Source organism: Lactuca virosa, chromosome 8, assembly GCF_052849685.1.
Source record: "Lactuca virosa cultivar CGN04683 chromosome 8, Lactuca_virosa_CGN04683_v6, whole genome shotgun sequence".
Taxonomy (NCBI): domain Eukaryota; kingdom Viridiplantae; phylum Streptophyta; class Magnoliopsida; order Asterales; family Asteraceae; genus Lactuca; species Lactuca virosa.
This window is the reverse complement of record NC_136433.1, coordinates 64,027,831-64,099,919: the sequence shown is the minus strand read 5'-3', so window position 1 is coordinate 64,099,919 and position 72,089 is coordinate 64,027,831. Positions and strand designations below refer to the sequence as shown.

General features: G+C 40.3%; 2 protein-coding genes across 2 annotated transcripts; one reads left to right on the top strand and one right to left on the bottom strand.

Annotated features, from left to right (window-relative positions):
- Nucleotides 1-46,664: 46,664 nt before the first annotated feature.
- On the bottom strand, nucleotides 46,665-47,553 carry LOC145130424 (zinc finger BED domain-containing protein RICESLEEPER 2-like). The gene is made up of 3 exons (XM_079065231.1): nucleotides 47,313-47,553; nucleotides 46,953-47,202; nucleotides 46,665-46,719 (listed from the first exon to the last, which is right to left on the bottom strand). The coding sequence occupies exons 1-3, from the start codon at nucleotides 47,551-47,553 to the stop codon at nucleotides 46,665-46,667; spliced, it is 546 nt and encodes a 181-aa protein (XP_078921357.1).
- Nucleotides 47,554-48,132: 579 nt separating this feature from the next.
- LOC145130423 (uncharacterized) lies at nucleotides 48,133-63,781 on the top strand. Its single transcript, XM_079065230.1, has 3 exons — nucleotides 48,133-48,265; nucleotides 63,253-63,313; nucleotides 63,403-63,781. The coding sequence occupies exons 1-3, from the start codon at nucleotides 48,133-48,135 to the stop codon at nucleotides 63,779-63,781; spliced, it is 573 nt and encodes a 190-aa protein (XP_078921356.1).
- Nucleotides 63,782-72,089: the final 8,308 nt, after the last annotated feature.

Here is a 72,089-nt window from a genome sequence, read left to right as displayed (position 1 = left end):
TTCATGAAGTGTTCATTTCTCTCTAAGTTATTCCAAGTGCATTTGATGTTGTGTGAACCATTTGAGGTGTCACACTTGGGGCACTCGGCTCTTGAGCATCAAGGAATCAAGCTACATAAAAAGGTATATCTTCTAACTTGTTTTTATTACCTAAGTATCAAATATTGTATGCTAGATAGGGTAATACCTTGGAATATTCATATTTGCATGTATAATAGAGAAAACATAGATCCAAAGTATTTAGGGTTGCATGTACACTTAGGAGTGTTAGAATGCTCAAAACCCAACACCATTTTCAAGAAAGAGAAGGTTGGAGCAAGGTGGTGGTTCAAGGAGAAGCTTGTAGATCCGAATTATCTATTCCATTTCTAGCTTGTGCAAGGTATAAAGTCTTGATCTTGATCTTTAGAAGCTTAGATCTCCTTGTTTAAGCTTTTGGACCCTTTTTGGTCCCATAGACGAGATCTTGTGGTTCATATCATTTCAGAAGCTTAGAGTTGCCACTCTTAGTGTTCATTTGGTCCTAGATTGATAAAGTTGTCACCTTTGAAGCTTAGACCCATCCATGCAAGATATATGGCCATTTTTATGGAAGTTGAAGGTAATAATTCGATTTTGTGCTCATTTGGGGCATGCAAAGTCACCAAGTCAGTGACTTTATGGTTCTAAACATCCTTTGGGACTCAGATCTGTGTTTTGGACCTTTAGATATGAGCATTAAGAGCTTAATGGAATAATGGATTAATGAAGGAGTATGCTGAGTAGCCAAGCCATGCAGCGTGTACGCTCAACGTACAGCTAAGTACGCCCCGCGTACTCAGTCAGATTGGGCTTTGCATCGTTGGGCCTCGGTTGGGCCATTTCTTTGGACTTGGTTACTATGGGACTTATTGGGCCATCTAAAATCAAGCTTTTAGGCTAAGGAAAGTTATTGGGCTTTAGGGAAAGGCCCATATGAGGGGTTGGGCCCAATTTGGAAAATTAGGCCATAAGTGGGCCTTGGATGACTTTTTGGTTTTGGGCCTTTTAGATTGTGGATTTGGGCCTTAGTTTGGATCAAGCTAGGACAGGGGTAAAATGGTCATTTTACCCCAAGTATGGATTATTGGTTATATTTTGGAACCCAAGCGTTGATTGGGTGTTATTTTGTAGTGATAGCTCGGGGAGTCGTCAGGGCAGCAGCTAGGAATTTCTTTAAGTGAGATTCAACATTCGAGGTGAGTTTCCTCACTGGGTTTAGCGGGTCTAAGGCACCAATGTCGACCCTTATTGATTATGTTAGGATGCTAGAAGTCTGCGTGACCCTTGCATGTGTTATGTGCTGCTATGTATACCGGGCGGGTCTCGATGCCAGGCGAGACCTGAGGACTGGAAGATATGCTAGTGTTAGTGATCATTATATGGATTAGCATGATTATGTGATATAGATTGTATGTGTATAGCGGGCGAGGCCCAGTGACAGGGAAGGCCTGAGAATAACATATATGTATACCGAGTGGGGCCTGATGCCGAGCGGGGGGGGGGGGGCATTATATGATTTATTATGTATGGTATGGGGTAGTTTGGGGAACTCACTAAGCTTTGTGCTTACGGTTTTCGGTTTATGTTTCAGGTACTTCCAGTGGCAAGGGGAAGAGCTCGGGGTGACTGCATTGCACACACCATATGGATTTTGTTTATGGGACACACTTTGATTTTTATGATGTTTGACATACTTATTTTATATGGGTTGTATGAACAATGATTTGGAATACTGTTTCTACTTAAATGAAAAATGAAATTTTTGGGTTGTATTTTTGGGATGTTTCATGGTAAAAGGAAGAATTGAGTAGAAAATAGAAATAAATTACCAGATTTAAAGATGGAGGTGATAAAATATGCAATAACGAAGAAATCAAATCTTCCACAAAAGATTTAGTAGATATATGTCTTGAGATGGATGGAGATATTTTGTTGTTCCACATGCGAAATGACTCCATTTTTTAGTGAGTGTCGTTCGATACCTGTAGTTTTCAATAAAATGAATAAACTCAACCTTAAAAAACAAAAGTCAGTATTTATAAAAAAGTATAAATACTTAGTCTTATTGACATACCGATGAAAAGATGTTGGCAATTGAATATTAGGTTTTTAAACTTGAGATACCACACCATGTATAGAAATGGTAGGTTGATAAGCTGCAAATTATATATATACCAAGTCACACACATACAAACAAACAACCATGGTCTAACTAGTCACTATTCCTACATTAATAATTAAAGAAAATGATATTTTCAAACCACATTAGACATGCAATTATTTACTCAAAATTTAAAAACATAACTAATTAATTACCAAAACTTGTAACATCAATAAAATTCATGAAAAATTTGAACTTTTAAAACTAGCCCAAAATCATAATTCTTTACAATATAGTTTTCAAACATATTTAATATCAGAGTTTTCCCAAAATCATAAGTCCAAAACACGAGGAGGTTCATGATCACGCCTTCGCCTTCTCGCGATCATATGAGGTACCTGAAACATAACCCAAAACTGTAAGCCAACGCTTTTTGAGCTTTCCCCCAAAGTACCAACACACAATACATATAACAATAACAAACAACATGCATACAGAGCCTTCAGCATGACTGGACCGCCTTATAGGCCTTCAGCCTATCTGGACCGCTCACAAGACCTTCAACATGACTAGACCGTTGCGTCGGGCCTTCAGTCTATCTGGACCGTCCTCCGGGCCTTCGGCCTGACTGGACCGCCTCACAGGGCCTACAATCTTTCTGGTCCGCCCTGGGTGTCTTGGCCTTCAGCACAAAGAAGGACCGCCTCAACCAAACCAACCACAATATGTCGACGTACACATAACTAATAAACATATAACCAGTCATCAGACAAACATGCAAATTTACCGACCACTACCGCATGCTAACATCCTATCTACCAGGATACAGATCACTACAGCATACAACATCCTATCTACTAGGATACAGATCTAACAGATCACAATAGAATAGCGACATCCTATCTACCACGATACATATCTAACATATCACAACAGCATACAACATCCTATCTACTAGGATACAGATCTAACAGATCACAACAGCATAACAACATCCTATCAACCTGGATACAGATCTAACATATCAATATAGTACACAGTCATACGACAAACCAGATTAAAAATCCAAAGGGCCGTCCTTGGTGCCTTCGACCCATAAGTACAGTGAGGAAAACTCACCTCGCACTAGCAAATCTCACAGAAAGAATCTTTGGTCGCTGCCTCGCTAAAATCCCCGCACTACAATTCACCATAATAATCATCCATCAATAATCAGATCTGGTCCACATTAATTGCCCAAACTGGGGTAAAAGTCCTTTTTACCCTTTACTCAGCATGACCCAAACCTAGGCCCAAACCCACAATGCAAAGGTCCAAAGATCCAAATAAACACTCAAGGCCCATACATGGCCTAATTTTCTAAATTGGGCCCAAACCTTTACATGAGCCTTACCCTAAGTCCCGCTAATTTTTCTCTACTCCAAACTCTTCCATTCAGTTGGCCCAACAAGGCCCCTAGCCACTAAGCCCAACGAATAGCCCAAATCTGAGGCCCAAACAGGCAAAGTCCACCAGACTGAGTACGCAGGGCGTACTCAGCAAGTACGCGCAGCGTACTCGCTTGAGGGCTTGTACGCTAAGCATACCTGCTTTTACGCCCAACATACTCACCCATTCAACCCAAAACTTGATTTCAATACTTAATCCCTTCAGACATAGCTCCAAAACATAGATGTGACTTCCTTGAGCTGGATTATCACGTAACGTTGCTAACTTTACGTTCATGCATGGCTAAATGAAGCTCTTAAGCTTAAAGAGGACATAACAAGTGACTTAATGCATGCATGTGACCAAAAATCCCATAAATCTTGCACCTTTATGCTCAAGGAGTCAACCACAAGCTCAGATCTAAAAGAACAAGCCCTTAAAACATCTTAACTCTTCAATCAACCCAAAATGGGACCAAAAGCATAAAAAAACAAACTATGAGGAGATCTAAACATCTACAAGCCAAGGTATGAACTTGATACCTCAAAGAGATTGCAACAAGTGAGATGATTTTGGATCTATGATCTTCCTTTCAAGCAAGGCACTTTCAATATTCAAAGCTTCCTTCACAATGAGCAAAACAACCACTAAAATCCTCTCAAGGGCTCAATAACACCACCAAGAAAGCTTAAGGGACGATTTAGGGTTTTAAGAGGTTTGGGGGTTGGTAAAGAGGCCAGCCCAAGGTTCTTAAGGTGTTTATATAGGGTACAACACACTTAAATTAGGGTTTCTTGAACTCCTCGTACGCCCAGCGTACGAGGCCGAAGCTTCGCGATGAAACTGCTGACTACGCACATCGTATGCCATGGTACACCTCGCGTAAGGGTCCTCTCACGAGTACGCCCTGCGTACTCCCCATGTACGCCTCGCGTACTAGGGTTTTCCCCAAAACCCTAAATTCTTACACATGCCATAACTTCTTCATTATAAATCCGATTATGACGATCCTTATATCCATGAAAAGGTAACGAGAAGCTCTACGCTTTTATCATCTCATAATCGCCTTAAAATTTCCCGAATAAAAATCCAATTTACATGAAAGTCCGAGCTGACATTTACCAAAATACCCCTTGGCTCCAAAATACAAACCGAACCCCCGGATCATCTAGATTTACATCACCCATATCCAAATAGGTCCATATATCATTTCCTTAATGGTCTTAAGCCTGATAATTCCCGATCTTTGGTCACCACCCTGAAATAGGAAACGATTCGGAACAGGGTGTTACAAAAACTTAATCAGAATGAACTTTAAAATATATAATCCTAAAATATAGAAACAAAATAAAATAAAAATGGAATCACAAATAATAAAATTACCCAACTGCAACCCCTGATACAGATGCTTATAATAAACCCTATGTCCAAACAAATGCTAGTAAAAAAGGAGTAAAAGGTAAAGTTACCTGCTTTTGTCTTTGATTGAAGTGTCACTAAGGTAAGAATTGTTTTCCTAAAAAAACTAGAATGAACTTATCAGACCCTCCTAAATAATTGCATACATGTGGTTATTTCAAAACAAAATAATTAACCAAACTTTAATGGACGAAATGCAAAAAATAGCAATGAAATTTCATTTTTTTGACTAATATATCTATCATCTTACTTTGAAAGAGCAAGAAATAACAATGTATTTTCATTGGAAAATGAAAGTAAGTTGCTATGTTTTCTATTGAAGTAAATTAAAAAAAATTAATAAGAACAAATGAAAGTAAGTTGCTACATTGAGATTTTTTGCATTTAACCCAACAAAATACTAAATGTAAGAAGTAACAATGAGCTTCTTATTTTACAGGTTAATATAACATAACACTCTATAAGCAAATAAGTACATTAACAGCCTCATATAATAGTCCATTATCAGCCATGTCTCCTTAAATTACATCTGGAATGTGAGACAATAAAAAAATTACATTAGGTCCTTAAACATTAAAGTAAAAATGATTAAACTCCAACCAACCTCCAAGTAGAAAAATTACAAATTTGTGTATCAATGCTATAACTGAATAAAATTTCAAAGTACAATGCCTATAAGAAAAGTAAATAAACTCCTTTAAAAACGTGACTTTAACAAGAAGTACAAATAAAAACTTCACTTATTGGAGTGAAATGAGAACATAAAATATGTCAAACTTATCTTTTGTGTTACCAGATGACCATTTGTCAAAACTGTAGTCATTATGTAACGTCCATAAAATTCATGAAAATTTTGAACTTTTAAACAAGTCAAAAACCATCATTGTTTACATATTGTTTTCAAAATGAGTTCATTATCAGAGAAATCCAAAAATCATAAAAAAACATGAGGAGGTGCACGATCATGCCTTCGCCTTCCCGTGATCCTCTGAGGTACCTGAAAGATAATCCAAAACTGTAAGCCCAAAGCTTAGTGAGTTCCCCCAAAATACCAATACATAACAAATAACACAAAACAAAACAGCATACTATGGGCCTAATCAACAATCGGGTTGGAATACCCCAGGCCCCTCAACCATCAGGTTGGAATGCCAACATACTATGGGTCCAATCAACCATCGGGTTGGAATACCTCAAGCCCCTCAACCATCGGGTTGGAATGCCAATATACTATGGGTCCAATCATGCTCGGGATGGAATACCCTAGGCCCTCAAACATCGGGTTGAAATGCCCCGGCCTGTTGGATTACGTAAGAAGCAGTGAAGCCTCAACCACTAACTAATCATGTGCACATAATACAGATAAACATACTCTTAACCAGCCAGCAAACAAATAGACAGATCTTACAAATCACTAAGCATAGCATCATCCTATCAACCAGGATTCCGATCTAACAGATCACTACCATGTAACATCATGCATAACAGGATATCAATCCAAAGGGGTCGACATTGGTGCCTTCGACCCGGAAGTATAGTGAGGAAAACTCACCTCACAATGTCGAATCACACTTAAAACCTCCGGCTGCTGGCTCACGAAATATCCCGAACTATCACAACAAAACAAACATCCAAGTAACAATTGGATTACCATCCTTGACTAAGGATGCATACTTAGGGTAAATGTCCACTTTACCCTTTCCCTAATTAGGCCAAGACCTAAGTCCAAATTTTGATCCAAAAGGCCCAAATTACTTCAAGACCCATAATTGGCCCCATTTTCCAAACTGGGCCAAAACTCCTTATTGGGCCGTATCCTAAGGTCCAACTCTCTAACTAGCCCAAAAAACTCATACTTATATAGACCAATGAGGGCCCAAGCATTCAAACCCAAAAGGTGGCCCAAAACTTGAAGCCCAAACTCAAAAACCCAACAGACGACGTACGTTGGGCGTACACCGGAGGTACGCAAGGCATACACGAGCCTCGCGTTGACCACCATCGGGGTGGATGACCGAGTACTTGGGGCGTACTTATCCCTACACCCTCGCAGATCCCAAAAGTACATTAAGTGCTTAATGGCTTAAGCACTTAAGCCCATATTACAAATCCATGGTCCAAATGCACCCTAGAGTCATAAAGTCTCCAACTTTATGACTTTACATGTCCATAAGTTTTTAATACAAGGTCTTAATCCAGTAAGACCCTTTTTCCAAATGCATGAGACACTTCTGGCCATTGGACCTCATTTTTATGACTAAGGACCCTTCCTAGGGTCTAGAAGGACAGCTCAAAATGTCCAAAACCAAACATGCACAATAATGGGACTTTTAGGGACAAAAGAACATCATAAAGCTACCAATATGAGATCTAAGCAAACCAAACATAAAGGTAGCAACTTTTTACCTTCTGAAGCTTCCCAAGGAGATGATGATCCAAGATCTATAAGCTTGCTTTCCTTCCTAGACTCCTTGATGCACTTCCTTCTCCTTAAAGAACATAAATAACACACTTTAAGCTCAAAACACTCTCTTATGGGGTTATGGTTTGCTAAGAACGACTCAAGGATTTGGAGGCTGAAAGAGTGAGGCTAAAAGATCCATAAAGGTGCTTAAATACTCTTCAAACCCAAAAAATTAGGGTTTCACCCGGACATTAGTATGCCCATCGTACATATGTGTACGCCCACCATACTAGGGTGCGCCCTATTATGCTTAGCCTACTCACATGTAAGCCCAGCGTACTACTCCTGCCCCCAAAATTACCATTTTGCCACTAGGGCTACATCTTTATACTCCAAGGACCCAAAATGACATTAAAAAACCAATGGAAGGATTTGAAAATACCTGAAAGCCCGGGATATTACAACTCTCCCCCACTTGATCTAGACTTAGTCCTCAAAGTCTGCTGCATCAAACAAATCTGAGTAATGCTCTCGCATCTCTGCCTCTGGCTCCCAGGTCCACTCGGAGCCCCTCTGATGCTGCCATCGTACCTTTACCAAAGGTACTTCCTTGCTTCGCAAAACCTTTACTTTCCTCTCCAGAATAGCTATTGGTCTCTCAACATAGTTCAGACACTCATCAACCTGAATATCATCCGATGACACAACTGCGTCCTCATCCAATACGCACTTTCACAGCTGCGAAACATGGAAAGTGCTATGAATATGATTGAGCTCCTCAGGAAGGTCCAATATGTAGGCGACCTTGCCAACCCTGGAAATAACCCGGAATGGCCCAATATATCAGGGACCCAACTTCCCCATATTCCTGAAGCAAATCACACCTTTACAAGGTGAGACCTTCAGGCTTCAGCAACACCATGTCGCCGACCTGAAACTCTAACTCTGATCGGTGTCGGTCGACATAGCTCTTCTGCGGACTCTGAGCAGTCTGCAATCTCTGCCTGATCTGCTGAATCATCTCTGTAGTCTGAAGAACCACCTCGGTCCACCCCATAACCCTGTGACCAACCTTGCCCTAATAGACTGGGGTATGGCATCCCCGCTGTTGCCACATCGACCTCCGGCGAGTCTTCTGGTCTTCTGCTGCGGCAGAGATCTGGATATCACAGTGCAAAGTCGTTAGAGCCGCCCCAGGGACTGTGCCCCGGGAGCGGACTCCGACGGTCAAGTTAGATCAGCTAGAATATTTGAGATGGTCCTCCATAGCTGGAGAGAGGCATCTTGGTGCTTGTGGTGGTGTATGGTGGCTGACGGCGGCGGGTGGCGGCTGAGCCACCCTGCCGAAGTATAGTGGCGGCTGAGCCATGGGGAAGAGTCTATGGAAAAGGTCTAGGAGAGGCCCCCCTTCATGGAGGAGGCACTATTCTATTTATAGTGGACAATTAGGTCAATGGGAATTGGGATAGGCCTTGGGCCAAGGCCAATTCAGGCCCAACTAGCAAGAAGCTGGGCAAGGCCGCCCGGAAGCGCTGGGCGGGGATGGCGGGCGCGCACCAGGAAAGGATGTCAGGGGAGCTCCAGGCGAGGGAGAGCCTGGCCGGGCTGGCAAGAGAGTCCCCAGCAGGGCTGGCAAGGTGACGCCAGCAAGGCTGGCAAGGGAACTCCAGGCAGGGCTGGCAGGAGCGCGCCAGGCCAGGCTGGCGTGCTGGAGCAGTCTAGGCTATGCCAATGGACCATATATCATCAAGTCCCCCCAGTCTGGTGTTATTGGTACGTGGCCAATGACATCGGACTGGAACTAGTCATATAAACTGTGCGTCGTCAAGTCCCCCTAGTCTGATGCGATTGGGTTGCTGACAATCGGATCGGACTAGATAAAGCACCAAAGTATTTAAATAATAGAGAGAATGACCGAACCTCACCCACAAGAGTCGCGGGGTTGTGAGATGAGCCAAACATTAGATACTCCTTTCTTGAGAGGAGTGCAAGCCGATCGGTGTGATGCAACGTAACTGTTGCTGCGATCATGCAGACTGAGGCTGCTAAAGAGTGTTACATGACACTGATGTCGATAAAATGTCGGGCCGGAGTAGCTAAGAAGCGTAGCCTCGCCATACAGTCTCTCAGACCGTTGTCGAGCTCCGAAGTCTGTAAATAGATACAACACACTTGGTCCATGATTCCCGCGTTCCAGTCACAGCTGATAGTTGTTAATAGAAATTGACGCTCTGAGCATCGCATGCGCACCCCGGTGAGGGGGACGAGACCCGCAGCCAACACCGGGTGGGGAGTTATATTTTTATGCCCGCTGGATGGGAACTTTGAGTGACTGGTCAGCGGTGCACATTTCACTAGTCCCATGTAAATGCTTTACAGACCGGGCTTTGCTCCGCAAGTTTGCTGTTGGCACATTCTGAGTGTCGCGGCGCTGGAGCGACTATCTGAAAAGACAACTCGATCAAATAGTTAGTATTTTTTCTTTAAGTAATAAATCGATTCATATTGTTCGCCACGATTGTTTCTAAGCACTTCACGAGTAGCAGTAGTAGTGATGCACTACTCTTCTCCCGCCCCCATTTTTTTTTTGAGAATGTCGAGTGATCCGGGCCACAACGCGTGTTCTGAAAATGTTTTTTTAGCTAAGCATGCAACGCCCGATCGTTAAATAGGTGATCTTGTAATGTTAGCCCATATAAGGTCTTGAGGTGGCCCAATAAAATAGAAAATTGGCTTGGAAGGCGCCCAAAATAAAAATAGCCCAAGGAGGAGCCCAAGACGGATATTGCAATCCATTTCTAATTTGTCAGCCCAAGATGAATCTTTAGGAGCCCAATCTTCCAATTATGGGCCCAGGTGAATTTCTTTCTTCCTTTTGAAACGTAATGGACGCAAAACACCACAAATGGGCCATAATGCTTTATGATCAGATTTGAGGGAAGAAGAATCTCTTCCGCCGCATCTCATTCTCGTCTTTGTCACGTGTAGACGCTAGGGAAAGGAACATCGTCGACCTAATATTGAAAGCTCCTTGCTGGAGGATGTAGAGACCCATGAAAGATTAGTATGATATATGGTTGCGGTACATAGACTGCGGTACCAAAACCATCTATCATAAGTAACTTTCAGTTAGAACCGCAACGGAGACCAAGGATGGTCTGCGGTATCTATCAATTCAAAAAGAATTGCAGGTCTGGATTCATCATTCCTAACATTTGCAGGAAGGTGTTAAGTTTTGTGGAGTCGAGCGCTTTTGTGAACACATCAGCAATCTCTTCATGAGTATGGACAAAGATGAGTTCAATGTTACCTTTCAAGATGTGGTCTTTGATGAAATGATACCGTAGTTCAATATGCTTAGTCTTGGAGTGCTGAATAGGATTATGAGAAATCGCTATGGCACTTTCAGAGTCACAGTAAATTGGTATCCGCAACATTCTATACCCGTAGTCCATAAGTTGTGTCTTCATCCATAGGACTTGTGAACAACAGCTGGCTGCGGCCACATATTCAGCTTCTGCGGTAGACAAAGATACACAACTTTGTTTACTTGATGACCAGCTGACGAGTCTTCCACCCAAAAATTGACATCCCCCTGAGGTACTTTTGCGGTCTAATCTGCATCCGGCGTGATCCGCATCTGTGAAAGCTTGCAGGCTGAAGTCATTGCCTGCGGGGTACCATAGACCAAGATATTTGCTTCCTTTTAGGTATCGTAGTATTTGCTTGGTTGCGGTCATGTGAGACACTTTTGGGCCAGCTTGATACCTTGCACATACACCAGTTGCAAAGACAATGTCTGGTCGGCTTGCGGTGAGGTACATTAGAGAGCCTATGATACCTCTATAAGTCTTGTGATCCACAGGTTCTCCTGAGGGATCAGCAGAGATATTATAACCGAAGGCCATGGGGACCTTAGCCGAGGAATAATTGTCCATAGAATATTTATTTAACAGTTCGGTGGTGTATTTTTCTTAATGAATGAAAATTCCTTATGGAATTTGTTTCACTTGAAGACCTAGAAAGAAGTTAATCTCTCTATTCATGCTCATTTGGAACTTGTTAGTCATGAGCTTAGCAAATTCATTCACCATTTCTTGATCAGTTGATCCGAAGATGATGTCGTCCACATATATTTGTACGAGCATAAGGTGGTTACCATTTGCTTTTCTAAATAACGTGGGGTCAATCACTCCTCTCTTGTACCCGGATGAGACAAAGAATTCAGAAAGAGTCTCATACCATGCTCTTGGGGCTTGCTTCACACCGTAGACTGCTTTTTCAAGCTTGTAGCGGTGGTCTGGGAATTCAACATTTTCAAAGCCCGGAGGTTGCTGAATATAAACCTCTTCTTTTAGTTCCCCATTGAGAAAGGCACTCTTAACGTCCATTTGATGAACCTTGATATTCTTATGCGCTGCGTATGCTAGGAAGATCCGGATAGCTTCCATGCGTGCTACCGAAGCATACGTTTCATCGTAGTCAATGCCTTCAAGTTGACTATACCCCTTTACAACTAGCCTTGCCTTGTTTCTGACTACCGCACCAGAGTCATCTAGCTTATTTTTGAACACCCATCTAGTGCCAACAATGGTGTGACCATGTGGCTTCGGAACGAGCTGCCATACTTTGTTTCTTTGAAATTCTTCTAGCTCTTCTTGCATTGCAGCTATCCAATCAGGTTCTAGTAATGCTTCTTTGATCATTCGGGGCTCGACTGAGGACATAAATGTTGTGTAGTGACAATGATCAGATAAGTCCTTGGAAGATCGAGTCTGGATACCTGCGGATGGGTTGCCAATGATTTGACCTGGTGGGTGGTCCTTCGTCCATACGTGTAGACGGGGTTGAGATGGCAGTTCCCCCTGCATTTGAGAACATCGTGCTAAATCATCTTGGTTTGTTGGAACGAGAATGGAATTTTCTTGAGCAGTTGGAAGAGGTTCCCCCTGGATTGCGGATGGGAGTTCCTCTGGAACCTGAGAAGGTTCCGCCTGGACTGCGGATGGAAGAGTGATAATCCTTGAATCGGTTCTTGTGTCAATGTTCTCTATGAGTTCATCATCCGAATCCGAAGATACGTTTGATGGTAATGATTCTCTGCGGATAGGAACTTGAGCAGCATCAAGTACTGGAACCTCGACGGTTATTGCTTGATCCGGAGTAGAGCTTTCTCCCTCAACCGGAGAGGTGGAAGTATTGAGAGATGCTACTTCGAATAGTGATGGTCCAGAAACATCAGCGTGTTGTTGTTGAGCTGCCGGTAACACAAGAACTTCGGATAGTTTCGCCGTTTCAACAGGGTCGAAGAGATCATCATAATTGACTTCAACTAGATTTAAAGGACCTGAAGAGGCAGGAATATCGCTTTCCATGATTGTGGTGGTTTCGGTGGATGGAGGGGCATTGCGGATGTGAGAATCATCAAATCTCACATCGAAGCTTTCAATGATTAGCCTTGTACGTCTGATGAGGACCCGGTAAGCAACTTTGTTAGTGGAATAGCCAAGGAAGATGCCTTCATCAGACTTCGGTGCAAACTTGTTAAGCTGATCTCGGTTGTTGATCACGAAACATCTACACCCAAAGATATGAAAGAAGCGAACATTTGGCTTGCGGTTGTTAAGGCCCTCATACGGTGTTTTATTGAGGCGTTTGCACACAATGCTTCGGTTTTGAACAAAGCATGCAGTTGCTACAGCTTCAGCCCAAAAGTAGAGAGGAAGGTGTGCGAAGTTGAGCATGGATCTGGCTGCTTCTACTAGAGTGCGGTTCCTTCTCTCTACTACTCCATTTTGTTGAGGTGTATAAGGAGCTGAGAAGTTGTGAGTGATGCCTTTGGAAACCAAGAAACTGTTGAGAAGGTGATTAGTAAACTCGGTTCCATTATCACTGCGGATACGTCTTACTGGAAGCTTGATCTGAAGCTCTATTTCCTTGATGAAATTGATGAGAATCTGCGGTGTTTCTGACTTGAGTCTAAGGAAGAAGACCCATATGAAGCGTGTAAAGTCATCTACAATAACCAGTATGTATTTCTTGTGATGGAGACTGGCTACGGTGGATGGACCGCAGAGATCAATGTGTAAGAGCTCTAGAGGTTCAGAGATTGAGGAATCAATCACCATGGGGTGACTTGCTTTGGATTGCTTCCCACATTCACATGCAGGACAGAGAGTATCGTTGCTGAACTTGAGAATAGGGAGACCTCTGACTAGTTCTCCGGTGACCAAATTGTTGATGTACCTGAAGTTGAGATGAGCTAGCTTGCGGTGCCATAGCCAGCTGACTTCGGATACGGCTTTGGATAGGAAACACAACTGCGGTCTACCAATGATCAGAGAGACATCCAAAGGATACATGGTACCTTCGGATCTAGATTTGATCAAACATGTGCTCCTATCACTTGTCATTACATAACAAAATTGATCATCAAATTCAACTCGATGGCCTGCCTTACATAGTTGGACAACACTGATGAGATTGTGTTTAAGGCTTTCTACATAAGCAACCTTCTGAATAGAAAAGTTCCCCGTAGTGAGAACACCGTAACCTTGGATGATCCCATTCGCATTGTTGTCGAATGTAGCATTTCCACCATTGCATATTGGCCTGAAATCCCGAAGGTATTCTAACCTTCCAGTCATGTGCAAGGAGCAGGCACTATCAATTAACCATTCATCTTCTTATTCCTCCTTGCACAAAGCCTGAGAATTACACGGTTAGTTTAGGCATCCAAACTAGTTTGGAGCCTGGGGCAATTGGTGAATTTCTGAATGATGCATGGACCGAGGTTGCAGGGACGGGTCTCTTGTCAACTTTTAATCCTAGCCCTGGGTGTTTTTGTAGATTTGGAGTGTTGTGAGTTTTTGAAAAAGTACGAGGTTTCTGACTCCGACTAGATTTGACATAGGATGAATCCTTTTAACAACTACATTGACATTTACAAAAAGAAGTTTTGTCTTTTGATCTGACACTACGCTTGGTCAGCGGTCTATATGATGAATTGGACTTGTTACCGGTCCGAGGTTGGTAATCCCTGACATGAGTGGTGTTGGGTTTTGAAAAAGTTTATTTTTGAAAAGGTTTAGCATGTGTAGGTCTTTGAGTTCTTTTTGGTGGAGTTGGTAGAATACCCTTCCACTTTTTGACATTTTGACATGACTTTAAAAATGTTGGAGTGGGTAAGATACCCTTCCATTTTGGGTCATCTGAGGAATAGACTTGAAAACCATTGTTTTGAAAAGACTTTGCACCTTTTTGGGTTTTGTCAGATGAATTAGGAATGACTGATGAAACTTGACATTCCTTTTTGTGTGTTTTCTTGATAGGAGAGTTTTTTGAAAAGTAGTGTGAGAAAACAAATTTTTCTGGACTCTTGGACTTTGGAAATCTGACATGCTTCTTGTTTTTCGAAAAAGTTTGTCTATTTGTGCCATGGGATCAAATTTCCTCTTTGAAAGCCTTTTTAGCTAAGGATTTTGGTGAACCGCAGTCTTTGTTGTTCAACTGCGGTTTCCTAGAACCCTTTGAAAATTTGTGAAAACGAGGGCTTGAGTCATCAGAACTTGAAGATTCAGGGATTTGAGAGCATTGACCCACTTCAAAGTTTTTTAGGGGTAATTCATGATGAATTATTTGAAGAGTGGTAGTACTTTTGTTCGAAGACTGCGGTAGGGATGACTTAACTACCACAGAGTAAGTCTTAGTTGGGACTGCAGTGGGACTTTTGTGTGACTTTTGGCTACAGTGAGAAACACTGCGGTCTGAGGGTAGAGATGGAAAGTCTTTCGAGACTTCGGGACCCTCAATGACAATTTCTTCATCAACTACGGATGAGGTTTGAGAATTTGGATAAATGGTGCCACAGATAGGAATTTGATCACATGTGTGACCCGAAACCTCAGGCACAATTTCCTGAATGACACAATTATTGCTTAGACTATGTAGTCTACCGAAGTGAGTTTTGATGTCTTCGGGAAAGGTCTTGTCATTGACTGGGAAATGAAATTCTCGGTCTGGAGGGACATACAGTTGTCTTTATTGAAACGGGGTGAGGAATCCATTGCGGTAGGATATCCATTCGACCAACCCCAATTGTATGTATTGTCCACGGTTCCATTGTTTACCAAATTTTCAATAGCTTCACTTTCATTGAACAATTTTTCGATTAAAAGATTTAAGCGTACAATTTCACTCTGAGCTAAATCTCTCTGGTTCAAAGCTATCTCTAATTGGGTTTCACTCAACATTCTTGCATCTTTTCCTAACTCTAAGTCCTTCTCTAACATAGCCATTTTAAGTCTTTTGTTATCCAGTCGTCCTCTCACGTGGAACATTTCTTGGGATGCAATATTCTTCTCATCTAAGGCTTTGTTATAGTCTGTAAGGACGGCAGCACAAGTGTCATTAAGATCATTTATGTAGGGTTGACAGTCATGCATGCTATAGTTTAGAGTTTGGATCATAAGTTTTACCTGTTCGACGATGCTTAGAGTTCTATCCTTTGTCATGTAGCAGTAGTTGTTGTCCATCTTTGTAGGCCCATCGTCATCCGCAGTTGCCAGCATGTAGATTTTCCCTTTTCCTTTGACACTGCTGATGGCATCATCTTCGTCTCCGGATGACCAAACTTGATGGTCTCTTTTGACATGGGCTACGTATGCCCTTTCCTTTTCCTTATCTTCCAACTCTTGAGCCATTCTAAGGTAGAATGCTTTGTCTTTCACTACATTAGCCTTACAATCTCTTGCAAAGTGATTCTCTTTGTTACATTTGTGAGAAATTACAACATCAGTCTTGTCTTCTGAGGGAGTACCGGAGTCAGTGTTTTGAGTAGACTGAGGTGCCTCCGTTGGTTGATTACTTTGAGATTGCGGTGGTGGATGAGAACTTTTAGGATATCGAGGATGGTTATTCTGGGAACTGAAGTTACGGTTGAATGGAGGTTTGTTGAACTGTTGATTCTTGCGGAAGGAAGGAGGTGGTAGACGGTTAAACTGTTGGCTAACCAGAGCAATAGCCTTCTGAAATTCTTCTTCATCATCATACTCTGAGTCAGCTTCGTATGACTGCGGTGGAGTGTCATACGAGGGAGAGTAAGATTGATTATGTGGAGCTTGTGCTATGAGATCAAGTGGTCCTCCGAAGTCAGCACCGTCTTTGAGTACGGTGGATTCTTGTGCTTGCAGTTCTCCATAGAGCTTGTAGAGTGATAAGGAATGAATCTTTCTATCGCCTTGGACTATCATCTTAGCCGTAGTCCAATGTCTTCCCAAACCATTAAGAAACTGAAGATTTGTTTCATGGTTACTGCGGATGGCACCTGCATTGGATAACTTGGTGACTATCAGGTTGAACCTTTTGAAGGAGTCTTCCAGGCTTTCGACGGTATGAGCTTTGAAGTTGTTGAACTCGTTGAGTGCGGTAGTAAGCTTCTTGTCTTGTGCTTGTTCTGAGCCTTTGTACAGATTCTTGAGAACTTCCCAGATCTCTTTTGCTGATTTGCAGTTTATGATAATATCGAAGTTGTCAGGAGCAACTCCACAGGAGATTTCATAAAAAGCAACAACATCATTTTCCATTTTATCGAGATCATCCTTGGTGGGACGGCTCATGACTGGTTGTCCTCCTCCAAGTCTGGTTGTAGCTCCGTCAGTTTGGACTGGTGTAAGGACTGGGACATGTGGTCCTTCTTCTACGGATCGCCATACATCTCTACCAAGTCTCCTTAAGTATCTTTCCATTCTTTGTGACCAGTGATGATATTCATTTGCTACGAGTATTGGGTCTCGGTTAGAACCACCAACACTGTTGGAAACATTCAGAGATAACGATTGTGCCATTTTTTGTTTTTTTAAGAAATGAGCTTCAGTGGTATAGAAGGCCCTTTGAAAATCAGAGTTCCGTTTTCAAAAAGCAACCACTATGGCTCTGATACCAATTGTTGAGAGAAAAACTTAGAGACACACTGGAACAAACGTTAGAACAAGTAGATTGCAGAATAGTTAATCTCAAAGGATCTAAAAGCTCAACAATAATATAGTTAGAGAGTTAGTTGCGGAAAAGTAAAGAAATAGAAATGACAACAATTGTTATATCAAGTATACACTTAAGTTGATTCATAACAAGGAATGCATTCAAACCAAGTTAATAAGGAAGATCAAACTTAGTGATTAAGTCACAAAAGACTTGCTCCGAAGAGAGGTTATAATCAGTTGTATTCTAGTAAGATTTGAGAGTAAGAAGGGATGCGTAGTATGATAGAGAGATAGAAAAGATAACTTCAGAAATGTGTATTCAGAATAGATAGATGCGTGCTCTTCGGGTGTCGATTGGTGGTGCTGTGGTTCAAACCGGCGGTGGTGATTCAGGAGAGCAGGGGTCGTAATTACTGCCGGCGCTGCTAGGGCTAACCGTAGATTGCAGGCGATGCGAACCAGGTTCTCATCGTTGGAGGGTGTCGAGGGGCGGAGAGGGGTGACGATTCCGCCTCCGGCGTGAGGCTCTTGGGTTACCGTTGAAGGCGCTGGTGGCTGGCGTCGAGCTGCTCCGCTGGGTCACCGATATTAAAGGTGTTGTCTTCGACAGAATATCCGACGGTGGGAGAAGCAACAGATTGCAATCGGCTTGAGGGATATCGGGCGGCGAGGCCAGCGGTGATGCTGTGGTTCCGGTTGGTGGTTATGATTGAGAACATGGAGGCCGAAGGTAAGAGTCAGGAGCAATTGGAGGTTGCCCAGTGGGTTTGGTGATACCAAAGGTGATTGGTGTTCGATCCCCAGTTGTATAGCTGTCGTTTGTGTTTCGTCCACCGGGGAGGGAGCTCGGATTGGTGAGCTCGTCGGCGTTTAGCGTTGGGGCTGCTGCTGCAAGTTGAGTGGTCCGTAGTTATGGCAGTTCTGCAATGGTCAAATTACAGGTCTGATGGTGACAATGAGTGGTCGGTAACCGGAGGTTGCTTGGTTGTTGGGTCCCGAGGTGAGTTGGAGTTGGGGTTTGAAGGAACAGTTGTATAGTTTTAATTGGAGAAGGTAAGCAAGGTGGGACCCGAACCCTCCTTTGACTTTCGATGATGACCATGGACCAAGGTTCAACCGCGTGGGACCCCTTTTGATGTTACTTTATAGAAAGTATGCAAATGGTGGGGCCTACCATCTCTTCCCCCTCTTTTTTCTTTTCCTTGTCGGCTATGAAACGACAACAAATAGCTGTATGTTGTATTTGGGTTTCTCTTTGTGTTATATCTGCATTGAATATACTTTTCTCTTTTTTTTTGTACGAACTCTTGTTTTTGTATGAATCTCTTTTTACAGATCTCAGTGGTTCTTCTTATAGAACCCCTCTCCATACCCCCTTTTTTTTACTGATGGGATGGGTTGTAACTATATTGATGGTAAATATAATTTCTAAAATAAAATAGACTTTGGAATATACAAGTACCACAACTGTGTTTACAACTTAAACACACTTGTACCCCAAAAATCATTACTGAAATGAATTTTAATATGAAGTGAAATGGATGGTAATAACATTCAGATGGAAATACAAACAACTTGAGAAAGCTTATAACTAAATTATTTCTTTCTTCAAGCTTTTAAATAACTTGGATAAACTTGTATGAAGAAAATCATAAACTAAATGAGATTTTCTGGAAACATATAAACTGAAAGTGGGATAGAACCTATAAAGAACCTCTTCTTCTCTCTTTCCTTTTCCTGGAGAGTTTTGTAAAATGTACAAGCTACACAACTGTATGTACAAATAAATGTTTCAGGAATTGAAATTCTTTACAAAATCATTTTTCTGTAACATATAAACTAAGAATGAGGTAAAACTTCTCTACTTCTCAGATTTGCTGAACAAACCCCATATTATAAGTAAAAGAAACGGATCTGATGTAGAGTGCTGCACATAAGACCTCATTTTCTTTTCAGCTTGCTCAACAAGCTATCAGGATATGGGCAAACACCAAAAATATAAAAAGTGGTGTAAAAATTCGAGTTTTCTCCTGATTTTATGAACTGAAAAATATGAGTAAGAACTCATAAAACTTCTTTTCTTCTGAAACAAACCCCCAAGATATAAACAAAAAACAGATCTAAGAAAGTTTTTGCAGATTTGGGGAGTATTTAAGTGAAGAAAATCATGTAGATCCATAGATCTGAACTAAATACGAAATGGATCTAACAAAGTTTTATCCTCACTAAACCTTCTTTACTCTTTAGCTTGCTCAACAGATCTGAAAATCTTTTGTTTTCCATCTCTAAGCTTCTACAGGAAGCATCAGATAAACAACTTGAATGAAGTTACACATGAGAAATCAGGAACCAAAACCGATTTTCTTGAAAATGAGCAAGCAAAAGAGGTAAAGACTTGTAAAATATTGTTTGTTCTTCAACTTGCTAAATAAAATTCGAAAATATGAACAAAGGTGGGGAAAAACTCATAGAAATCTCTTTTCTCCCCAACTTTCTGAATAATCCAACAAAGATGGATTTGATAAAATCTTTTAACTTGAGAATTACTCAAATAAACTAAAACAAGGCATACTTAGATATCCGAGCAAAAACAAGGTAGATCTAACAATCTGAGCAAAAACTCAACAGATCTAAAGATCTGAGCAAAAAACTAAACATATCTGAAAGATTTTGGCAAAACCAAATCGATCTGAACAGATCTTGGTAGAAACCAAATGGATATGAACCAAATGGTGGGCAGAAATGAACAGATCTGAACAAATCTTAGATGAAAACAAATCAGATTTGAACAAATCTGGGCAAAATCGAGCTTGAAACCAACTGAGGCTTTTGCTACTTGCTCGAATCTGGGGTGGCGCCAAATGTTGCGACATCGACCCCCGGCGAGTCTTCTGGTCTTCTGCTGCGGTGGAGATCTGGATATCACAGTGCAAAGTCGTTAGAGCCGTCCCAGGGACTGTACCTCGGGAGCGGACTCCGACGGTCAAGTTAGATCAACTGAAAGATCTGAGATGGTCCTCCATAGCTGGAGAGAGCCATCTTGGTGCCGGTGGTGGTGTATGGTGGCTGACGGCGGCGGGTGGCGGCTGAGCCACCCTTCCGGAGTATAGTGGCTGCTGAGCCACGGGGAAGAGTCCGGGGAAAAGGTCTAGGAGAGGTCCCCCTTCATGGAGGAGGCACTATTCTATTTATAGTGGACAATTAGGTCAAGGGGAATTGGGTTAGGCCTTGAGCCAAGCCCAATTCAGGCCCAACTAGCAAGGAGCTGGGCAAGGCCGCCCGGAGGCGCCGGGCAGGGCTGGCGGGCGCGCACCAGGAAAGGATGGAAGGGGAGCGCCAGGCGAGGGAGCGTCTGGTCGGGCCGACAAGAGAGTCCCCAGCGGTGTTGCTCAGCTTGTCTAGTGTGTCGGGGACGGTGATGCTTGATTTCGAGGACGAAATCTAATTTAAGTGGGGGAGAGTTGTAACGCTCTGTACCTTGGGTTACGCTGGGCGTAATGACCAGGAGTGGTCGCGAAGGTTCTCTGGAGTACGATGGGCGTACCATAATTACGCTGGGCGTAATCCCGTCAGATCAGAACCCTATTTTAGGGTATTGGACCCTATTTAAACCCCTTATCTCATAACCAAACCCTAACATCTTCAGCCTCCACCCCTCTAAACATTAGAAATCGTCATATATCATCCATGGTGGCATTTTGAGCTTATGGAGTCCATTTTTGGGGTGTTTAACCCATTTCCAACAAGTTGGAGTTTGATGCAAGGATAGGAATCAAGGAGGAGCTTATGGATCTGGCTTTTAGGACTCATTCTCAGCTTAATGAAGGTATAAAGCTCTGAACTTGACCATTGAATGCTTAGATCTATTATGTTGAGTTTTTGGATCTTTTTGGTCCCAAGAATGGGGTTTATGGTTCCAAATTCGTTTTTGGGCTTGGGGTTGCCACCCTTGATGCTATTTGAGTCCCTAAGGCAGAAAGTTGCCATCTTGATGGTCTTAATGGGTTCATGCTTGAGTTAGGGTCACTTTTATGGAAGTATAATGCCATTTTTGGAGTTTGGGTTTGTTTGGGGGATGCAAAGTCACCAAGTCAGTGACTTTATGGGTTTAGATGTTAAGTATAGCTCAGATCTGTAATTGGACTTGTTGGATCAAGTATTAAGCACTTAATGGATGTTGTGCATGAGCTACTTGTACGCTGGGCGTACTACGTAGTACGCTGCGCGTACAATCCATTTGCTCAGTACGCTAAGCGTACAGAAGAGGTACGCTGGGCGTACGCTCTCAAGAGGACTTGGGCCTTTGAGGACTTCGGACCTTTGGGCCCTAATGGTTTTGGGGCTGGATTTGTTGATAGTTGGGCCAGTACGCATCTTTGGGCCAATAATGGAATAGTTGGGCCTATTGGGCCTTGTGGCCCAATATAGAAATGGACGTCACATTTGTGGGCCTCGGTTTGGGCCAATTCTTGGAATAGGTTGTTGTGGGCCTTCGTGGGCCAATTTGGTCAGTATTATTGATTAAGGAGAATATTGAGCTTTAGTATAAGGTCCATTAGAAAGGTTTGGGCCCAATTTGGAAAATTGGGCCATTGACGGTTTTATGGACATTATAATGCTGGGCTTTTATTTTGGGTTCGGACCTTAGTTGTGGATCATATTGGGCCAGGGGTAAAATGGTCATTCTACCCCATGTGTGGATTAAGGATTATGGTATGGGGCCTAATTGCTAACTTGGGTATATTGATTGGTAGTGGCAGCTCGGGAAGCTGGCGGGGCAGCAGCTAAGGATTTCTTCAGGAAGCTTCTGCATTCGAGGTGAGTCTTCTCACCATACCAATGGGTCTAAGGCACCAAGGCCGGCCCATTTTACGTTATGTGGTACACTAGCTGTAGTAGAGATATGTGGTATGGTAGTTAGCTTTATGTTAAGTGATATGCTAGTGATTATATGATACGTTTTATGCTAGTTGTCTTTGTGATACTTGCATGGACGACCCCGGGGGGAGCCCGTGGCATTGGATGTAAGACCATGTGGGGTAGCCCATGGCAGTCCTAGGTAAAGACCATGTGGGGTAGCCCATGGCATTGGAAGTAAGACCATGTGGGGTAGCCCATGGCTTTCCTAGGTTTTATGTATGCATGGCTTATGTGATACAGGTAGCTTTTATAACTAACAGGATATGTGTTATGTGGATTGTGTGTATGGTATGCTCTGGGAAACTCACTAAGCTTCGTGCTTACAGGTTTTGTTTATTGTTTCAGGTATCATCGTTTTGGAAAGGAAGGGCTCGGATTGATCGCAGTGCACACACCTATGATTTCCGCAATGAATGATTTTGGGATGAACTCTGATAAATGTTTTACTTAATTATGATTTGAAATGTTTGGAATAAATGATATCTATTTTTAGGTTATATTAAAAATGAAATTTTTACCCCTGATTTTTGGGTCGTTACAAGTTGGAGAGCCTTGGTTTGAGGGATTCAGACACACTTTTGGGTGTGTCTGAACTCAAACTGAGGATCTGTAAGGTTTTAAAGGAAAAATGTTGTCAAGGAAAAGTTTTCTAAGAAACGAAAGGGTGTGGTGCATGCAATCGCATGCTAGTTAGGGCTAGGAGAGATGCCTTTATATGCTCTATGAGCTTTTAGATTTGCATGCTAGTACTGAGTAGTCAGCAATAGGTTGGCCTGATATGTAGTGCTTGTAGCCATGAGGATATTGGATGTCATGCTGGAATGAGAATGATAATTGGTAATTGTAACTGCAATGTGTATGTTTTGAAAATTATATACGGTTAGGATCTTATAGCCTTAGAAATAATTGATTTGGCCTTATTTCTTGTTCCTCGTCTGGTTGTGGTCCTAGGGTAGAGTCGATTATTCGACAGTCTATTAGATCTTGTTTGTGTATAATTTGCATGCATAAGGCAGCCGTCAGTGAGGATGGATGGATGTGGACAGCGCAAGTCGCGACATGTGGACGGAAAGTTCTATGATAATTCTTTGGATAGGAGGTGCTACGGTAGGGATTGTCTTGCTTTTTAGCAGACATGTAGTGTACCGGTGGAGTAAGCGACTTAGAGGATTCAAGAGGAATGCTGAGGAAAGTATGGATAGGTGTGGAAGGTAGTATTGGGCCCGTACTATTGAAAGCACAGGATCCATACTCGAATCGGTGAGAGTCTTGGAGAATCTGAGAAGCTTATGGGACGGAGAATTCTTGGTTATGCCTTGATCGTGGGAATAGCTGTTGTGCTGAATGGGGATGAGCACGCAAGGGCAAGGACCAGGGTTTGGTCCCGGCTCCGGTGGTGAGCCAGTTAGCAGAAGGACTGCCAGGGTTTGGAGATCGCATTGGATCTCTTGCGTCAGGAGGCAAGGATCGATGGTGCGATCTATTGCACTTTCGGAGTTAGAGACTTGCCTTGGGGGTAGTTTATAGCTGGTTGAGAGCATAGGTTGCTCCATCTATTGCAGATCGGCCGTGGACGATTGAGCTGGTGAGTGTGTCAGGGTGCGAGACCCTGAATGATATGACTTCTAGAGTTCGAGAGTAGGGATTGATTAGGGTCACCTTGAGGGGACCAGATTGGGTGCCTATAGTGGAGGATCTTGAGAGGGGATCCAGGAGTTTGGATCGGCTTGTGAGAGGCCAGTAGGGCCGAATTCGGTGCAACACTTGCGGAGACTGCATGATGGAGTTTCGTTACAAGGGATTGGAATGTCTTTGAGATCGGGATGAAGTGTTGCATCATGTTCTCAGGGTGTTCGAGGTAACCCAGGTGGAGGTGGTCAGGGTTCCTCCAGATGTTACAAATATGCTATCTTCGGCTAGTTTCGGTGTGTATCGGAAATTTGCATCGCATGGGAAGTGTGATAAGTTAGATCTCGGGTCGGTTTTCTGCTATTGTTTGAATTAGCAAGAGTATCAGGTGTCGGTCAGCATGCCGAGGAATCTTTGAGAGATCTTCAGACGGAGGTGTCTTGCGGAGCGGATTCCGCATGTACCGTGATTGCTCTGAGTCGTTATCGGAATCTGTTCAGTGACCTAGGATGCTACGGGTGTAGCGGGTTCGGCCACGTCAGCAGGGAATGCCCATGGGGGGCAAGTCCTTCATATTGTCGTTGGGGGCAGATGGGGGACAAGGAAGTCAACTTCTGGACGATCAGGGAAGAGCAGTGAGGGCACCGACTCCAGTTATCTCAGAGTTTTCAGTGCGCGCGTGTCATTTTGGGGTATGGTCGGGATTGGCTCAAGGGCTTGTGCGAGGGAATTATGACTAGGTTCCAGTAACCTTAGCTATCATGTTTGGAAAGGCTTCTGAGGTTGTCAAGGGAAGAGAGAATTGTTGCTGAAGATTTGGTTAGACCATCTGTTCTTTGGTCAGCAAGAACCGAGTATGACTTTATTTTAAGCATCTGAATCCATTGATATGGTTAGGGTTCAGAGATGCTAGCGGGTTTTCGGAAGTTTTGTTGCTTTGGGAAGGGTTATTCATGGTGTTCTAGCTTTGTTAGGCACCGCCCGTCAACAGATTGATCATTAGAACGAGAGAGGATTTGGGAGTCCTTCAATTTTCATGTGCCAAACGGACTTAGTCGAATCTAAGTGGGGGAGAATCATTTGGATATCTAGGATAAAAGCGAGTGTGAAACGAGGATGCGTCTCACATTCCCCTTTTTAGGAGGAAAGGCGGCCTTAGGGGTCGACTGAGTATCGGATATCGTGGGATGGGAGTTCGGGAAACTCCTCGGCATTTGGATCGCGTCCTTCTGACGTCATATTACAGGCTTCGGGGAAAGGAACCATGTAGAGTTCCAGTCAATAATTGAGTTCAGTTTGGGAGGATAGGCTGTGTGGGTGGTCAATATTGAGATGTGTTCGGATTGATAAGTGAGCAGTAGGGCCATGGGTATCAATCATGTAGTATGGAAGTGTTGTAAGACTACGGGGGAGCCGTAGCATTCACTAATAGACAACCAGGGTGGAAGTGTTGTCAGACTACGGGGGAGCCGTAGCACTCACTAATGATCGGATGGCATGGGAAGTGTTGTAAGACTACGGGGTAGCCGTAGCATTCACGATTTCTTCGAGTGATTGAGGCTAGAGTAGACCAGTTCGCAAGGTTGTGGAAAAGCCACAACTTAGGTAGAGTCGGGATCGGATGGATTATTCGATCGACTATCCGTGGGCGAGCCCGGATGGTTATGGGAATGCGGAATGGAACTGGTAGAGACTGCTGAGTCAAGGTTTGGATCTTGCGTTGCAGGATCTGGTGGATAAGTGGTACGTAGCATAGTCGGGCTACGGTTGGGTAGTCTTGATAGTGACTTCTCGGGAACTAGGTTGTTGGACCAGGTGCGAGACTGGTAGTCTCGGGGATCGAATAAGGGTATCTATTTACCGGTCAGAAGGGGAAGTCGGAAGTTATGGTGTATTATGAATCTCGGGATAGTAGCGGGGTATCGACTCGTTTCGGAAAAGATTTCGAATCGGGGTTCGTGCATGTTCAGTACAAGATTTTGTTTCAGTAAGATGAGATTTAGGAGCGTAAGATGCCAAGGGCATCAAATGCAGGATGCCAGGGTAATGTATGGGTTTGGTTGGATAGTAGCTCGAGCCATCACGATGTGACTCGAGTTGGTTCTATCAGTAATGGGACCATGACGTGTTGAACCAGGAAAAGTCAGGTCAAGGGAGGTCGGGTACAATGTAAGACCACAGTTGTTCTTGTGGCATTCATTTTGCGTCGGGTTCAGTGGCGACGATTTGTCAGCCTGTCATGATCGGATGGATCAGAGGGTTGAAGGAGTAGAGAGAAGCGGTATCGACAGGGCGATTATTGTCAATCTAGGTGTCCTTCGGAGTTCATGTGGGACTGTGGAGCGTGTGTCTCTGGCTCAGCAATCGGGAAGGTGTCCGGTGTTCCGGATAGTTGGCAGGCAATTTGGGATCGGGAAGGTCCCGACCGTCTTTAGGAAAGTAGCCATGTGGCAGGAACAGGAGTCGGAGCGGCTTCAGTGATTTGAGATCCGTGTGTGGAATTGCCTGTTATTCGGTAGCCGTAGTTGACCGGTCATTTTTGTCCTTATTGGAAGCCTAAAGATATTACGGGTGGAAAGTATTCTATTTTTGACTGGTTTTCTTATAGAATCAGTTCTATGATGATTCGGTGTGGGCAGTATGTCAGGGAGACGGATCATCTCAAAACTTCAAATTTCAGGTGGGGCAGGTGTGATCGGGTTGCAAGGAAGTTGTTCATCTCCGTGTTCTAGAACCTTATGAGGATTGGTTTTAGTTGCCTTTAGTAGGTTGTGGTATTAACGGGTTTGTGGCGGTGTTGCTCAGGTTGTCTAGTGTGTCGGGGACGGTGATGCTTGATTTCGAGGACGAAATCTAATTTAAGTGGGAGAGTTGTAACGCTTTGTTCCGAATTGACTTCTAGTCTGAGGCTGTGGGCCGAAGGTTGGTCTTCATGAGGAGTATGGCTCTAGATAAGGTAAGATCTAGGTCCATTTGGGTGCGGGTGATGTATTAGAAGTGTTTCGGGTGTTCGGGTTGTGTTTTGAAGCTTAGGGGCATTTCGGTGATGTGTCAGTTCGGGCTTTTGTGGATAATGGATTTTTTTTCGGAAGGTCTAAAGTAATATATGATTTGATAGATGTGTAGAGCTTCTCGTTACCTTTCCGTGGATATAAGGATCGTTGAAAACGGATTTATAACGAAGAAGTTATGGCTTTCGGAAGTTTAGTAGTTTCAGGCTTAGCCGAGTACGCTGGGCGTACACAAGGAGTACGTTGGGCGTACTAGGGAAAAAGGGAGTACGCTGGGCGTACCTTGGGTTACGCTGGGCGTAATGACCAGGAGTGGTCGCGAAGGTTCTCTGGAGTACGCTGGGCGTACCATAATTACGCTAGGCGTAATCCCGTCAGATCAGAACCCTATTTTAGGGTCTTGGACCCTATTTAAACCCCTTATCTCATAACCAAACCCTAACATCTTCAGCCTCCACCCCTCTAAACATTAGAAATCTTCATATATCATCCATGGTGGCATTTTGAGCTTATGGAGTCCATTTTTGGGGTGTTTAACCCATTTCCAAGAAGTTGGAGTTTGATGCAAGGATAGGAATCAATGAGGAGCTTATGGATCTGGCTTTTAGGACTCATTCTCAGCTTAATGAAGGTATAAAGCTCTGAACTTGACCATTGAATGCTTAGATCTATTATGTTGAGTTTTTGGATCTTTTTGGTCCCAAGAATGGGGCTTTATGGTTCCAAATCCGTTTTTGGGCTTGGGGTTGCCACCCTTGATGCTATTTGAGTCCCTAAGGCAGAAAGTTGCCATCTTGATGGTCTTAATGGGTTCATGCTTGAGTTAGGGTCACTTTTATGGAAGTATAATGCCATTTTTGGAGTTTGGGTTTGTTTGGGGCATGCAAAGTCACCAAGTCAGTGACTTTATGGGTTTAGATGTTAAGTATAGCTCAGATCTGTAATTTGGACTTGTTGGATCAAGTATTAAGCACTTAATGGATGTTGTGCATGAGCTACTTGTACGCTGGGCGTACTACGTAGTACGCTGTGCGTACAGTCCATTTGCTCAGTACGCTAAGCGTACAGAAGAGGTACGCTGGGCGTACGCTCTCAGGAGGACGTGGGCCTTTGAGGACTTCGGACCTTTAGGCCCTAATGGTTTTGGGGCTGGATTTGTTGATAGTTGGGCCAGTATGCATCTTTGGGCCAATAATGGAATAGTTGGGCCTATTGGGCCTTATGGCCCAATATAGAAATGGACGTCACATTTGTGGGCCTCGGTTTGGGCCAATTCTTGGAATAGGTTGTTGTGGGCCTTCGTGGGCCAATTTGCTCAGTATTATTGATTAAGGAGAATATTGAGCTTTAGTATAAGGTCCATTAGAAAGGTTTGGGCCCAATTTGGAAAATTGGGCCATTGACGGTTTTATGGACATTATAATGCTGGGCTTTTGTTTTGGGTTCGGACCTTAGTTGTGGATCATATTGGGCCAGGGGTAAAATGGTCATTCTACTCCATGTGTGGATTAAGGATTATGGTATGGGGCCTAATTGCTAACTTGGGTATATTGATTGGTAGTGGCAGCTCGGGAAGCTGGCGGGGCAGCAGCTAAGGATTTCTTCAGGAAGCTTCTGCATTCGATGTGAGTCTTCTCACCATACCAATAGGTCTAAGGCACCAAGGCCGGCCTATTTTACGTTATGTGGTACACTAGCTGTAGTAGAGATATGTGGTATGGTAGTAGGCTTTATGCTAAGTGATATGCTAGTGATTATATGATACGTTTTATGCTAGTTGTCTTTGTGATACTTGCATGGAAGACCCCGGGGGGAGCCCGTGGCATTGGATGTAAGACCATGTGGGGTAGCCCATGGCAGTCCTAGGTAAAGACCATGTGGGGTAGCCCATGGCATTGGAAGTAAGACCATGTGGGGTAGCCCATGGCTTTCCTAGGTTTTATGTATGCATGGCTTATGTGATACAGGTAGCTTTTATAGCTAACAGGATATGTGTTATGTGGATTGTGTGTATGGTATGCTCTGGGAAACTCACTAAGCTTCGTGCTTACAGGTTTTTTTTATTGTTTCAGGTATCATCGTTTTGGAAAGGAAGGGCTCGGATTGATCGCAGTGCACACACCTATGATTTCCGCAATGAATGATTTTGGGATGAACTCTGATAAATGTTTTACTTAATGATGATTTGAAATGTTTGGAATAAATGATATCTATTTTTAGGTTATATTAAAAATGAAATTTTTACCCCTGATTTTTGGGTCGTTACAGTCCAGCCACCTGCGCCACCTCGTATTCAGGTTCGATTGATCCATAATGTATCTCAAGCTCTTGTGATCCATGTAGATAGTACAGCAGACCCCATAAAGATAATGCCTCCAAATCTTGAAGGCAAAAACCACATCCCCCAACTCAAGATCATGCGTGGGATACCTCGTCTCATGCGGATTCAGCTGCCGCGAAGCATAAGCTATCACTTGTCCTCTCTGTATGAGGACCGCCCCCAACCCAGTGATGGACGCATCACAAAAAACCACAAAATCCTCAATTCCCTCCGGGAGGGTCAAAACTGGGGCCTCGCATAGTCTCTGTCGGAGGGTCTCAAATGTTGATTGTTGCTCAGAGCCCCACTGGAAATCCACCCCCTTGATCGTCAGACGAGTGAGGGGTACTGCAATCTTGGAGAAATCCTGAATAAATCTCTAGTAGTACCCTGCCAAGCTGAAGAAACTCCTAATATCCGACGGAGATTTCAGAACCTCCCACTGCATCACCGCCTCGATCTTGGCCGGATCAACCAATATCCCGTCCTGGTTAACGAGGTGTCCAAGGAACTGAACCTCTCGTAACCAAAACTCGCATTTCGAGAACTTGGCATAAAGTCATTATTGCCTCAAAACCCTCAGAAGCTCGCGAAGATGCTCCTCATGCTACTCTCTAGTCTTGGAATATACCAAGATATCATCAATAAACATGATAACCGAACGATCAAGCATCGTCCTGCATACCCGATTCATCAGATCCGTAAATATTGCCGGCGTATTGGTGAGCCCAAATGGCATCACCACGAACTCGTAATTCCCATAACGAGTCTGGAACGCGGTCTTCTCCACGTCCTTCTCTCTCACCCTGACCTGATGGTACCCAGACCTCAGGTCTATCTTGGTGAACCAAGATGCACCCTGCAACTGATCAAAGAGATCATCAATTCGCAGAAGGGGATAACGGCTCTTCACCGTTAGCTTGTTCAACTCCCGGTAATCAATACACATTCGGTGTGAACCATCCTTCTTCTTGACAAATAAAATCGGTGCTCCCCACGAAGAACTACTTAGTCTGATGAACTGCTTGCCTAGCAGCTCCTGCAACTGAGATAACAACTCCTGCATCTCAGGCGGTGCCAAACAATACGGCACCTGACACGAGGTCAATCCTGAACTCGGCCTACCACTCAGGAGGCACACCGGGTAACTCCTCTGGAAATACATCGGCAAACTCCCCGACCACCGGGACCTCTGAAACTGAAACCTGATCCCTAACACGCGTATCCACCACATAAGCCAAATAACCCACACACCCGTGTTGAATATACTGTCGAGCGTTGGCTGTAGAACAAAACCCTAAACCCATCATGGTTCTCTCTCCATAAATAACCAATTCTCCCCCACTTGGGGTTCGAACTACTATAAGCTGGCCCTCAAAATCAATCATCGCACCAAAACGGCTCAACCAATCCATTCCCACAATCACCCAGACATCCCCCGTGGGTATAGGGATCAAATCGATCAGATAAGGGACCCCGGAAATCTCCAGAACACAACCTTGATATATTGATGATGCATAAACCTCGTGTTCGTTGACAATAGAGACTCGCAAGGGACACTCTAACTCCCCAATGGGCATATCAAACTCCCTACTGAACGACTGAGATACAAAAGACTGAAACGCACCCGATTCAAACAACACTAGAGCAGGCAAAGAGTTCACTAGGAACGTACCTAACAGAGGTACAAATATAAGCATAACAAAAAACATAATCAATAGGATAATAATAGAAACATATCAGTCACAACATTTGGTGCTGCTCTGGCCTCCTTGGCGGTAAGCTGGAAAGCGCGCCCTTGAGCCCTCGGGGGCTCTGCCCTGCCCTGACTCCCATCTGTGATCCACAAAGTAGCCGGCACTGGAACCTGCGTCGGCCTAGAAGCAAGCAAAGGACATTGGGCCTTCATATGGCCCACCTGATCACAATGGTAACAAAGTCTGACGCCATAAGCTAGAGTCTGCTGCCAACAATCCCTCGCAATGTGGCCTTGCTTGCCACATTTGTGGCAACCCGAAGAAGATCAACAAGATCCATCATGCACCTTGCCGCACTTCTCATAAGTACGGCCCCTCTGACTCCCCGACCTGGAATCAGCGACCCTAAACTGCTTCGACGCAGGCTGCAACTGCGCCGGGGCCGGTCTCGACTCCCTCACCTACAAATCAATCTCAATTTCATGCCGCCTGACGGCCTCCTGCATCTCTAACAATGAACCATAGCGCTAAGTAGAAACAAACTGTCTGTTCTCCGTCTTGAGCATGCTCAACTAGCGGATCATCTGAGCCTGCTCGGATGCAGCAAACTCGGGACAAAACATATCCCTCTCTATAAACATCTTGGTGATCTCCGTCACCGTCTCAGAACCCTACCTCAAGTCTAGATACTACTGGGCCAACCTCTCTTGCTGCACCAGCGACACATATCGGGAGCAGAACATCTCAGAAAACTGCTCCCAGGTCACAGCATCTATCTGCTCAGCAGAATAGGAACTAGTAGCAAGCCTTCACCAATCCTTCGCTCCGTTCCTCAGAAGGTTCAGAGCACACATGACCTTCTGGTCAGTAGGGAACCAACAAGTGAAGAAATATCCCTTCATATCAGATAGCCACCTCATGGTGATTATCGGGTCCTGCACCCCATCGAAAGTCGGGGACTTCGTATTGTCGAAGTCCCGATACTGAAAAGCCTGACCCGATCCAACCCCTGCAGCCGCAACGGCAGCAACAGCAGCAGTCTCAGACAACACAGCGTAGAACTCATCAAAGTACTCAACCATGGCGCTCTTGATAGATCCAAACATCTCTGGAAACTAAGCTCGGAACCGGGCAACAACCTCCTCCTGCAGGATCTCCCTGATCCTCTCATCCAACACAGCTGACTCACCCTAACGGCCAGCTCCTGATCTCAAATCGGATCCTGCCTCAACTCGACGCGTAGTCACCATACTGAAAATAAACTAGGAGGATATCAGATAACACGCATATCATAACGGGGAACCAACTCCTAACAAAGCCCTATGGATTGTGAATTCTCTGTTACGTGTACGGGTCCTGTGCTTTCAGTAGTACGGCCCCATATTACCTTCCACACCTACCCGTAGTTGTCTCAGAGAGTCATCACAACACCCTAACAATACTTGCTAGCATACTCATACGCTCAATCCTCACACCCTAGAGGAATGTTATATATATATATATATATATATATATATATATATATATATATATATATATATATATATATATATATATATATATATATATCAAAACTGGTTGGCTGACCCCACACAACTCATCCATGAAACTTCCACCAACCCTGCAGCACTCGTGTATGCTAGCCATACATAACGTTGGACCCTATAGACATTTGAATATCTTATCCTACCCTAAGCCCTTCATCAAACAAGAACAGTAAATAAGTCCAAACCAAACATTCTCAGGCTATACGATCTTAGTTATGTATAACCATGATGCATACACAAAGCAACTACCGTAATGATGTCAATTACATTAGAGAAGAACCCTAGGCTATCATGCATCATATAATCAAGCAACTCTATCATGCAAAACCTGAAGATCCCTATCATATCACTACCATGTTGTTGTAACATATCACAATATCAGATAATAGTATGGTATTTTGGGGTCTACTTACTGGCTTCGGCTGATCGTACACATCGTATCCTCCTTCATTATTTTGAAAACAATTTGAAAATTATTTTTACAATCTTTTCCTTAGTTTGAGACTGGATTCACACGAGTGTTCCTCCAATTCACTCAAACCTAGGCTCTGATACCAACTTGTAACATCCATAAAATTCATGAAAATTTTGAACTTTTAAACAACCCCAAAACCATCATTGTTTACATATTGTTTTCAAAATGAGTTCAATATCTGAAAAATCCCAAAATCATAAAACAAAACATGAGGAGGTGCACGATCACACCTTCGCCTTCCCACGATCCGCTAAGGTACCTGAAACATAATCCAAAACATAGTGAGTTCCCCCAAAATACAAATTTATATAAAATATAGCACAAAACAAAACAGCGTACTATAGGCCCAATCAACCATCGGGTTGGAATACCCCAGTCCCCTCAACCATCGGGTCGGAATGCAACCATACGATGGGTCCAATCAACCATCGGGTTGGAATACCCCAGACCCCTCAACCATCGGGTTGGAATGCCAATATACTATGGATCCAATCATCCTCGGGATGAAATACCCTAGGCCCTCAACCATCGGGTTGGAATGCCCCGGCCTGTTGTCTTACGCACAAAGCAGTGAAGCCTCAGCTACTAACTAATCATGTGCACATAATACATATAAACATACTATTAACCAGCCAGCAAACAAACAGACAAATCTTATAAATCACTAAGCATAACATCATCATATCTACCAGGATTCCGATCTAACATATCACTACCATGTAACATCATGCATAACAGGATATCAATCCAAATGGGTCAGTATTTGTGCCTTCATACCCGCAAGTACAGTGAGGAAAACTCACCCCACAATGTCGAATCACACTGAAAACCTCCGACTGTTGGTTCACGAAATATCTCGAACTATCAAACAAAACAAACATCCAGGTAACAATTGGATTACCATCCTTGAATAAGGATCCATACTTAGGGTAAATGTGCACTTTAACCTTTCCCTAATTGGGCCAAGACCCAAGTCCAATTTTTGATCCAAAAGGACCAAATGACTTCAAGGCCCATAATTGGCCCAATGTTCTAAATTGGGCCCAAACTCCTTTTGGGCCTTATCTTAAGGTCCAACTCTCCAACTAGCCCAAAACACTCATACTCAGATAGACCAATGAGGGCCCAAGAATTCAAGCCCAGAAGGTGGCCTAAAACTTGAAGCCCAAACTCAAAAACTCAACAGACGACGTACGCTAAAGGACAAAAAAGGATTTATCCCTCTATTTAACTACCCATCCAAGAGCATTTGGCTTCACTGCATACACCGGAGGTACGCAGGGCGTATATGAGCCTCGCATTCGAGTATTTGGGGCGTACCCTCGCAGATCCCAAAAGTCCATTAAGTACTTAATGGCTTAAGCATTTAAGCCCATATTATAGATCCATGTTCCAAATGCACCCTAGAGTCATAAAGTCTCCAACTTTATGACTTTATACGTCCATAAATTCTTAATACAAGGTCTTAATCCATTAAGACCCTTTTTCCAAATGCATGAGACACTTCTGGCCATTGGGACCTCATTTTTATGACTAAGGACCCTTCCTAGGGTCTAAAAGGACAACTCAAAATGTCCAAAACCAAACCTGCACAATAATGGGACTTTGAGGGACAAAATAACATCATAAATCTACCATGATGAGATATAAGCAAACCAAACATAAAGGTAGCAACTTTTTACCTTCTAAAGCTTCCCAAGGAGATGATGATCCAAGATCTACAAGCTTGCTTTCCTTCCTAGACTCCTTGATGCACTTCCTTCTCCTTTAAGCACACATATAACTCACTTTAACCTTAAAACACTCTCTTATGGGGTTAGGGTTTGCTAAGAACGACTCAAGGACTTGGAGGCTGAAAGAGTGAGGCTAAAAGATCCATAAAGGACTTGTAAGCCAACGCTTTTTGAGCTTTCCCCCAAAGTACCAACACACAATACATATAACAATAACAAACAACATGCATATAGAGCCTTCAGCATGAATGGATCACCTTATAGGACTTCAGCCTATCTGGACCGCTCACATGACCTTCAGCATGACTAGACCGATGCGTCGGGCCTTCAGTCTATCTGGACCGTCCTCCGGGCCTTCGGCCTAACTGGACCGCCTCACAGGGCCTAGAATCTATCCGGTCCGCCCTGGGTGTCTTGGCCTTCAGCACAAAGAAGTACCGCCTCAACCCAACCAACCACAACATGTCGACATACACATAACTAATAAACATATAACCAGTCATCAGACAAACAGGCAGATTTACCGACCACTACCGCATGTTAACATCCTATCTACCAGGATACAGATCACTATAGCATACAACATCCTATCTAACAGGATACAAATCTAACATATCACAATAGCATAGCGACATCCTATCTACCAGGATACATATCTAACATATCACAAAAACATAGCAACATCCTATCTACTAGGATACAGATCTAACAGATCACAACAGCATAACAACATCCTATCTACCAGGATACAGATCTAACAGACACTATAGTACACGGTCATACGATAAACCAAATTAACAATCCAAAGGGCCGTCCTTGGTGCCTTCGACCTGCAAGTACAGTGAAGAAAACTCACCTCGCACTAGCGAATCTCACAGAAAGAATCTTTGGTCGTTGCCTCGCTAAAATCCCCGCGCCACAATTCACCATAATAATCATCCATCAATAATCAGATCTGGTCCACATTAATTGCCCAAACTGGAGTAAAAGAACTTTTTACCCTTTACTCAGCATGACCCAAACCTAGGCCCAAACGAACAATCCAAAGGTCCAAAGATCCAAATAAACACTCAAGGCCCATACATGGCCTAATTTTCTAAATTAGGCCCAAACCTTTACATGGGCCTTACCCTAAGGCCCACTAATTTTTCTCTACTCCAAACTCTTCCATTCAGGTGGCCCAACAAGGCCCCAAGCCACTAAGCCCAAAGAATAGCCCAAATCTGAGGCCCAAACAGGCAAAGTCCACCAGACTGAGTACGAGGGGCGTACTCAGCAAGTACGCGCAATGTACTTTCTTGAGGGCTTGTACGCTAAGCGTACTTGCTTGTACGCCCAACGTACTCACCCATTAAACCCAAAACTTGATTTCAGCACTTAATCCCTTCAGACATAGCTCCAAAACATAGATCTGACTTCCTTGAGCTGGATTATCACGTAAAGTTGCTAACTTTACATTCATGCATGGCTAAATGAAGCTCTTAAGCTTAAAGAGGACTTAACAAGTGACTTAATGCATGCATGTGACCAAAAATCCCACAAATCTTGCACCTTTATGCTCAAGGAGTCCACCATAAGCTCAGATCTAAAAGAACAAGCCCTTAAAACGTCTTAACTCTTCAATCAACCCAAAATGGGACCAAAAACATAACAAAACAAACTGTGAAGAGATCTAAACATCTACAAGCCAAGGTATGAACTTGATACCTCAAAGAGATTGCAACAAGTGAGATGATTTTGGATCTATGACCTTCCTTCCAAGCAAGGCACTTTCAATATTCAAAGATTCCTTCACAATGAGCAAAACAACCACTAAAATCCTCTCAAGGGGTCAAGAACACCACCAAGAAAGCTTAAGGGACGATTTAGGGTTTTAGGAGGTTTGGGGGTTGGTAAAGAGGTCAGCCCTAGGTTCTTAAGGTGTTTATATAGGGTACAAGACACTTAAATTAGGGTTTCTTGAACTCCTCGTACGCCTAGCGTACTCCTCATACGCCCAGCATACGAGGCCGAAGCTTCGCGATGAAACTGCTGACTATGCCCATCATATGCCATGGTACGCCTCACGTAAGGGTCCTCGCACGAGTACGCCCTACGTACCCCCATGTACGCCCCGCGTACTAGGATTTTCCCCGAAACCCTAAATTCTTACGCAGGCCATAACTTCTTCATTATAAATCCGATTCTGACGATCCTTATATCCATGAAAAGGTAACGAGAAGCTCTACGCTTTTATCATCTCATAATTGCCTTAAAATTTCCCGAATAAAAATCCAATTTACATGAAAGTCCGAGCTGACATTTACCAAAATATCCCTTGGCTCCAAAATACAAACCGAACCCCCGGATCATCTAGACTTACATCACCTATATCCAAATAGGTCCAGATCTCATTTCCTCAATGGTCCTAAGCTTGATCCCGATCTTTGGTCACCACCCCGAAATAGGAAACAATTCGGAACAGGGTGTTACAAAAACTTAATCAGAATGAACTTTAAAATATATAATCCTAAAATATAGAAACAAAATAAAAGAAAAATGGAATCACAAATAATAAAATTACCCAACTGCAACCCCTGATACAAATGCTTATAATAAACCCTATGTCCAAACAAATGCTAGTAAAAAAGGAGTAAAAGGTAAAGTTACCTGCTTTTGTCTTTGATTGAAGTGTCACTAAGGTAAGAATTGTTTTCCTATAAAACTAGAATGAACTTATCAGACACTCCTAAATAATTGCAAACATGTGGTTATTTCAAAACAAAATAATTAACCAAACTTTAATGGGCGAAATGCAAAAAATAGCAATGAAATTTCACTTTATTGACTAATATATATATCATCTTACTTTGAAAGAGCAAGAAATAACAATGTATTTTCATTGGAAAATGAAAGTAAGTTGCTATATTTTCTATTGAAGTAAATTTAAAAAAATAATAATAATGACAAATGAAAGTAAGTTGCTACATTGAGATTTTTTGCATTTAACCCAACAAAAGACTAAATGTAAGAAGTAACAATGTGCTTCTTATTTTACAGGTTAATATAACATAACACTCTATAAGCAAATAAGTACATTAACAGCCTCATATAATAGTCCATTATCAGCCATGTCTCCTTAAATTACATCTGGAATGTGAGACAATAAAAAAATTACATTAGGTCCTTAAACATTAAAGTAAAAATGATTAAACTCCAACCAACCTCCAAGTAGAAAAATTATAAAATTTGTGTATCAATGCTATAACTGAATAAAATTTCAAAGTATAATGCCTATAAGAAAAGTAAATAAACTCCTTTAAAAAACGTGACTTTAATAAGAAGTTCAAATAAAAACTTCACTTATTGGAGTGAAATGAGAACATAAAATATGTCAAACTTATCTTTTGTGTTACCAGATAACCACTTGTCAAAACTGTAGTCATGTTGTAACGTCCATAAAATTCATGAAAATTTTGAACTTTTAAACAAGTCAAAAACCATCATTGTTTACATATTGTTTTCAAAATGAGTTCATTATCAGAGAAATCCCAAAATCATAAAAAAACATGAGCAGGTGCACGATCATGCCTTCGCCTTCCTGCGATCCTCTGAGGTACCTGAAACATAATCCAAAACTGTAAGCCCAAAGCTTAGTGAGTTCCCCCAAAATACCAACACATAACAAATAGCACAAAACAAAACAGTATACTATGGGCCCAATCAACAATCGGGTTGGAGCACCCTAGGCCCCTCAACCATCAAGTTGGAATGCCAACATACTATGGGTCCAATCAACCATCGGGTTGGAATACCCCAGGCCCCTTAACCATCGGTTTGGAATTCCAATATACTATGGGTCGAATCATCCTCGGGATGGAATACCCTAGGCCCTCAACCATCGGGTTGAAATGCCCCGGCCTGTTGGCTTACGCACAAAGCAGTGAAGCCTCAACCACTAACTAATCATGTGTACATAATACAGATAAACATACTATTAACCAGCCAGCAAACAAACAGACAGATCTTACAGATCACTAAGCATAGACCAATCCTATCTACGAGGATTCTAATCTAACAGATCACTACTATGTAACATCATGCATAATAGGATATCGATCCAAAGGGATCGGCATCGGTGCCTTCGACCTGCAAGTATAGTGAGGAAAACTCACCTCACAATGTCGAATCACACTTAAAACCTCCGGCTGCTGGCTCACGTAATATCCCGAACTATCACAACAAAACAAACATTCAATTAACAATTGGATTACCATCCTTGACTAAGGATGCATACTTAGGGTAAATGTCCACTTTACCCTTTCCCTAATTAGTCCAATACCTAAGTCCAATGTTTGATCCAAAAGGCCCAAATTACTTCAAGACCCATAATTGGCCCCATTTTCCAAACTGGGCCCAAACTCCTTATTGGGCGGCCTTATCCTAAGGTCCAGCTCGCTAACTAGCCCAAAACACTCATACTTAGATAGACCAATGAGGGCCCAAGCATTCAAGCCTAAAATGTGGCCCAAAACTTGAAGCCCAAACTCAAAAACCCAACAGACGACGTACGCTGGGCGTACGCGAGCCTCGCGTTGACCACCAATGGGGTGGATGACCGAGTACTCGGGGCGTACTTCTCAGTACGCGGGGCGTACCCTCGCAGATCCAAAAAGTACATTAAGTGGTTAATGACTTAAGCACTTAAGCCCATATTACAAATCCATGGTCCAAATGCACCCTAGAGTCATAAAGTCTCCAACTTTATGACTTTACACGTCCATAAGTTCTTAATACAAGGTCTTAATCCAGTACGACCCTTTTTCTAAATGCATGAGACACTTCTGGCCATTGGGACCTCATTTTTATGACTAAGGACCCTTCCTAGGGTCTTGAAGGACAACTCAAAATGTCCAAAACCAAACATGCACAACAATGGGACTTTTAGGGACAAAAGAACATCATAAAGCTACCAAGATGAGATCTAAGCAAACCAAACATAAAGGTAGCAACTTTTTACCTTCTGAAGCTTCCCAAGGAGATGATGATCCAAGATCTAAAAGCTTGCTTTCCTTCCTAGACTCCTTGATGCACTTCCTTCTCCTTTAAGAACACAAATAACACACTTTAAGCTCAAAACACTCTCTTATGGGTTAGGGTTTGCTAAGAGCGACTCAAGGACTTGGAGGCTAAAAGAGTGAGGCTAAAAGATCCATAAAGGTGCTTAAATACTCTTCAAACCCTAAAAATTAGGGTTTCACCCGGACATTAGTACGCCCATCGTACATATGTGTACGCCCACCATACTAGGGTGCGCCTAGACCTGTCAATGGGGCGGGTTTGGAGCGAATCACCATTGATCCAAACCCGTATAAAAAAATAAAAACATGACCCGCCCCGCTCCAATAACCCTCAGGGTCTTGAATAGTCAAATCCATACCCGTATCCACCGAATCAACGAATACCCGACCCATTAACCCGACCCTTTTATAATATTAAATTTTCGTAATTTTTATGTGTTCCACAAAGTAATATTTCTCAAAAAGGATAAAATGTCTACTTAAACAAGATGTACATTAATTAATACTCAAAGTCCAATACAATAAAAATCACATTTTACTTAGACATCGAGTTGTATATTTTGTTGTCATATATATATATATATATATATATATATATATATATATATATATATATATATATATATATATATATATATATATATATATATATATATATAAGTAAGTTCAAATAAAAACAGTAAATAGTGTGAGAACGTAAAAACACTATGTTTATGTTATTATTCTATAATGAATTTTGTATATCTGTATTGTTGAAGTAATTCTAATATAAATATTAACTTTCGATTAGTCATATATTCATTACAATGTTATTATTCTGTTATAAACTTATGCATGTCCATTTTTGTAGTAAATTCTAATTTTAATTTTAACCTTTGACTATTCATTTATTGTATGCTGAATAATGACATAAAGTTGTCGATACAAAATTAATTGCAGAATAATAACATAAAAAAGTGTTTTTACGTTCTCACACTATTTACTGTTTTTATTTGAACTGTCCCCTATATATATATATATATATATATATATATATATATATATATATATATATATATTAAATGGGGCGGGTCATAAGTGGAGCGAATCGACCATGATCCATACCCGACCCATTTGCTAAAAGGGTAAACGGGTATGGATCGTAAACGGGTAAACGAATCAAAAATTAAAATCCAAACCCGTTAAATTCTTATGGGTTTGGAGCGAATCAGGGTCAAAACCCGCCCCATTGAATCAAAAATTAAAATCCAAACTCGTTAGCCTACTCACATGTACGCCCAACATACTACTCCTGCCCCCAAAATTACCATTTTGCCACTAGCGCTACATCTTTATACTCCAAGGACCCAAAATGACATATTTAAAAACCAATGGAAGGATTTGAAAATACTAAAATCCCGGGATATTACACATGTTACGATACTGCAATTCAGAAAAGTCTCCGAAAAACATTACAATCTACACAATGAAGCAAATAAATTCAAACTGTATTGAAACACTAGTGACTACCTTTACCTTCTGCTAAGCAATAATGTCTACTTTTACCAATATTGACACATATATACCAGCATAAACACCCATTAACCAACATTTAACCTTCATCTGTTTACAAATTTGAAGTTAAACGAACCTGAAATCAAATGTTGGTGTTGGTTGTCGAATGAATGGTTAGTCGTCAGAGAAGGAGAAGGCAGGGGAGGTGGGTGTATGGCATACCCTCAAATCACAATAAACTTGCATTTAAACTTGATTTCTTTGTCAAAAGAGAAAAATAACGAGAAACAACAAAGGAAAAGTATCGAAATCTTCGATGGTTGTCGAGCTCATCGTCGGAAATACCAATTCCGTTACCGGTAAAATATGCCCTGATGGTTCATATGGCATGTTGGTGATAATTCAAAATACTTGGCTTCAATCGGTGGATCCTGTGGCGTGGTGGTGATAATCGCTGGAGAGAACAAAATGAAATCAAGTGTCGTTGATGGTATCTTTGGTCCACTGCAACTATGCGAAGGTTACAAAGGAAGAACACAGTGGAATCAATCTGTGAACCATGAATCGCATAGAGAGAGGTTACAAAGGCGTCGGTGATTGTGAAGGAAATCGCCATTCCTGTAAGGTGGAACAGATAGAAGAAAAAAGAAGTGGTGGGAATGGCAATGTCGATTTAGGAGGAGCTACAGATAAGAGGAAGCGGTGAGAAAGAAATGTTCGAGAAGTATTTGAGTAACATAACACGTGTCCAAGAACACACAGCCAGGCATTGACCAGCCAGTTAGGGGACCAAAAGTGACAATAGGTAAAAAATGATTTCAAGATTTTCTCCACTACCTACAAAAATAGCAGGCGTTGTCGGTGCCGCTGCTGGCACCCACTAAGAACCGCCCCTGAACACATATGAGAAAGATTCGATCCACACCCCATGTTTACAGATGTTAGAACAAATGGACATTATGATAATCCATTTAACATCAAACAACTATTGAAAACATAGTGACGTGTTGTTAGGATCTTAGTAATGCTTGATTGCTTTTGTCCATGGGCGGTCCAGACGATGGGCGACCTGGGCGACCGCCCAGGGCCTACGACTCGAGGGGGGCCAAAAATTCTAGAATATGTATCGTGTGTGTGTGTGTGTATATATATATATATATATATATATATATATATATATATATATATATATATATATATATATAACTTTTATTTATCTATATATTTCTTTAGGGGCCCAAAGTTAGTCCAATGTCCAATCCAAAATACATTAACCCAAAAAATTAATAAAATAGGTCGCTTGAATCTTGATGTCGTTGAACGTGATTCCGATTTCCATGAATATCAAATAGGAACGAGACTAAGGAAGGTAGTGGGGAAAGTGGGAAATCGAGATTAGGGCGACATATGAATCGGTAGGTAATTGAATGGACGCCTCACGCCTTGATACTGAATCGTCGATTTTCTCTCACAATATTTAATCTCTAACGGCTAATCGTCTCGACTCTAGATATAATACATCTCGTTTCTGGTTTCTTAATTCTCAATTCTCACTTTGTCTCTCATAGTCTCACGCAACTCTCTGCTCTATCGGATAATCATAAACTGATATTGATAATCGGTTAACTTTGTAATCTTCGGCTGCTACAGTGCTACTTGCGAGTTCAGTTGCAGAAGGCTGAAAATTGACGATTAGATTTAATTTCTAATCGATTTCAGTTGCAGAAGGCTGAAAATAAACTGATATTGACACGCCGACACATGGACAAGGACACCAGGTAATTGTCTAATCGATTTCAGATTCTCATTCAATTCGTTTCATTAGATTCAATTAAAGAGGAATATGAAAAATTAGGGAAGCAGAAGGCTGATTTTTGTTTCACTAATTTAGGAAAATTTTAATTCTGTATCAAATTGATTCAATTCAACTGAATATCTAGTTTCTCATTCTAATTTCTCATTTTAATTTCTAGCCTTTTTCTTAGTAATTCAGTTACAGATTCTTAGTTTCTGATTTTTGTTTCTGAAATCTTATATCTATTCTTTTACAATATCATATTTCTGAATTAGTGAAAATAAATGTTTCTGCCTTCAAAATTTCTATGTTTTGCTTCTGACTTGATTCTTTCAGAATTTCAGCTTCAAAGTTCAAACCTTCAAAGTATTACTAAACTATTAGATATCCGACTTGAGTATTTGACAATGTTACATTGTAATATGATGTATTGGCTATTTGATTTTTGATATTATTTTAGTTATCATATTAATGTTTTTTGTTATTGATTTTTACAGCTTGCTTTGATATTAGGCTTCAACAGTTCAACATATTTCACAAAGAAATCAAAGAAATCAGGTGTATTCTTTTCTTAAAGTAGTTTTTACTTTATTGTCAATCATAAAATATTTTCTAAAAAATACTTATCCGGTAGTGAAAAACGAAAAAAAACGAAAACTTGTTGAGGCTTCTTTACAAAAAGAGAAAGGGTCTATGGTTAATAAAGAAAATATTAATTTTAATGAACATGATACTAACTTAAATGAAAATGTTGCTAGTGTTAATAAAGAAAACATTAATTTAAATGAACATGATAATAATTTGAATGAAGAAAATATTAATTCGAATGGACAAGATACAAACATAAATGAAAATTTTGCTAGTTTGAATGAAGAAAATATTAATTTAAATGAACATGATACTAATATAAATGAAGAAAATACTAATTTAAATGAATCTATAGATATTTTTTATCTTAGAAATTGGGATTCTCTTGACATTAAATCAATAGATATTCTAATTGAAAAGGGGCCAATAAGAGAAATGAATCTTGTGTTTCCTAAAGATAAATTTTCTAGACATTTTTCTTATGCATTTTATACTAGAAAGTTAAATAATGGTTTGTCACGTGATCAAAAATGGTTAGTATACTATAAAATTTTAGATAAAGTTTTTTGTTTTTGTTGTAAAATATTTTAATCTACCTGAAACACCACAAATATTAGACCAAATTTTTCATTTTTAAAACTTTCAAAAACATAGTTACACAGCCAGATTAATTACAAGTCATTTCAAAACACAGATGTCATAGTTATCAGAGTACATAAAGATCATGTCCCAATAGTAAATTCTCAGTGCGTGTGTACAATCAGACCTTTGCTTTCCCGCGGTCCTGTGAAGTACCTGCCACATATAAATCAAAAAATGTAAGCACAAAGCTTAGTGAGTTCCCAAAGATACCACATATAACACAACATAAGTAAACAACTATGGGTTATCTGCAACCCTGGGAATATCAGCAGTCCTGGTGAGCTAACAGCATGCTCGTAAGGTTATCTGCAACCCCCGGTTGGCTATCAGCAACCCCCGGTCACAAACAAATATCATATCAACACATAACATAACATAACATAACTTAACAGCTAGACCCAGTTGTTCATAATATTACAGCTATCCTACCATACAGGTAAGAGTAAGTAAGGGGACTTACCTGATACTGATGACATGAAAACCTAGCACCCAAATTGTCGGATCTAGACTCCGCCTAGTTAACAAATAATTACCCTTAATTAGATTAAGGTCCAAACCACTCACGAGTCCAAAGTCCACAATTAAACCAACTAAGGGAAAAAATGACCAATTTGCCCCTCCCTTGGTCCAAAACCCTAAACTTTGACCAAAAGTCAAAATCAGCAAAAGTCAACACCCAGCGAGTACGTTGGGCGTACAACCTGGCTAAGCATGCGACGGGGCATCACCGAGCTACGTTGCGCGTAGCTGGGAGTACGCACAGTGTACTCCACGAACTTCCTTTTTCCTTACTTTTTGGTCTTAATCCGTTAAGACAACCACTCCATCCATAGATCTAACTAAATTAAGACCTCTTAATCCATAAAAGTCGTGGGCTTTAAGCCTTTGCATGGCTAAGAGAGGCTAAAACATCATTTCATCCATTCCAAGGTACATTACTCATGCATGGGGGCAAAGGAAAGATCAAGCAAACATTTTTATCAACCTAGAAGCCCAAGGATGCATAAAAGGACAGCTTAAACTCTCTGGAGAGTCTCCAACTCAAAAAGGTCCAAACTTTGGGGACTTAAGCTCATAAAACTTGCACTAAAGAGATCTAGAAGAATACTAGCCAAGGTATAGGCTTTATACCTGAAAATGATGTACAAAGGTGGGAGGTTTCTAGATCTCTAAGCTTGATGGCACCTTCTTCTTCTTCTCTAACCTTCTTCTTCAACTACAAGAGCCAAGAATCACTCAAAACTTGCAAAATCACACTCACAAGCCACACACACGAAATTAGGGTTTCAGAGAGGGTTGGAGGCTAATAAGGGTGGCTAGAAATGAGGCCATCATGTTCTATTTAAAGGGGACAATAGAATATTAGGGTTTGCATCTGAGCCTAGTACGCCCAACGTACTAGGTGGTCTCCGCGATCCTACATGGTGCATGAGTACGCTGCGTGTACTCATGCATACGCCCCGCGTACTGACTTGCCAACTTTTCACATTAAGGGACTAATTTGGACATAAGAAGAAAGATTCAAAAATAAAAATGTACCTTATTTTGAGATGTTACAATTCTCCCCCACTAAAAACAGACTTCTCCCTCGAAGTCATCCTCTGGAAACAGCTCAGGATACTGCTCACGCATCTCGAACTCCGGTTCCCATGTCCACTCCGAACCTCTGCGGTGCTACCACCGAACTTTAACAAAGTTCACGACCTTGTTCCTCAAGGTTTTCACTTTACGATCCAAGATGGCTACAAGATTCTCTACATAATTCAGGCGATCATCGACCTGAATGTCCTCCAAGGGAACCACAGCCGCCTCATTGGCTATACACTTCCTCAGCTGTGATACATGGAAGGTATCATGGATGTGACTCAATTCCTCTGGTAAGCCACCTTGCCCACCCGGGCCAACACTCAGAAAGGACCAATGAATATGGGGCCCAGCTTTCCCCGCTTCCTGAAGCGGATAACACCCTTTCCAGGTAAGGATGTCAACGGGGGAAAACGGGAGCGGAAATAGGTGCCCCCGCCCCCGCCCCCGAAATCAGCCGTTGCCCCTGCCCCCGCTCCCGCCCCCGGTTCCCCCGTTTACATAGCCCTCGGTCCCGCCCCCGGTTATCTCCACCGCCCCGGTCCCGCCCCCGTTCCCCCGGTTCCCCAGCTTAAAATTGGATTTTTTTTTTGCTAAAAAACTGCTTTGTTTTTGGCAAAAATACTATTTTTAATAAATTTAAAAGCTTAAAACCTAATCTTTTTGAAACTAAAAATTTAAAATTCCAACAATTCCAACAATCTTACAATCTTACAAAGAAAAATCCAACAATCTTACGAAGACAAATCCAACATTACAAATGCAAAATACAACAAATCCAAAATTACAAATATAAAACACCAATTCACTACATCTTCAGTATCCATTGATTTCCTTCAACTCTTCATTCACTGACATTTGAATATCCTCCCTAAATAAATAACAAAAATAATAATAAAATAAATTATTATATTAGTTTATTCAATACAAAATGACAAATTGAACAATCTTACCTCAAGTCCCTCGTCGTCTTCATCTGAATGTACATCATCATCATCAATAACACAACCTAACAAAGAAAAAATAAATAAAGGTAATAAGCATAATATATTAAAATGAATTAAAAAACAATGGTTCAAGCAAATTCATACATACCTTTTTTACCCGCCCATAGCCAAATTTTGAGTGCATATGATAGCTTCAATTGTTGACGGAAGAAGTCTACTCCTATGTGGACCAACGATTCTACCACTTGTAGAAAAAGAAGACTCTGAAGCAACAGTGGAGATAGGAATGGCTAATATATCTTTTGCAATCAAACACAATGTAGGATACTTAACCCCATTTAACTTCCACCAACCTGACAAATCAAACTCATGAATCCGGGGTAAAGTGCCTTCCTCTAAGTACCTTTCTAATTCATTTTTACAAAAACTTCACTAGTAGAAGAATTCCATGAAAAGAAAGCATCTAATGAGTCCATGTCACTTGCGGGAGCTGCATCTCGACTAGAAGTGGGCTTACTAGTAATATCATCATTACTTGCTTGACTCATAACACTTGACTCATATCGCAAATATATATCTTCACAAATTTGACGCACTTTCTGAATTTCATCTTTTGCATTATCTACTCCATAGATAATAGGAAAAAAATACTCTAGGAACTTCATCTTAAACCTTGGATCCAATATTGTCGCCATAGCCAACACCCCGTGACTTTCTTTCCAATACTCATCAAACTTTGTAATCATATTTTTGGACATTTCGCTTATTTCAATGAAACTAGATGTATCCCATTTCTTTAGAGCAATCTTTATTTCACATATTTTGGGGAAAAATATATCCAAAACTTCTATTACAGATCCAAGAAGTGATGAAAATACATGTATATAAACAAACATGTAAGCCCTTGATAAACACAATTGAATTCTAGATTCTATTATAGTTCTAGACTTCTATTACACTTCTAGACTTCTAGTTTGTGAGATTGATAGCAGCAAGCAGCAAATTAAGACTGTGAAATGTGAACTGTCAAGACCGAAGTCTATTCACTGAAATAAAGACTGTGAAATTGATAGCAGCAAGCAGCAAATTAAGACTGTGAAATCTGTTCACTGAAATAAACCTTAATCCACACTAATGTTTGAGAAATCGAAATCAACAACACTGAATAAACCTTAATCCACACTAATGTTTGAGAAATCAAAATCAGTCAAGTGGTAGAATCGAATGTCAATTGAATCGGAGAAGGAAAGACAGAAACGCAAATGGAGAAGGAAAGACAGAAATTAAGACTTGGAGAAGTCGTAGTCGGAGTTCTGTTCTGAATACATTACCGTGGAATGCAGAAGGGGTCGGCGGCGGTGACGGGAAACACAAATGCAGGTCGCTGCCTCGTTGGTCGCCTACTCGCCTGTCGCCGATCGCCGGTGGGAGTTGGAGACGATGAGAAGTCGCAGTCGGAGTACACTACAGGTACTACGGGAAGGAAGGAAGAAGCTGAAGTCGGAACCTAGTCATCATTCGTATAATCGTATTGTGAAGGCTGACCGAGAATGAGAATGAGTCAATCGACGGAACACGGAAAGCTAAAGCCCTAATTTCCCATTCGTATTTTAAATTTTATATATATATATATATATATATATATATATATATATATATATATATATATATATATATATATATATTATATAAATATAAACGGGGCCCCCGCGGGAGTACATGACGGAAATACTCACTCCCGCCCCCGGTCCCAAAAATAAACGGCAGTTAATATCGCCCCCGCCCCCGCTCCCGCTCCCGAAGTTTTTTAAAAATTAGTCCCGTACGGCATTGGGGTCCCACGGGAACGGGGTCCCGTGGGGGTTTTTGACATCCCTACTTCCAGGGTGACACCTTCAGGAGCACAAAATCCCCCACCTGGAACTCTAACTCAGAGCGTCTCCGATCCGCATAACTCTTTTGACGGCTTTGTGCGGTCAAAAGTCTTTGTCAAACCTGTAGTATAAGCTCAGTTGTCTTGAGCACGAATTTAGTGCTCCCCATGACCCTCTGTCCCAATTCGCCCCAATAAATAGGAGTTTGACACCTCCGACCATAAAGGAGCTCGAGCGGAGGCATACCGATACTGGAATGATCGTTGTTATTATAAGAGAAATCAGCCAAAGGAAGATAGGAGTCCCAACTCCCACCAAAATTAATAACACACGCACGCAACATATCCTTGAGCATCTGAATTGTCTGAACGCTCTACCCGTCCGTCTGCGGATGGTACGCGATGCTAAATTGTAGTCGGGTACCCAACTCCGCATGGAATCTCTTTCAGAATCTAGAAGTAAAGCGCACATCCTGGTCAGACACAATAGAAGTCGGCACCCCATGTCGAGCCACCACCTCACGAACATAAATCTCGGCCAACTTCTCCGCAGAAGAGTTCTCACTAATGGCTAAGAAGTAAGCACTCTTCGTCAAAAGATCCACTATCACCCAGATAGTGTCAACACCCCTCACAGTTATCGGTAGCTTGGTAATGAAATACATAGCATAGGGGAACCTCCAGAGGATGCAACTTGCCATGAGGGAACTGGTGCTCTGCCTTGACCTTTCGGCAGGTCAAGCATCTATCCACAAACCATGCCACATCTATCTTCATACATGGCCACCAATAATTATGCTTCAGGTCAAGATACATCTTTTGTGGTCCCCGGGTGGATAGAAAATCTCGATTTATGGGTCTCCTCCATCAAAATCCGACGGCCCCCACCCGCATACGACACCCATACTCGCCCATGGAGAGTCAAAAGCCCTCTACTGTCCATATCAAATGCCGAAACCTGACCGATCACCCGCTCACTCTTACTATTCTCTTCTTTTATGGCCTCTGATTGTGCTTCCTTGATGATCTCTAAAACTAGTGTCATCATTGTCATCCTCATACACATCTCGCATCGAGGTACTCGCTGCCCTCTGGCTCAAGGCATCGACCACCACATTGGTCTTTCCTGGATGATACAAGATCTCACAATCATAGTCCTTCACAACATCCAACCATCTCCTCTGCCTCATATTCAAATTAGGCTAATCCATAAGGTATCTCAGGCTCTTATGGTCGGTGTAGATGGTACACCGGACACCATAGATATAGTGACGCCAAATCTTGAGGGCAAAAAGCACCGCCCCTAACTCCAAATCATGAGTAGGGTACCTCGCCTCGTGAGGCTTCAGCTGCCTCGAAGCGTAGCCTATCACATGCCCTTTCTGCATCAACACAACATCTAATCCCATAATGGATGCATCACAATAGAATACAAAATCCTCAACTCCCTCCGGGAGGGCAAGCACTAGAGCCTCATACAACCTCTGACGTAGAGTCTCAAATGATGCCTGCTGCTCAGGCCCCCAACTAAAGGCAACATCCTTCCTGGTCAACTTGGTGAGAGGAATAGCAATCTTGGAGAAATTTCTGATGAACCTCCGACAATAGCCTGCCAAACCAAGGAAACTCCAAATCTCTAATGGAGATCTCGGTACCTCCCACTGCATTACCGCCTCAATTTTGGCTAGGTCGACCAAAATGCCATTCTGATTGATGAGGTGCCCCAAAAACTGAACCTCCCTCAACCGGATTTCACAGTTGGAGAATTTGGCATAAAGCCTCTCCATCCTCAAAACCCTAAGAATCTCTCGCAGATGCTCCTCATGTTGTTCCCTAGTCTTCGAATATAGTAGAATGCCATTGATAAAAGCGATTACTGATCGATCCAACATGGGCCTACACACCCGGTTCATGAGTTCCATGAACAATGTCAGTGCATTGATGAGCCCAAAAAGCATCACCACAAACTCGTAATGCCCATAACAAGTTCAGAAGGCCATCTTCTGAATATCCTCCCCCCGTACCCTCATCTGATGAGAGTCGGACCTCAAATCAATCTTGGAAAACCAAGATGCCCCCTGCAACTGGTCAAAAAGATCATCTATCCTCGGAAAAGGGTAACGGTTTTTCACCGTCAGCTTGTTCATTTCTCGATAATCAATGCATATCTGGTGCGAACCGTCCTTCTTCCTGATGCAAAGGATCGGAGCTCCCCACGGAGAACCGATCGGTATAATGAACCATTTCCCCCAACAGCTCCTGCAGCTGAGAGGATAATTCTTGCATCTCAGGAGGTGCAAGACGGTACGGTGCCTTGGCGATCGGCACCGCACCCAGAATCAGATGGATCCGGAACTCCACCTACCTCTCAGGAGGCACATCCGGTAACTCCTTGGGAAAACCATCAGGGAAATCGCATACCACCGGAACATCAGAAACCTAAGTCGATCCTTTCTTCTAAGCCCGAGTATCCACCACATATGCCAGAAAACCCATACACCCATGCTATAACCTCTGCCTTGCCCTGGCAGCAGAACAGAAGGGTGATCCCGATCTAGTACCCTCGCCATAGATAGTCAGCACTCCCCCACTAGGATCCCAGACTGTCACTAGGTGGCGCTCGCAGTCGATCAAAGCCCCAAACCGGCTCAACACATCCATACCCACGATCACACAAACATCCCCCATCGAGATAGGGATGAGATCAATCGGATATCCAACACCGAAAATCTCTAGCATACAACCCCGATAGACATCCATAGCTGAGACAAGATGCTCATCCGGTATCGAGACTCTCAAGGGATTGCCCAAGACCTCTCGCGGAATACTAAAACTGCGACTAAAAGATGATGACACAAAAGACCGACTCGCACCCGAGTCAAATAGCACAAGCGTAAGTACGAAATTCACAAGGAACGTACCTACACAATTGACAATATAAGCAGCATAAATAAATCAACAGAAAAAGATAAGGAATACATACCAGCCACGACATCTGGAGTTGCACGAGCCTCCTATACTATCAACTGAAATGCTCTGCCCCAAGCCCTCGGTGTCTCGGCCATCCCCTTTCGGCCATCGATGATACACAGTGTTGCTGGGGCGGGAGTCTGAACCGCCGTGGATGCAAGCTATGGACATTCGGCCTTTATGTGTCCCGTCTGATTGCAACTGAAGCAAACTCGAAATACCTTGGGGCATTCCCTAGCCATATGCCCCTCCTTGCCACATAGATAGCAAGCTGACCCGAACCGACATGGTCCCTTGTGAGCCTTATCGCACTTCCCGCAAGTGTGGCCCTTCTGGCCTCCAGATCTCTGATCAGCGGGCTTAGCCCGCTTAGTCGCTGGCTACGACTACACTGGCCTCCTATCCCTGCCCTGGGCCTCACTCTCCTCCCTAACCTGATTCTGCAACTCGATCTCTCTCCTCCTGGCATTGGTCTGCAACTCAGCCAATGTCCTATACGTGGTGTTCACCACAAACTCCCTGATATCCAATACCGGGCTACACGAGCCTGCATCGTCGATACCTGCTCAGGGCAAAAAAAAGCCCTCTCATGAAACATCCTGGTGATCTTAGTTACCGTCTTTGTCTTCTGTTTGAGAGACAGGAACTCCTGGGCTAACCTTTCCCACTCAACTGCAGGCACAAACTCATCCCTGAACATCGTAATAAACCTCTCCCAAGTCATCACAACATGCTCTGCAGGCGTGTAGTCAGCGGTCACAAACTTCCACCAGTCCTACGCTCCCAAGCGAAGCAGGTTCAATACGAACCGAACCCTCAAATTCTCCGGACAGGAACAGGTATAGAAACATTCCTCAACATCAGAGAATCATCTCATAGCGGCAATCGGATCCTGGGCCGCATCAAACTTGGGTGGCTTCATGTTGGTGAACTCCTGATACCACAACGAATCACCCCCCCCCCCCAATGGTCTCGTAGTAGCGAGAGCTGCGGTGGCTACGACAGTCATGGCCTCAGTAACAGCGGTATAGCGCTCATTAAAGGTCTCAATCAGTGTGGTCTTAATAGACCCAAACATCTCCAGGATAGCTTCTCGGATTGACGCGGCCACCTCTGCGGCAATGATCCTGCAAATCTCATCATCACTGGCACTCGTCCTCTTAGGGTCGCTGGAGCCTGAACCTCGGGTAACCACCATACTAAAATGCATAAGAAAAATAATGATCATAAGCTAAACACATATATCGACCCTCACCCCTACAGGCTCTCTAGTCCCTCAAGGTTATTTCCCAAGCCGCATACGGATCCAGTGCTTTCAGTAGTACGAGCTCAATACTACCTTTCACACCAATCCATATTCGTCTCGGGTCGCACCCTTGAGACCCCAAGAACTCTACCTCCTCACATCAGCTATGGACTCGCCATACTGGTTCCTGAGAACCTCAACATACGTCTAGATACTAGTTCTAGACCACTCCCAGCACTGCTCTACCTCACAGGATCTCCGTTGCCCTTGCCATTTGCCTCACGTATGCCAATTGTACATAGTACAAGACTCGATAGACACTCAAATAAATGATCCTACCTTAAATCCACAACCAAACAAGGAACATGAAGAAAGGCTAAATCATGCATTCTAAGGCTATAAAATCTTATCTATGTACAACTATAAAGCATACACCAAACAAATAATTAAATAAGGAATGAATTCCTAGGCTAAGGCATCATTAATCAGGCAACATTTATATTGTTTCAGCAAGATTCCTTAGCCTACACTTAACTAGCATGAAATCCTATTTGCTCATAATACAACATGTCTACTCTGCAATACTAAAATGAAAATGAGGTATTTTTGGGAAACTGTCGCTCGAGCGCTAGTCGATTGTACACACTGCTTATATAGGGTTTTCCTCGTGTAAAAGTTTTCATTCCTTGTTAAGTTTGTTAAAATTGTTCAAACCCTCAGTTTGAGTTTGGAATCACCCAAAGGCTCATCCAAATCCCTCAAACCAGGGCTCTGATACCAAATTCTAACACCTCAAATTTTAGACCAAAATTTTCATTTTTAAAACTTCCAAAAACATAGTTTCACAGCCAGATTAATTACAAGTCATTTCAAAACACAGATGTCATAGTTATCATAGTACATAAAGATCATGTCCCAGTAATAAATTCCCAGTGCGTGTGTACAATCAGACATTCGCTTTCCCGTGGTCCTGCGAAGTACCTGCCACATACAAATCAACAACTGTAAGAACAAAGCTTAGTGAGTTCCCCAAAGATACCACATATAACATAGCATAAGTAAACAGTTATGGGTTATCTGCAACCCTGGGACTATCAGCAGTCCTGGTAAGCTAACAGCATGCTCGTAAGGTTATCCGCAACCCCCGGTTGGCTATCAGCAGCCCCGATCACAAACAAATATCATATTAGCACATAACATAACATAACTTAACAGCTAGACCCAACTTTTCATAATATTATAGCTATCCTACCATACAGATAAGAGTAAGTGAGGGGACTCACCTGATACTAATGACACGAAAACCTAGCACCTGAACTGCCAGATCTAGACTCCGCCTAGTTAACAAATAATTAACCTTAATTAGATTAAGGTCCAAACCACTCACAAGACCAAAGTCCACAGTTAAACCTACTAAGGGCAAAAAGTGATGGGTTTTAGGTAAAACAAATAAACTAGAAAACAATTCCTAAGTTCACATGCAACCTACTTTGGATCTATGTTTTAACTATTGAACATACAACTTTGAATTGCAAAACAAGAACCCTAGAGGAGGAGGCTATTTTCGAAAATAGTAAACTAGGGTTTAGGAGTTACATACCTTTCAATTGTTATAGCAAACAATTGATAATTCCCTTGATCTTGATCTTGATCTTCTTGGAAGCTTAGCACCACAAGTGTAATGCCTCTAATGGAATCACACCCAAGAACTAGCAAGAAGGAAAGTAGAAGAGGAGAGAGGGGAGGGAGTATGCAATTTCGGCCAGGGTTTCTTCCAAAGAACAAGTCACCTAAAATGTGAGCCAGGAGGCTCCTTAAATAGCTGAGGGATCTAGGGTTTAGGGAAAACCCTAATTATCCTTTGCTTAGGGCCTAAGCAAAACCCAAGGGCCTTATCTGGACCCATTGGACGAAATCTCTAGGGTTTCCCCTATGGATTTCGTGCACCTCCTTCCAAGGGGGTTCTGGATCCTTCCACTCAACTATTAGTTAATTGCAAACTAGTCCCTGCACTTTATAATTAATTCTTTTAACCCCAAAATTAATTCTGATTAATTTCTGGCTAACTATTAATTAAACATAATGATTTCTAATTAATATATTAATCTTTTAACATATTAATAAATCATTTATATATATATATATATTAATTTATTAATCTTATAAATTAATATCTCTCCTTTCATAATTTCCTTGTCCAGTTGCTAGGTTGAGGGCAACCCAAAAGGATTGTGCTGCTATCAATTCAAGTACATACCAATTATAGTTATGGGCTTAGACACCTAATCCAATAGTCTCCCACTTGGATAAGTCTGTAACTATAATTGCTAGTATGCCTTCTAAATTTGACCAGCAAATTGTAGCTTCCAAAAGCTGCTGCCGAACTCTGACCCAGTCAGTTACGTGTCCTAAGATAAGTGATCATATAATCCTTCGTTCTGCTAGATATCCCTAGACATAAGACATGGAATGTAATCAATCTCTTTGTCCAGAATCTATGTTTCCCGATTCCTGATTTGTGATGATGTAGGACTTCTAATTGAACACATCAATTTAGTCCTGGCTGGGCCCAGCACATAAGTCAACACCAAATCATCGAGGGGCCCACAGATATCGCTTTTCCGGTTAGGGCAAAAGGAACGAATAAACGTTGACTCATATGCTTGTATCTTTTACTCATCAAATTATACATGACAATACGTTTTATAACACCAAGTTACTGATGTGTTTTCGTATCACCAATGCATAACCGACTTGTAAATTACAACTCATATATCTTCGTTTCAAGATTATAAGATATTATCGTCTCAGTATCACTCGTGATGAATTCCATGAAGTGATACTCTGAGCGAGGGTTTATCCAATACTCAAATCTCAATTTCTGAGTACTCATGAATGTTGCAGCAATTCTATTGCCATGTCTATCCTTAGACAATCTACAATCCAGTTCATGACAGTCTTAATTCACCACTTACTTCCAAAAGTACGAGCGATTGTGGAGTTTGAATAATCTTATTATTCAGGAAGTAAAACATGCAAAATATGAAACATAATAATAAACAATTGACAGAAGGCAGTAACCAAACTTATAAACAATACTTTATTATTTAATCACCAAAAGTCAATTACATTTACTTTGTTACAGGTTTCAGAACAAAACTAATCTAACTACTAAAACTAATATCATCTTTCAGTCCTATGCTCCGAGCATGCTGAATATGCTTAGCCCTACTCAGGCCCTTTGTGAGGGGATCTGCTGGGTTATCTTCAGATGACACCCTCTTTACTATAAGATGGCCTTCTTCTACTCTATGTCTGATGAAATGGTACTTTCTGTCGATATGTCTGGTCTTACCATGATCTTTCGGTTCCTTTGTCAAGGCAACCGCTCCTTCATTATCGCAGAACAGTTCCATAGGCTCCTGGATGGTTGGAACAACTCCGAGATCTCCGATGAAGTTCCTCAACCAAGCTGCTTCTTTCGACGCTTCACTCGCTGCTATGTACTCTGATTCACAAGTAGAATCAGCCACCGTATTTTGCTTGGAACTTTTCCAAGTAACTGCTCCTCCATTCAGTAAAAATACCCAGCCTGACTGAGAACGGAAGTTATCTCTATCCGTCTGAAAGCTGGCATCACTGTAACCATCTACTCTCAAAGTATCATTGCCACCAACCACAAGGACCCAGTCCTTTGTCCTGTGAAAATACTTGAGTATATTCTTTACTGCTATCCAATGAGCTCTACCTAGATTTCCCTGATAGCGACTGACCATGCTCAAAGCAAATGCCACATCAGGGCGAGTACATGTCATAGCGTACATGATCGATCCGACAGTGGAAGCATAAGGTACACGACTCATGTCATCTATTTCCTCATCTGTACTCAGGCATTGAGTCTTACTCAATTTGGTATTGCTCTGGATAGGTAGCTCTCCATTCTTGGAATTTTCCATACTAAACCTCTTTAGTACCTTATCCAAGTATGTGCTCTGACTAAGTCCAACTAGTCTCTTCTTTCTATCTCTCAATATTCTAATCCCAAGAATATAGGCAGCTTCTCCAAGGTCTTTCATGGCAAAACAATTTCCAAGCCAAGACTTAACTTCTTTCAAGGTTGCAACGTCGTTACCAATGAGTAATATGTCATCGACATATAACACCAGAAAAGTTACTATACTCCCACTAGCCTTGATATACACACAAAACTCATCTTCACTTCTAGAGAAACCAAACTCTTTGACTTTCTCATGGAAGCAAAGATTCCAGCTGTGAGATGCTTGTTTCAATCCATAAATGAATTTTTCAAGCTTGCACACTCTATTGGGAAACTTTGCATCAACAAAACCCTCTGGCTGATTCATGTAAACATCCTCAGCCAACTTTCCGTTAAGGAAAGCAGTCTTGACATCCATCTGCCAAATTTCATAGTCATGAAAGGCAGCTATGGCGAGCAATATCCTAATAGATTTAATCTTGGCTACTGGCGAGAAGGTCTCATCATAGTCAACCCCTGGGGTTTGAGTGAAACCTTTTGCAACCAGTCGAGCCTTGAATGTACGCACATTCCCATCCATGTCTGTCTTCTTCTTGAAGATCCATTTGCACCCAACTGTCTTACGACCTGGTGCACTATCAACCAAATTCCAAACTTGGTTGTCATACATGGACTTAATCTCGCTGTCCATTGCCTCTTTCCATTTGGAAGCCTCTGGGCCTGCCATCGCTTCCTTATAAGTGACTGGTTCATCTAAGTTTACCAGTGTTCTGTCACTTATGAATGTGTCACCATCTGAAGTAATATGAAAGCCATACAACTCAGGTGGCACACTCACCCTAGTGGACCTTCGAAGAGGTAATGAGTTATCAACTGGTTCAACAGGAACTGTTTCCTCTGGTTGAGTGCTAGTGTCATCTAAGGTTCCTTCATTGGCTAATTCTTGAATTTCTTCAAGTTCAATGGTGCTCCCACTGTCCTCTTTGAATATGAGCTCCTTTTCTAGAAAGACTCCTCTTCGTGCTACAAAGACCATGTTTTCACTAGGCCTATAGACAAATATCCAAAAGACTGCTTTGGGTAACCAATGAAAACACATTTCTCACTTCTAGCTGCTAGCTTGTCGTGAGTCTCTCGTCTTACGAAAGCTTCACAACCCCAGACTTTAATATGTGCTAACGAGGGAACTTTCCCCGTCCACATTTCGTGAGGTGTTTTGGCAACCTTCTTTGTAGGGACAAGATTGAGGATGTGGGCGGCTGTCTCTAAGGCATACCCCCAGAAGTGAATAGGAAGCGAAGCACGACTCATCATAGAACGAACCATGTCTAACAAGGTCTGATTATGCCTCTCAGCTACACCATTTAACTGTGGTGTCCTAGGAGGAGTCAATTGTGAGACTATCCCACATTCTTTCAGATAGTCGTTGAACTCGATACTAAGATACTCCCCGCCTCTATCGGATCTAAGTATCTTTATCTTTCTGCCCAATTGATTTTCGACCTCATGCTTAAACTCTTTGAACTTTTCAAAGGTTTCTGACTTATGTTTGATCAAGTAGATATAACCATATCTGCTATAATCATCAGTGAAAGTCACATAGAATCGATTAGCATCTCTTATAGTTGATCTGAAGGGCCCACACACATCTGTGTGTATGAGATCCCACAGACCTTCACCTCTTTCACAAGACCCTGTGAATGGTGATTTTGTCATCTTTCCCAAAAGACAAGATTCACACATATCATCTGATTTTAGGTCAAATGATTCCAACACTCCATCCTTTTGGAGTTGGGCTATGCGTTTCTTGTTAATGTGTCCAAGACGACAATGCCACAAGCATGCCTTGTCTACACTATTAGACAAGTCAATATTAAGTACACTATTTCCTAAGCTATCAACACAAGTCACTGTTTCATACACACCATCACAAGGTAAAGCTTCAAACATAAAAACACCATTCTTATAAACAGAAATTGAACCATTCAAATCATTAAAAGAATATTTAAAACCTTGTCTGAACAATACATGAAATGAAATAATGTTTCTCGTCATCTCAGACGAATAGCAACAATTTATCAAATCTAATCTAACATCATTACTAAGCAAAAGCTGATAAACTCCGATCTTGGTTACTGGTGAAGACTTTCTGTTTCCCATGATCAAGTTTATCCTTCCTCGCTCTATCTCCTCACTTTCCATTAGCCCCTGCATATCAGAACAGATATGAAAACCACATCCTGTATCAAGGACCCATGAACGAGAAGATAATGAGTTATTAGCATAAATAGTGTAAATACCTGCCGAAGATGGCTTCACTTTGCCATCCTTGATATCCTGCAGATATTGTGGACAAGATCTCTTCCAATGCCCCTTTTGATTGCAGTAAAAGCAAACGGCCTCTTTTGGATCAGAAACATGGGGAGTGGAACCATTGGGCTTAGCCTTTGGGCCATTGCTAGATGACCCAGCTTGAGCCTTGCTCTTCCAGTTTTGCTTGGGAGGACCTTTCCTCTTTTTCCCCTTTCCCTGTCCAATAGCCAAGACAGGGGCACTTGCAGGTGTGGAGGGTATACTTTTACCCTTCATCCCTGCTTCAGCTGTCTGCAACAAGTTGTGCAATTGGGCCAGAGTCTGCTCAGTGTTGTTCAAATGGTAAGTTAGAATAAACTGACCATAACATTCAGGAAGTGAGTTCAAAACCATGTCAATGGCCAATTCCTCATCAAAGTGAATGTTGAGCTTGACCAAACGCTCTATGTAGCGTTGCATTCTTTGCACATGTGACACAACCGACTCCCCTTCTTTCATCTTGCAAGCCATGAATGACTTGACTACTTCAAACTTTTCTTGACGAGCTCGCTTATGGTACTTTTCCATAAGGTCCTTGTTCATCTCGAAAGGCCATTAGTCCTCATAGTACCTCTGCAATTCTGGGGACATGGTTGCCACCATGATGCACGCCACTTTGGTAGCATCATCGTAATGTTTCTTGTAGGCAGCAAGATCTTCAGGAGTAGCTTCAGACTCATTAAGCTCTTTGAGCTCCTTTTCAAGAACATATTCTTTGTTCTCAAAACGAAGCGCCATCTTGATGTTGCGCATCCAATCGTTATAGTTAGAGCCATCCATAACGACTTTGGAGCAGATATTGGGCAAAGAGAAGTTTTGGTTGGAGGAGGATGAAGCAGAAGTGTTTCCAGGAGTAGACATCTGAAAAGAAAGAAAGTTTTAGTTAGATTTCAAGATACCTTAATAAAATAACCCAAAGATATAATATCAAGGTTAGGATCCAACTATGAAGATTCACAACTTAGAAATGGGATGCCGAGATCCAAGAGTAAATTTCATAAAGGTAGGTGAATGACGATTCACCAATTCCACCATTAGACGAAACAAACGAAGTGAAATTCCTAATTCTTTTGAGATACATTGAAACTATTCAATGACATGTTTTAATCTCAGATTATGCTCTTCTATTTGTGACTGGGATGCCGAGGATCACAAACAAGACGTGAATAACCATGCAAATGTGCTTGGTAACCTCATTGTCTTTATCATTAACTATTAATGTGCTGGTAAACCACACACGCTCCATCAAAATGACAATTATGAGATACCCATTACTACTCTTTATTAGTGCCTTTTAGTGTGCTGCTTAACCACACACGCTCCACTAACGACCAATAAAGCATAATGTGCAATTTCATGGAAGTAGTGCCTTTTCTAAAGTAACTAGAGTTGGGATTTTGTAAAATAATGTTCTAATACTTTCTTTAATAGCATTATACTTTTGATGAGAAGTAGTTGTCCTATCAAATTCGTTCTGCTAACGACCCTCCACTAATCAAGGAAGCGGTGGGTGAGAGTGGACACCCATTCAACTACCATTTTATAGGCAGTTTCCTTATACCCCCCTTATAGACTAGCTTCGTGAATGAGGCATACTAGCGATTTGACTGACCATGTTCTTATATATATAATATTAAACATTTAATCATAATACATATATAAGGTGTGTTTTAAAACTTTTTTTTAAAACTTCAAGGTTTATATAAATTTCGAAATTTAAACTATTAAATTAAATTTGAATAAACCAAATAACTAGATTTAATATTTATCTCTTAATTAACTATTAATCAAATTATTAAATCTTGTAAGGATTATCTAATTAAATTAATCAATTAATTTAATCCTAATCCTTATCCCTCTAAATTTCGAAAATTAGGGTAAGGATAATTATCCAATTAATCTAATCAAGTAACAATTATCCAAAACAAGAAACCCTAAAACTTCTAGGCATATTTCAAAATTTACAAGGGAGGAGGCTAGGGTTTTCAAAACCCTAACCCTAATTTCGATTAGGGTTCTTTGGAGGCTAGGGTTTTTCGAAAACCCTTTGATCCAAAACCCTAAAACGAAAATTTGGCCTTTAGGGTTTAATAGCTATAAACCCTAATTTGCAATTCAACAATTATAGCAATTCAATTTAAAACAAACAATGGCTCTGATACCACTGATGGGTTTTAGGTAAAACAAATAAACTAGAAAACAATTCCTAAGTTCACATGCAACCTACTTTGGATCTATGTTTTAACTATTGAACATACAACTTTGAATTGCAAAACAAGAACCCTAGAGGAGGAGGCTATTTTCGAAAATAGTAAACTAGGGTTTAGGAGTTACATACCTTTCAATTGTTATAGCAAACAATTGATAATTCCCTTGATCTTGATCTTGATCTTCTTGGAAGCTTAGCACCACAAGTGTAATGCCTCTAATGGAATCACACCCAAGAACTAGCAAGAAGGAAAGTAGAAGAGGAGAGAGGGGAGGGAGTATGCAATTTCGGCCAGGGTTTCTTCCAAAGAACAAGTCACCTAAAATGTGAGCCAGGAGGCTCCTTAAATAGCTGAGGGATCTAGGGTTTAGGGAAAACCCTAATTATCCTTTGCTTAGGGCCTAAGCAAAACCCAAGGGCCTTATCTGGACCCCTTGGACGAAATCTCTAGGGTTTCCCCTATGGATTTCGTCCTCCTCCTTCCAAGGGGGTTCTGGATCCTTCCACTCAACTATTAGTTAATTGCAAACTAGTCCCTGCACTTTATAATTAATTCTTTTAACCCCAAAATTAATTCTGATTAATTTCTGGCTAACTATTAATTAAACATAATGATTTCTAATTAATATATTAATCTTTTAACATATTAATAAATCATTTATATATATTAATTTATTAATCTTATAAATTAATATCTCTCCTTTCATAATTTCCTTGTCCAGTTGCTAGGTTGAGGGCAACCCAAAAGGATTGTGCTGCTATCAATTCAAGTACATACCAATTATAGTTATGGGCTTAGACACCTAATCCAACAAAAAGGACCATTTTGCCCTTCCCTTGGTCCAAAACCCTAAACTTTGACCAAAAGTCAAAATCTAAAAAAGTCAACACCTAGCGAGTACACTGGGTGTACTACCCCTAATGCTAGGCGTACAACCTGGCTAAGCATGCGACGGGGCATCACCGAGCTACGTTGCGCGTAGCTGGGAGTACGCACGGCGTATTCCACGAACTTCCTTTTTCCTTACTTTTTGGTCTTAATCCGTTAAGACAACCACTCCTTCCATAGATCTGACTAAATTAAGACCTCTTAATCCATGAAGTCGTGGGCTTTAAGCCTTTGCATGGCTAAGAGTGGCTAAAACATCATTTCATCCATTCCAAGGTATATTACTCATGCATGGGGGCAAAGGAAAGATCAAGCAAACATTTTTATCAACCTAGAAGCCCAAGGATGCATAAAAGGACAGCTTAAACTCTCTGGAGAGTCTCCAACTCAAAAAGGTCCAAACTTTGGGGACTTAAGCTCATAAAACTCGCACTAAAGAGATCTAGAAGAATACTAGCCAAGGTATAGGCTTTATACCTGAAAATAATGTACAATGGTGGGAGGTTTCTGGATCTCTAAGCTTGATGGCACCTTCTTCTTCTTCTTCTCTAACCTTCTTCTTCAACTACAAGAGCCAAGAATCACTCAAAACTTGCAAAATCACACTCACAAGCCACACACACGAAATTTGGGTTTTAGAGAGGGTTGGAGGTTGATAAGGGTGGCTAGAAATGAGTCCATCATGTTCTATTTAAAGGGGACAAAAGAATATTAGGGTTTGCATCTGAGCCTAGTACGCCCAGTGTACTAGGTGACCTCCGCGATCCTGCATGGTGCATGAGTACGTTGCGCGTACTCATGCATACGCCTCGCGTACTAATTTGCCAACTTTTCACATTAAGGGACTAATTTGGACATAAGTAGGAAAGATTCTAGAATAAAAATGCACCAATATCAACTTTTCACTTGACATGGGTGTAGTGCCTACATTTCCATCAAAACGTCGTATTGTTAGAAAAAACAATTTGATGAAAGTGATCATGTACAAGAAACACAATCGGTTGAAGAGTATTTAAAAGTTCATTATTTTTTGGTTGTTGTGGATATGACAATTGTTTCATTAAAAAATAGATTTGAACAATTAAGAAACTTTGAAAGTATTTTTGGGTTTTTAAATGATTCAAAGAAATTAAAGTCATTAAGTGAAAGTGAACTTAAAGAAAGTTGTATAGAGTTTGCTACTACTTTTTCTAAAGATAATGTTTCTGATGTGGATTCAAGTGAACTTTTTTACGAATTGAAAGTGTTGAAAATGACTTTACCTAATGATATAATTTCAGCTGTTGAAATTTTGGACTTTGTTAAAGCTGTTGATTGTTACCCAAATACTTTTATTGCATATAGCATTTTGTTAACCATTCATGTCGTTGTTGCATATGCAGAGAGAAGTTTTTCAAAGTTAAAGTTATTGAAGAATTATCTAAGATCGTCGATGTCGCAAGAAAGTTGAACGGATTGGCAATGTTATGTATAGAGAAAGACATGTTGGATAAAATTGATTTGGATAGTATTATTAATGATTTTACATCTAGAAAGGCTAGGATAAATATTTTCCTTTAAATTAGTTATTTTGTAATGTTGTGACCATATTTGTGTTTTTTAATATTAATAGTGAATTTTGTAGCATTTTATTTCGAAGTAATTTTTATTATATTTATTATTTTGGGGGCCTATTTTTTCTTTTCGCTCTGGGTTCACCATATCTTTGGACCGACCCTACTTTTGTCCATTACACAAGTATGAGTCTATACGACCTGCAAGAAACAAAATTTTGTTGCATTAAAGTTCTCATTGCATGTGCAGATGCGATTTCTAATTTGTTTTTCATCTTGCCATCCAGGTTAGTGAAAATGGGTTGTCATCTAATATAATTGAAACATGATTTTGTACTGGTTTGATTAAATTGTAAAGTGGTCTTCAATCTGTCGTTGGTTATGGTAGATGAAGGATAAGAGGTCAATGGGTTGGTGGGCCCAATTTAAATTAATAATCTGAATGAAACGATAAAACGTGAATAAAATGGTAATTTTAAAGTGAATTAACAAATTCTATTTAATGATATTAAAAGAAAAAGACGAATCCAAAATAAAAGACTATTCGTAATAATAAAAAACCATTTAGAGATTGAAACCAAAGGGAATAACAAGTCATATCAACATTTTTGTAGTTTACTTTCTTTATAATGATCTGAAGAAACTATAAATAAAATAGGTATGGGCTACAAATAGGGACATTTAGTTTATTTATAATTTTGTAAAGAAACTATAAGTTAGGTATGGGGTTCAAAATGGGTTGAGATTTTGGTGGGTTAATTATTGTGATTTGAACCAATGAGATGTTTCTTTTTATTGTTGGTAAGGTCATGTGCACTTACAAGGAAAAAGGGTAACCAATTGCATCTACTCAATTGCTTAGTTTCTTTGAAATATAAAGTCAATATCAATCCACACAACCACACAACTACCAATTTTATTTTATGTTATTTTATTTATTTGATTTCTTAAAGAAATATCTTTATATTATTCTTATTATATATTTTAAACATTAAAAAGCTCATCTACATCTAGAGAATAGGGACTTTATGCACCCCAGAAGACCAAGAATCAAGAACACCACCCTTGAACATAAACTAAAATCAATCCACATACACTAATCATATTTTTAAAGTTGGAAAATCGATATAAAAAGCAATAACATAAAATATAATAAATTGTGTTTGGCAGAAGCAACATAAAATATAATAAATTCTGTTTTGGTAACAGATAATTGGTAGTTAAAATATATATTTTTTATTTGTTATATGAATATTTGATAAAATAGGTGAAAATTTTTAAAATATATAAATTTTATAAAAAGATAATTTGTTAAAAAATTAAATAGATAAATATATTTTTAAAGGTAATTTTGGAAATTTATTGAAAAGATTCAATAGTTTTTTTTTTCTTAAAAATTACATTAAATAGTTTTTAGATTTAAAGTTTTTCTTTAAACTAAAAGCTACCAAATAGATTTTTTTGTTAAAATCGAGTTTTTTTTTATTAAAAATTAAAAGTTAGAAGCTGCTAAATACTCTCCATAAACTTCTACCAATTTAAAATAGCTTTTTGATATTTTTAAAAATTTTGGTTGATATATCTTATTTGAAAATATAGAATAATGGTTATAACTTATAAACTTGGAGAAACAATAACCTGAATAAAGACGTTTACCAACAAAATTGTTGAACATAAGAAGTCTTACAAGACTTCCCATCCATTTGAAGAAAATTGAGAGAACATTAAATTAGATTATTACGTGGGACCAAATGTTTATCGAAGACAAACGTGTAAACTTTTTCATGAAAAATATGGACACGCATTTAACAATTGATAGTTTCTATATGGAAAAAAAAAAACAATTATTATTGTGAATTGAGTTTTTTTAAAAGAAAAAAAAAATCAAAGAGAAACTGTGTTCTCCATGTTTGTTAAAGAATGAATCGAAGAAAATATATTTTATTTCTTTTCCAGTTTCATAGAAAACATAAGAAAAATTAGGTAAATGTTTTGTAAAAAATTATACTGTAAAATAAAGGTTCATTCCATTTTACTGGAAATTATTAGGTTTTTTTTTCTCAACCCAAAATATAAAAACTATGGGGTTTTCTTTATTTTTCAACTCCAGAATATAAGTAGAATATGATTATTATTTTTTTCTTTTTTCTATTTTCCATTATTGCTTAAAAAAGTCGAAAACATATTAAGATAAGTTTTAGACTTTAGTAAAACATGCATAGACACATGAAAAGGCAATATAAAGATTTCCTTCTTTTAGTCAATAAATAAAAAGAATTTCTATTTTTCTTTAAAATCTATTCCCCATAAAATTTTGGTCACAAATTAAATATTTTGTGGAGATGGTGGAGGTTACTCGTGATGTGAGATTCACATTACTCCAAATGTTGACGTAGATATTTATAAATTGATTTTTAACTATTTGTTGACGTCGATATGTAAGAAAAAACAATTAATCATTGAAATGAATTTAATAAATCTGTATAATTTTTAATGATTCAACCATAGCTTTTGAGATCTAATTCTTTATCTTAAAATTTTATAATTTGAAAAACCTACAAAGTACAATAAAATATCTTGTTTCCGTAAGAATGATTCGGAAGCAAAAACTATAATCTCCAAAAAAATCTTACCTCGACCTCATCTCCTTGTTTATATGTTTGTCGGTAGACCTGGCAATTTGTGTATTCGTGTCATGAAAACGTGTTGGCCACGAATTTGACACGATACAATTATACGATGAGAAATAAGCTTTATCTCAATTTTCAAGATGTATTCGTGTCGTGTATTCGTGTCGTGTCTCTCACAGATTCGTGTATTCGTGTCTGAAATTGTCAGGTCTATTTGTCGGTATTGGAACCTTTTAGATCTTTTACCTTTCAAAAAGAATTAAAAAATAAAACTTTACATAAGTAAGTAGGAGATTTTAGTTTTTATTTAAAAAAAAAAACTTATAATCCAAAAATAACTTTTATGACCGTTTAGATTTTTGGAGTTTTTAATTTAACGTTTTTATGTAAGTTTACATTTTTAAAAGTTAACATCTTTTGTCATAATCAAATAAACGTTTTTAATTTACATTTAATTTTGCCAAAAATGTCCTTAATCTTTATTCTATAATCACGTCATTAGTATTCTAAACTCTAAAAACTTGGTCCTTTATGCTAAAAAAAAGTTCATGCCGTGGATTCCGGATAGTTCGGGAGCCCTTTATGCTAAAAAAAAGTGGTAGAGTTGTTTTGCGACGACATTCGACAGTCATTACTTCCCGACCATCACTATTCCCCTTTTCAGTTGTTTCAGCCTCGAGACGATGAGATCGATTCAAACATGTCTCTTCAAGTAGAAACATTGACCGTGATTGACTTCCCGACAATCATGTAAGTTTTGAGATTCTTCTCTGGGAAAATCCAAAATGACCTTGATTTTTTTGACAAACACGGTTACCATCATGTCGCCAATTTCGATCAAATGGAGCTCGTGAGCGAGTTTCATTGTTCGTGAGTCCTTGTTATCTCAAAATAGATTCTCAGGGCTAGGGATTAGCAAAGGCTGGTAAAAGCATTAACTGTTTGGAACCAGAACCAGCGGTACTTAAAATGTTGGAACCAAAACCAGAACCGATAATATTGATTCTTTAAGTACAGAAACTAAAACCGAAACCGAATGGGACCAGGTACCCGGTTTGTCGATCTCGTTAACATTTTTAATTCAATGCATTAGAACAAATATATCCATAAACAAACGTATAGGTGGTGTGTGGATAGTACCCTTTTTTATCCTAGTAATTTACTAACTATACTACCAATCTTAGCACAAAACATGCTTTGTCAAGGCTAACCAAGCCTAGCCTGCTAAGTTTTATTATAAATATATTTTGCATTTACAACATGTAGATTTCATAACCGAAATTGAATTGTTACATATTTAATTAACACTTTAGTAGAATTGAAAACAGAAGTATTAATAAAGCTCCCAATTTATTAATAATCATTATATAACTTCAGCTAAATAACCACGTATTATTATACATTTTAATATATATATATATATATATATATATATATATATATATATATATATATATATATATATATATATATATATATATCAACAATTCAACATGAAAGGGTCTTTGTTAAAAAAAATTGTGTTACTGGTACTGATCTGATCGGATAGCGGTTTTGAAAAAATAAAAACCGAAACAAATATTTTCGGGGCGGTTCTGGTTCCGAAAGCAGGTACCTTGTTCCGCTGCTCTCTCCTACTCAATGTTATGTTGCTCACCCCTACTTAATGATATGCCAAGCACTATGAGCCTTGGCATCCTTTTAAAGTATCATTTGGATGAGTGGCTTACTTAGAGTCCTGTAGATTCACAACTTGACAAGCGCGTCAAGTTTTTGCCACTCGGGGGATGGGTGTATCGGTGGACTTCGTGGAGGTGATGATCAACACCAAAGCTATGACAATAGGCTTCGAAGAGTTCCCTCCAGACATCAAAGTTCAGTTCATCAAGGTTAAGGGTGATTGTGATGTATGCCCGGAGGGTGATCGAGATGTATGTCTGTAATCAACAAATATATTTGCCCGTTACATCTTTGTTGATTACAGTATCGCCCATGGTGAACTTCGAAAAAATGACAAACTACACCATTTGAGCGGCTCACGTCAATCCGCTTCAAAGGCCATGGTAAACTTGAGGATCAAAGAAAAAAATAGAAATAAAGGAGTAGGGTCTTAAATCGTTAGAAGAGAAGGATGAGAATTTTAAGAAAATGATTATCCTGATACCATATCAATCATATGTATTTTCCCATGAAATAATTTCATTGCTATCTTTAATTACATGGAATATGGGTACAAGGTCCATGGCCCGAATACAACACAACTATGGTCTAAATAAAACCTATAAAATAAATAAACACATAAAAATATCGTCTAATATTGATATCATGTTACGATTATTATTATATAATGTAATATGAATATGAGTACATAGGAATATGGATATTGACTAAAAATGATAGATATCTTTTTGTTTATTTGGTTTAGAAACGATCTCTCGCTTGATAGTTGGTGATTATTTTCCGGTTTCGCGATTGGGTGATCTTCTAAAAATATCCAAAGCCCATCAAAATATTATTCAAAACCGCCCAAATAAACAAGTATGGGCCAAGATATCATCTTTTAATAATCCAAAGTAAATTGGGTTGGTCATTATTTGGAACATAGAAACCTTGATGAATTATGTGTTATAAAATACAATAAATGACAAAAATATAAAAAAAATAGAGCTTCATGTCATTATATAATATATTTTTTTTGGAAAATTATCACTAAATAATTATTATGTTAGTAAAAAAGTTATAGATTTGTATTGTGTTTTCATTGATTATATTATATAGTTTATTTCGAAGTGATTCATATCAAATACTTGCCATTAGATATTTTGATTGTGGTTATTTCCACATCATTTCACACCATATTTGTAACTTTTTCGGAAAATGACGTTCTTTAAGGTAATGTTATTTTACCAAAGAAAAAAAATCACAAATGCTTTATTTTGAAATCTAATCTAAAGAGTTGATGAAAATATGAGGAAATAAAAGAAGTGTTCGATAAAAGTAGCTTGTAGTTAGAAACTAGTAGTTGGTAGCTGGACGCTGAAAGCTAAAAACTGAAAGTTGCATTTTTTATTTGTATAAGAGTACTTTGTACTCGTCATAGCGAGTCATGACTTCAAGGTTTGTACTAGTCGCCAAGCTTTAACAAAATATTGCGTTAAATCATCTATATATATATATATATATATATATATATATATATATATATATATATATATATATATATATATAAATGAATAATAGTAGAAAATATATGCATAATTATTAATTATATACAAAATTGTTACCTTACGTCACGCCTTATAAACGATGTGGTTCGCAACGACTCGAAAAATCTTGAGGTTTGACATTGCTGCAAAGTCACATTTGACGTTATATATATATATATATATATATATATATATATATATATATATATATATATATATATATATATATATATATATATATATATATATATATATATATATAGGGAAGGGTTATATGGAAAACAAAAAAACACTAAAAATAAAAAAAATGCATAAAAAATACTTAGAGATCATAAAAAAAAATTTTACTTTATATTTTTAAAAATCGCAGTTTATTTTATAAATTCGCTGAAAAAACAAATTAAAAAATCGATTGTTTTATTTATTTATTTATTATTATTTTTTAGTTTTTTTCAAAAAAAAATTCACCGAAATTATATAAAAAGTTGCGATTTTTAAGAATATAAAGTCTAAAAAAATTGTGATTTTAAGTATTTTTTTCATGCATTTTTATGATTTTTTGTTTTCCATAAAACCTAAATATATATATATATATATATATATATATATATATATATATATATATATATATATATATATATATATATATATAGACACACACACACATACATACATACATATTATCTAATAAATAAAAATAAATGTGTCACGTGTGATACGAATATGGAGGGGGTTTCTTTTGGGGGTTTTATGAACGCAGCGGAAAACAAGAATAACGACAAAAAACGAGAAAAATGATAGATTTGATAAACAATCTAGACCTATAGATTGAGTATCGATGAAGACAAACCAATACCTATTGATTTGAATTCGAATCAACCTATAGAACGCGTCATACAATTGACAAAGAGACGGGTAAACAATCGAACATAACACAAAAGTTCTTCAATTCAAAATTTAGTCATCTATTGACGATTACAAAAGATCTACCAAGGCCTATTTATAGCCTTACAGACTATTACAAAAATGAAACTAATTATAAAAAGAAAACTACCTAATAAAGGCTTAAAAAGAATGCAATAAGGCGAAAATCTAGAATCTTCGTTCATGCAAAACTCCTCGTTATAGGAACTGCTCCCAACCAATCTCCGCATCCAACAGTTCCGAGACTCGCATTGGATAACCTCGGATCGCAACTGGCTTCTGAGGTTCGCAACCAAACAGCTTCTGAGAATCGCAGCTAGACGTGTTCTGAGATTCGCAATCTGTTATACTTCGAGGTTCGTATTTGATAGTAATTTGAGGTTCGCATTCGCATCCGATAACATTCCTCGGTTCGCATTTGCATCTGAAAACAGAAGACTGTTATTGCTTGCGATTGTTCGCAACCAACCGTCAGTCGCAATCGCAATTGAAGTGGTTGTTGGAGAATTGCCTTCCAACAGCTTCTGATCCTTTGCACTCAGTCGCATTTGTCTTTCGTAACCAATCACAATTAGGTTAGAAAACAAGTTTGGAGAATCGTAATCTGTGATTGTATCATCCCATCCCCCTTCGAAAGGAATTGTCCTTAATTAAGCAAGGACTTCATAAAATTGTTCTTCCATATGAACCTTCCATACGATCCTTCCAAGTTGGTCTCTTCTTTCAAATGAAGGATATCTCAAATCGTCACCCATCTTAAAATTAGTTTTAGCATTATCACTTAACTCTTCTTTCTGCAAACTAACCATTCGCTTGGACTTAGCAACTCTCGATTTCAATCTCAGTTTCCCTTTAATACATAAAAGTATGAATCAATACTTGCATTATTTTGGACAAACCACCATTGTGACCTTTTAAAGTTTTTAAACCCAACAAACGAACATCAAGTAATGCATAACGATGTGAAAGTGCTTCAGCCATCATGTTGCCTTTACCATATTTAACCACCTCAAAAGACCTTCCAGCATCTTTTCTTCTTACAAAACAACGAGTGATTCTAGTTATTGTGCTGAAATCTTTTATAATCCAAGGACTCGACCATGACTTGATTGCTCCAAGTTAAACCTGATCAAACAACACTCCCTCTTTCGCAACAACACACGCCAATAACATAAACAAACATTTCTCCTTTTTGCCATAAAGTTACAAATACTCATCTTCACTTCGACTATACACCAAAACATCGTCCAAATATATCATCAGAAGCGTGCTCAAAAACAATTTTAACACTTGTAAAAAGTGCCAATAATGGACATAAGTATCAAAATGAGATCTTGTGTTGCACAACCGGTTTATCCCACGATCAATGTTCCTGAACTTGAAAAGATAAAAGAATTTCGACCCTAACACAACTTCGTAACTAATCGATCGCAATGATATTGATT

What these genes read in the sequence shown, in the direction of transcription:
- LOC145130424 (XM_079065231.1), bottom strand. Translation starts at nt 47,553, where the DNA reads ATGTCCAAAAATATGATTACAAAGTTTGATGAGTATTGGAAAGAAAGT. An exon ending in AAGTAATGATGATATTACTA is followed by an intron (nt 47,203 to 47,312) that starts GTAAGCCCACTT and finishes AAAATGAATTAG; the next exon opens with AAAGGTACTTAGAGGAAGGC. An exon ending in CAAAATTTGGCTATGGGCGG is followed by an intron (nt 46,720 to 46,952) that starts GTAAAAAAGGTA and finishes TTATTTATTTAG; the next exon opens with GGAGGATATTCAAATGTCAG.
- LOC145130423 (XM_079065230.1), top strand. Translation starts at nt 48,133, where the DNA reads ATGCAGAAGGGGTCGGCGGCGGTGACGGGAAACACAAATGCAGGTCGC. An exon ending in GCAGTCGGAGTACACTACAG is followed by an intron (nt 48,266 to 63,252) that starts GTACTACGGGAA and finishes ACATGGGTGTAG; the next exon opens with TGCCTACATTTCCATCAAAA. An exon ending in AATTTGATGAAAGTGATCAT is followed by an intron (nt 63,314 to 63,402) that starts GTACAAGAAACA and finishes ATTAAAAAATAG; the next exon opens with ATTTGAACAATTAAGAAACT.